This window comes from Sciurus vulgaris (genome assembly GCF_902686455.1).
Source record: "Sciurus vulgaris genome assembly, chromosome: 6".
Lineage (NCBI taxonomy): Eukaryota > Metazoa > Chordata > Mammalia > Rodentia > Sciuridae > Sciurus > Sciurus vulgaris.
In genome coordinates this window covers 94,124,650-94,196,738 of record NC_136466.1, presented here as the reverse complement: position 1 = coordinate 94,196,738, position 72,089 = coordinate 94,124,650, and positions in this window count along the sequence as shown.

The following is a 72,089-nucleotide window of genomic DNA, read 5'->3' as shown; positions in this document are numbered from 1 at the left end:
TTAAATCCTACTGATTTGTGCTGTGACCTAATGTGTTATCTATTATGTATAATGTTCTATGTGTACTATGAAGAGTGTATTCAAACCATGTTAGGTGGTATACTCCAGATGTTAGATCCCTAATGTTTGTAGTGTTTTTCAAGTTCTTCATCTCCATGTTGGTCTTCTTTCTGGATGTTCTATCAATTAGTAAAATTATTCTTTTTCTTAATTTTTTTATTTGTTCTAATTTGTTGTACATGGTAGTAAAATGTACTTATACATTTTGATAGATTACACATCAATGTAGTATAATCTCTCATTTTTCTGATTATACATATTGCTGGATCACATCAGTCATGCAGTCATATATGTACCTGAGGTAATAATGTCTGTTTTATTCTACTATCCTTCCTACCCCCTACTCTTCCTTTCCCTTCACTCCCTTCTACCTAATATAAAGTAACTCTATTCTTAGTGTTATGGTGTGCCTTTCTATTTCTCTATTCTAGTTCTCTATTTACTTCATAAACTCAGGTGCTTTGAGGTAGTGTGCATATATACTTATAATTGTCATATCATCCTAGTGAATTATTCCTTTCATCATTATATGATGTTCTTCTTTTACTTACATGAAAGATTTGTCATAAAATCTGTATTACATGATATAAGCATGACTATCTTTAGTCTCTTTTGGTTACATATTTGCATGGAACATCCTTTTTTTATTCTTTTACTTTCAGCTTATGTATATGTTTAAAGGTAAAATAAGTCTCCTGGAAATAGCAGGGCCTTTGAATTTTAAATCCATTCAGCCACTCTGTTTTGTGACGGGTAAGTTCAATCCATTTATATTTAAAATGATTATAGGGAAGCATTTTTTATTTCCACTTTGTTAGTTATTTTCTTTTTGTTTTGTAAGTTTTTTTTTTTTTGAAAGTCTTTATTTTACTCTCTTGCTATCTGTTTTGCTTCACTAATTTTATAGTGACCTACTTTGATTACTTTCTTACCTTTTTGATATCACCAATAGGTATTTTCTTTTTGCCCCTTAGGAGCCTTAAAGTATCTTACAAATGTTAAACTTTAAGATGACAAAAGCCTAACTTCAATTGAATATTAAAATTCTGTACTTTCATTCCTCTTCTTCTGCTATGTTACAGACCACTGAAATCACAAATCATAACTTTTTATGTTGTATAACTATTAATATACGTAGATAACTATTAATATACTTAGATAGTTATTCTACCTTTGTCTTTTAACTTCTATATCAGAACTTTAAGTGGTTTAGGCATCACCATTGCAGAAACATCATTCTGCATTCTTCTCTCTCCTTTTTTCCATATGCCTGTAATCCTGCTATTTGGGAAGCTGAGGCAGGAGGATCACTTGAGCCCAGGAGATTGATACCAGTCTGGAACTTCATTTCAAAAACAAACAAATACACACACATATGTAATTTTATTAGTATATTTTATACACTTATATGCTTTCTTATATTTAGTGTCTCTTCATTTCAACTTGAATGAACACTTCTTGTTTTTTAGGTCTAGCGTTGAATTTCCATAGCTTTCATTGTTCTTGGAAACACTTGTCTGTTCATAATTTTTAAAGGACAGTTTTGTTGTAAATAGTATTCTTAATTTGAGATATTTTTCATTTATCATTGCAAACAGATTATCTTAATCCTTTCTGGTATTCAAAATTTTTTGTGATGTTTATACATAGTCTCATAGGAGCTCCCTTGTATGGATAAGTCACATTTTTCTTGGTGCTTTAAAGAATTTGCTCTTGTCTTTGGCATTGATTATTACCTGTCTTGTCATGTACTTATTAAGATTCATTTTATTTGAAATCTTTGTACTTCTTGGTTTATAATGCACATTTCTTGCCTTAGATTTAGAAAATTTTGGCCATTATTACTTTTAATAGTTGTTATTTTTTTGTCTCTATTCTTTTTCTGTTACTCTTATAATACATACATTGGTCTACTTTGTAGTGTTCCATGAATCCTTTAGGTTTCCTTACTCTTTTTCATTCTGTTTTCTCCACTTATTGGATAATTTAAAGTGCACTTTTAGTTCACTGATTCTTTCTTCTGCTTGATTATGTTTATTGTTGAAATGTCCAGTGGATTTTTCAGGATGGTTATTATATTTTCATTTCCAAAATTTCAGTTTGATTCAGTTTGATTTTATAGATTGCAGTTTGATTCAGTTTGATTCAGTTTGATTCAGTTTGATTTTATAGATTGCATTTTGATTAATTGTACACAAATGGGGTACAACTTTTCATTTCTATGGTTGTATGATCTTTATGATGGCAATTTAGAATTATTTGTCAGACAATCCACAAACCCCATTTGATTTTGGTAATTTTCTGGAAATTTAATTTGTGCCTTTGATTGGACCACTTTTCCCTGTTTCTTCATGTTTCTTTCCAAACTTTGTGTTGGAATCCACAAATAAGGAGAAGTAGTCACCTCTCTGTGTTATAGCTACAAGCAAAAGGTATTTTCCAGTCTAAAGGACTAAGGATCTGGGGTCTTTTCTGTTGAGTGCCTCTTTTCTGGAACTCTGTATGTCTATTCCTAATTAGAACAGTTTCTGGTTTATTTTTTCTATGCACTCATGTTCTTTTGTTCCCTCTAGTGTTTGTCTGCTGAACTACAGATCCCCTAAAGCAGTAATGTGCTGACCAGCTCTTTTTGGTTTTCAGAAGTTTTTGGGATCTAGTGTATACTGGGTAAACTAAAACACAGGTCAGATAGTAAACAATCCCTAGGAATGTTTCCTGAAATTAGACAGTGGAAAAGATGATCCAGGCTTTCCTTTCATGTTTTAAGTAAAAACCTAAAGCTGGAAGCTTTTACTCAATTATGTGTAGCTGTTGTTAGGGAAGGGCCTATGGTGAGAGGGTTCTATGAATTCTCCCAAAATCTTCAATGAATAAGGCATTGCCTGGCCTGCAGGAACCTAATAACTGTTACGGGAATTTCTCACAGAGGAACTGGTCTGTATATTGTTGAATCATTGCCTCTGTGGGAGAAAAGAAGATCTTAGCCTTCCTGTTCTATGATCCCTGCTGACATCACTTCAGAATGAAAAGTTTGCACTGATATTATAAAATGCCATATTTTCAAAAATTATTATCTTTATATTGAAGTATCTAAATATTCATCATATCATCCTCATTTACAAAAATAAGAAAAGGCTTGTGTAACATTAACACAATAGAAAATTAGTGTTGCATCTGATTTACAATCACACTATGCAAACTACAAGTGAAATGATTTACTAATTAACAAATAGTGCTACAGAAAATTTCCAGATATTTTTGACACATACACTGAAAAAGATTTTCAACAGAGCTTTGTATCACATGATCAAGTGAATTGTCAATGATATTTCTAGAATAAGTGCAATATTGAGTCTCAGGTGTTTCTTTAAATATTTACCATTAGAGAAAGGAATTGTGAATTCAAAACACAATCTTTCAAAAAAAAGTATCTTTTCAGATACTTTGCTTATATCTCCAGAGGAACTGAAAAATAACATATATTAACTCACATATTTTTAAGTTGACATATAAAAAGTTCATGATGTTTAAATAGTTACAAGAGATATAATTTCAAGAAAATTTAAAATATCAACATTTTGAAAGAAATTTGCTATATTCTGACCTAAAAGTATCCTTCAGGATATAAATATTATAGCAATTTGATACTGAAAATCATCTACTTAAATATATGAAGACAACTCTTCATTACAGTTGGAAATGTTGCATAATTCCTAAGAATTCTAAGAGAATTCTCCTAGAACTTGTATTTTTCATTTCACTCTTCTCACAAAATATTACCTTAAAATAACATATATTTTATGGCTGGGAACATTTTTGATCAGTTTATCATACTTCTCTGAAATAAATGTACATACCATATTATTCTCTTTAAATTTTACCTGATATTAATCCTCCAAAAGTTAACCTTTTCATTTAGCTTAAGTTATCTTTACAATCATTGCTACTACATATTTGATGAAAACAACATTGATATTTATAGTATTTTTATTATTATAAATAAAATTTAAAAATTTGAGCATATGTATTTCTTAAAGAATGAAAAGGGTTATCTTCTCATTCATTTCATACTTGTAACCATGGTTGTTGAATACATTATGAGTGGGATTCAACAACAATTTTATACTTTTTCTAAATGTAAACAGTGAGAACCACGTTTACATTTTAAAAGTACGTATCATTGGTAGAGTTTTTAATAGCTCAGTGATTCAAGTTTTCTTCAGACTAGGGTGAAGGAGAGGATTCCTCTCTTTTATAAACAGATAAAATGTTTATTTTAAAAGAAGAAATAGGAAAGTGATGTCTACTATACTGGTAATTGCCAGATCACAATACGTATCTACATAGAAAGTTAATCCACTTCCATCTGGAAACAGATGAGGGACACAATGGTCAGATCCACTCAAACATACAATTTTACTTAGAACTCCCCAGACAAATGGACTACAAGGTGTTTGCTAAGGAAATGAATTATTTGGTATCTTTAATATAACCTTTTAAACTTTATGTCAGAAGACTTCTACCAAAATGTGTCAATTTATATTTTGTGATAATTGACCTTGAATGCAGGAGACATATTGGAGATCAATGTCAATTTTGTTTCCTATAGCAGTAGACCCAGTAAAGGGACAGAAAATAAAGGAAGAGGAACAAATGCAAGGTAGTGACTTTTTTAGGACTTTTTGACTTCAGGACTTGTTTAAGTATAGCTCTGAAGCTTAGAAGCCATGTGCTCTGGTAATTAGAAACTTTTTATTTTGGGCCTTGAGCTCTATGCCCTAGTCATACCTATTAATATTTGCACATTGGGAAATGCAGCTCTAGGCTGATCATCCATTCCTTTGAAATAGTATTCCCCTAAGAGGAGGCACAGTGCAATTATTTAGATTTTTCTTAATAAATTGCCTTCATATTGAATAGCTATATGTGCGAATACATTTAGATGTCCTTAATTGGAGGTTTATCTGTTTTCTAACTCATTTGTTACCTCATTTCAGTAGTGGCCAAACTATCATGATAGAGTGGGGTAACTCACCTTCATGCCAGTGTGCTTTATCTTTTGCAAATGGACACAAAGACATCTTACACAAATGATGTTTGGACTTCTATAATTTTCAAGTTATAAAGTATCAGCTTCATGTAATGAATAGTCAATATGTGTGCATAAAATATGAAATCATTAAAATACGTTTTCTAAAAGGAGGGTGAAAGACACAAATCCATTTTATTTGATTTGTCTAGAGAACTGTCCCACTGACACTTATTCTTGAGGTGTTATAAAAGTATAGATCCTGCCTGAAGATCAATAATCAAGGGCCAATACTGACCTCATAGAGGTTAATCCATCACAGAAAACTGTATGTAAAGTGAAAAAAAAAAAAAGAAAAGAAACCATCAAAACAAGATTCAAATAGTTTGTTTTGTCACCAATACATTTCAATCTAAGTTGATTGATAAATGATACAATAATGGCCAATAGTAGGCACTTTACTAAGTCACTCATTTGTTCAGGACTTATTGTTCACTCATTATAGGGAGTTTACTAAATGCCAATCACTGTTCTAGGTGCTGAAAATAGACTATGGAGAAGAGAGATTGAGATTTTGCATTTCAGTAGTATTAAGGAGAGAGAGGCAAACATTAAATGCTGGGAGGACAGTGATAATATCACAGGGAGAGGTAGTTTGAGTGGGAGATTCTGCTTTAGTCAGGTTATTCAAGAAAAGTGTCATGGAAATGGTCCTAAATCATACCAGGATGGAAGCACAGAGAACTTTCTAGGCAGAATGGAGAAAAACATACAGAGTATGAAATAGGGAAAAGCACACGTTTTAAAACAGAAAGAAAGCCTATGTGGATGGGTAATGGGTAAAGGAAGAGAAACATGAAATCTCAGAAGCAGGAACAAGTTTAAATCATGTACAGTATTATGACCCATCCTGAAGTTTAAAGTTTATTCTGGTAGAGATGGGAAGCCATTATGGTTTTTAACCAACTACATAATATGAACCAATCCATGATTTAAAATCACTGTAGCTTGCTACTAGAAATTGTTCATATTAGTCACATATAAATTTCTTGGAAATAAGAGAGAGTTGCTGATTAGTCCAGGCAAAAGATGGTAGTATCAAGGCCTAGGCTTAAGACACAGTAAAAACTGATTGGATTCCAAGCTAATTTATGCAAATTTGTTAATTTGTAGGCAGTACTTACCGTTGCACAAAATATCAGAGGTGAAGTAAATAAAAGAATGAGAGGGTAACTTTCAAGTTTGGGGTTTGAGCAGTGAATTAGATGGACAGTAGGAACAAACTGTACACATGGTAATACCATTTTTTGAGAAAGGAAGTCAAGTTGAATTGAGAAAGGATGGAATAAATTGCCCTGTTTCAATTATGTTAAGTCTGGAATAGTATTTCTACCATAATCTGTAACAATAGGACTGGAAGTGAAAATGGAGGAAAGGAAAGATACTTCTTACCGTTATCATCCTACTGACAATGAAAAATCGTATAACCGCTGCTAAGCCTGCTCCATCCTGCTTTTGCTCCCATCCTTGTGCTAAATCCTGGGATTAAATACATAAACATAGGGCAGATTTGAGGACTCTTTTCTCAATTGTTGTACACAGAAATATACAACAACAATAATACTTTACATTCATTTTACTCAAGAAAAAGTGTCTTTTAGTTTAGCTAGTTCAAATTTTTTTCCATCACTAGCCCTTAAAATTTAATATAGTCATTAATAGCAAATGTGAAAATGTTTGTAAAGAACTAAATGTTTAATATAATTGGTGCTAGTCTGCACCTTTACCTTGTCGTGATCCTGTGAAGTATTTGATTGTTTACCATTAACTATAAGATTAGCTGCAGACTTCAGGTTTCATCACTTAAGAATGCTATTTTCCACTCTGTGGTTTTCTCAGAGAAGAGATTTTTTTCAGAGGAATAGATTTTGGGGTTCAGCTTTGCTCACCTGTTTTAACTTCTAATAGAATATGTTACATGATTGACTTGGAATGTTGAATCAGTTTTGCATTATTGGAATAGTATTAGTCTTTTTAGTGCTAGTAAAAGTTCATCAAGAATTTTGCATCTATTTTCATGAAGCAGGTTTGTGATCACTCTCCTTTTTTCTAGTGTTTTTGCTTGGTGCTGACACTAGGGTAACTCTGGCATCATTTTTAATTTTCTGAAGAAGTTTTTGTGGAATTGATACATTTCCATCCAACACATCACAGCATAGAGTTGCTTATGTGTTCATAATATCTCCCTGTCTTTTAATATTATTCAGGTCTCAAGGTATGTCATATCTTTCCTTCATATTATTGGTAATTTGTCTTCTTTTACCTTTATAAGTCTCTTTTGCTGGGGGGGGAGGGGTGCAGGGAAGGTACCAGGGATTGAACTCAGAAGCACTCGACCACTGAGCCACAACCCCAGTCCTATTTTGTATTTTGTTTAGAGACAGTGTCTCACTGAGTTGCGTAGCACCTTGCTTTTCCCAAGTCTAGCTTTGAACTTGTGATCCTCCTGTCTCAGCCTCCTGAGCTACTGAAATTACAGACATGCATCACTGTGCTCAGCTTTATGATTTTTATTTTTGAGATTTATAAATTTTAGAGATCTTCCCAAAGAACAAAATTTAGCAGTTTCTTTGCTTTCCTCTATAGTTTAATCATATTTCCACTTTCATCTCTATTGCCTCCTTTCTTTTGAATACTTTGTATTTCATTCAATTTCTCTCCCTTCCCTCTCCCTAACTCTCTCTCCGACTCTCTCCTTTCCCCACCTGTACCCCCTGTTTAGTTTCCGCAAGTGGAAACTGAGGTAATAAACTTGAGGTCATTTTATTTTGCCATAAGAGCATTAACTACAAAACAAAATCATCTCCAAGTCGGGTGTAGTGGCCCACACCTGTATTCCCAGTAGCTCAGGAGACTGAGACAGGAGGATCACAAGTTCAAAGCTAGCCTCAGCAATGGCAATACACTAGGCAATTCAGTGAGACCCTATCTCTAAAAAACAATAAAATAAAAAATAGGGCTGTGAATGTGACTCAGTGGTCGAGTGCCCCTAAATTCAATCTGCAGTACCAAAAAAAAAAAAAAAAAAAAAAAAAAAATCTCCAAATTATATATTGTATGGTTCCTAAAGATTTAGATTTTCTCAGATATATTGAAGAGTTATCAGATTTTTCCTCGTGTATCTGGAATCTCCATTAAGTGGATAAACATTTATAATTTTGTGAGCTCTTAATAAATTGACCCTTTCCCGTTTGGTAATGTTCTTTGCATTGAATTCTGCCTTTTCTATCATTTATATTGTCACTCCAGCTTCTTCGTGTTAGCATAGAACATTATTTTATGTAATTTTACTTTTAATCTACTCAGCAATGTTGGTGGGTTTTCTTTAACAAAATCTGAAAATATCTGCCTTTCAGTTGGGTTCTTTGGGCAATTTATAGTTAATATAATTATTGATATTAGTTGAGATTAAATCTACCAGCTTAATATTTGTCTATTATTTTCTCATGCTTTTGTTATTTATTAACTTCTTTTTTTTTTTCATCATTCTTTTCATTATTTTGTATGATTCCACTTTATATTCTTTGTTAAATTATTAGTGTTATGGTTTGGATATGAGGTGTCCCCCAAAAGCTCATGTGTGATATAATGCAAGAAGGTTCAGAGGAGAAATGATTGGGTTGTGAAAGTCTTAACCAATCTGTGATTTAATCCCCTGAAAGGGATTAACTGAGTGCTAACCAAAATGGTAGGGTGTAGCTGGAGGAGGTGGGCATGGCTATACATTTGTATCTGTTGAGTGGAGACTCTCTGCTTCCTGATCGCAATGTGAGCTGTTTCCCTTTGCCACACTCTTCCACCATGATGTTCAGCCTTTCCTTCAACCCCAAGGAATGGAGCCAGCCTTCTATGGACTGAGACTTCTGAAACTATGAGTCCTCAAATAAACCTTTCCTCCTTTACGATTGTTCTGGTTGGGTCTTTTAGTCATAGCAGAGAATAAAAACTGGCTAAAAAAATTAGCTATAACCCTTTTCTTGCTCTTTTAAAGTAATGTACTTCCATTTACCAGCCCCTATCTTTAATGCTATCATGGACATTTCTTTATTCTATAGTCCTATAAATTTCAAAGGTACTTGAGTGTTTTTGCTTTAAGAGTCTGTTATCATTTTTTTCTTTTAAATATTTTTTAGTTGTCAATGGACCTTTATTTTATGTATTTATTTTTATGTGGTGCTGAAAATCAAACCCAGTGCCTCACATATGGTAGGCAAGTGCTCTACTACTGAGCCAAAACCCCAGACTAAGAGTCTATTATCTTTTAAAAAGTTAAAAATAAGATAAAAATGTTTACATATATTTACATACATTCAAATGCAAATGTTATTTATAGGTTTGTATAAGTAGATTTAGAGTAGTATAGTCTCACCTAGTTGTTGGGTTCATTAAACAAAATCATACATGTAAGGAATTTTATTTCAATCCCCATTTTCTCCTTTTCCCTCTCCTCCTCCCTCCCCTTATACTCATTCCTCTACTCTATTGATCTCCTTTCATGCAATTATTTATTACTTCATTGAAATATTTTATATTTGTTCTAATTAGTTAGACATGACAATAGAATGCATTTTGACACATCATACATAAATGGGGTATAATTTTTCATTCTTCTGATTGTATATGATATAGAATCACACCAGTTGTGTATAGTTCCCCCATCCTCCACCACCATTGTAAATTAGCATCCACATAGCAGAGAAAACATTCAGCCTATTTTTGCTTTTTTTTTTTTTTTTTTTTTTGGTTGGCTTATTTCACTCAGCATGATATTTTCCAGTTCCATCCATTTTTCATCTAATGCCATAATTTCATTCTTCTTTAAGGCTGAGTAATATTCCATTGTGTATATGTACTACATTTTCTTTATCCATTCATCTGTTGAAGGAACCAAGGTTGGTTCCATAGTTTAGCTATTGTGAATGGAGCTGCTATAAAGATTGATGTGGCTGCTTCACTGTAGTATACTGATTTTAAGTCCTTTGGGTATAAACTGAGGAGTGGGACAGTTGGTCAAATAGTGGTTCTATTCCAAGTTTTCTGAGGAATATTTTGGACTATTACTTTCTACATATATGTAATATATAACAATTGTGCTAAAACTATTCCATATTTCTTCCCTTTTCCTTTCCTTCCTCCCTCCCTCTCCTCCTTCTATTCCTCTAACCTTCCCTATGTTTATTTTATTAGATCTGCCCTGCCCCTACATTGCCATCTTTCCTTTATTTTGCTGTTTCCACACGAGATAAAATATTTGACCCTTGATTTTCTGAGTCTATAATATTACTAGATTTAATCTACCATTATTTTCTAAAATATTTACTAAAATATTTTCTTTAAAATTTTACGTAGTGACTTAAACTCAGCATACTACAGAGATACAGCCACATCAACGTTCATAGCGGCTCAATTCACAATAGCCAGACAATGGAACCAAACTAGATGCCCTTCAATTGATGAATGGATAAAGAAACTGTGGTATATATATATACAATGGAATATTACTCAGCTATAAAGAATAATAAAATTATGGCATTTGCAGGCAAATGGATGAAATTGGAGAATATCATGTTAAGTGAGATAAGCCAATCTCAAAAATCCAAAAGAGGAATGATTTCACTGATAAGTGGGTGATGACACTTAATGGGGGGTGGGAGGGGGACAAGAATGGAGGAAGGAGGGACTGTATAGAGGGAAAAGAGAGGTGGGAGGGGTGGGGGGGAAGGAAAAAATAACGGAATGAATCAAACATCATTACTCTATGTAAATATATGAATATGCAAATGGTATGCTGTTACTCCATGTACAAACAGAAACAACACGTATCCCATTTGTTTACAATAAAAATAAATTTAAAAAAAATTTACGTAGTGAAAGCTAAATAGTTTTAAAATATTTTGTATATCTGAGTATCTTCCTTTTGGTTCTGAAATGTGTTTAGCTGGGTATAAATTTGGGGTCCATCGTGTTTTGTTTTGTCGCACTACTTTAAGCATATTCTCCACTCTCTTCTAGCTTTCATTTTTTGTGACAAAAATCTCTGTCCCTCGGTATATCTTTCTTATTATCACTTTTAAGGATCACACTTTATCATTGACTTTAATAAATATGACAATCATTTTCCTTAGTATGGTTTCCTTCATATCTTTCTTGTGCTCATTGAACTGCTCATATCCATGGATTTATAATATTCCTTAATTTTCACAATGATTTAAATATATCTATGTTTTTAATTTCTCTCCCTTCTTTCCTCCGGGTCTCCAACTTCATACATTTAAATCATTCCACAGCTCACTGAAACTGAATTGTTTTTCCCGTTTTGAGTAGTTTTTTCACACAGATATACTGGTTGATCTTCAAGCGAAGGCTCACAGGGACCCTCCCTTGGTAGATTTTTGGGTCTGTCTCTGGCTTTTTTTTCTTTTTTTTTTGGTCCATCTCTTTCTTTCTGTGTCTCTCTCCAATTGTTTCATGAATAGTATTTTGCTCTCTGAAGTCTGACTACCTTGACTCTTTGAATTATAAGTTTTATGTCCTCAACTCAGAGGGCTGGCTGAGCCCCATTTGATTGTCCTTCCCATATACGGTGCAGAAATTTCCCCCGCACAGCAAGCTGAACAATCATGGACATTCTTGGTTTTTCTTTAAGAGATAATTATTCTGATTCCCTTATAGTCTGTGTCTTAAAGCTTCTATTTCACATATTTAGACTAGTATTTTAACTATTTCAGATAGTAAGGTGTGCTGGGTATGGCTGTACACACCTGCAGTCCCAGCTACTGGGGGCTAAATGGGATGATCCCTTGAGTCCAGGAGTTTGAGTCAAACTCTGGGCTACATTGTATCATATCAAAAAAGGAGAGAAAAAAAGAAAACTGAAAAAGAAAGAATGGAAAAAGTAGGATAAATCCTTTAAAATATTATTAGCTTGTAATAGCTTAACGAATTACTTTACATTTTCATGAGACATTTATTAATTAATTTTTATGATTTATTTTCAGTAGTAAGAAAAATAGCAATGCTAATTTATAAAAGCTGCTCCTAAACAATTTTTAATTTGTAGTGGAGTTTAGAGAGAGAACACAGTTTCTATTGTCGTTTTAAAATAACTATTCTAATTAATTATTTCCACAATAATGAATAAAAGAGCAAATTATACACACATATATCTTTAGGCTATCTAGCCTGTGAACAATTTATTAATGCACAAAATTTCAAATAGGGAATTTGTAGGTCAGCTATTTTTTGATGCCTAGCTGAATTACTGCCTTAAGTGTCCAGTGATCTTTTAGTGGGCCTATTAATTGGCCTGTGGATTTTAGTTTTTTGTCTGTTGTCATTAGTTCTCATGCAGTTAAGCAAAATTGTTTACAAGTTGCCACTGGAGAAAGTAATCGTAAATATGCTACTGAGTACATTTTTGCTGCCATTTTGAAGTTCTTAATTAAAACCTTATGGTTGCAAATCTAGAGAGAAATTCTCTATAGTCTTTCCCCAATATCTCTCATAAATAATCTAGTGCCAGTCACAAAAAATATTAAATTTTTATCATAAAATTTTTGGTATGAATGAAATATTTTTAGAAATGATTAAAATCTGTTTGTTCCCATGAAATGCCCAATGTATATAATTTAGCCTTAGCTTTTCACAAAAGTGAAAGATATAAAGTCCAAAACACTGTAGTTTTTGTAATATTAATGGCAATCTGTAAAAAATTTCAGTAGCATGAAACAGTTAAATATTAGTAAATATTGACATGCAACAAATATAGTAACCATTAACCTCTGTATTTTCCAAATGTGGTAGAACATGGTAGTTACATGAACCTCCATCAACTTTAACATTATTAGTGTACAAAGCAGACATTGCAGTGTGTCTTAAATCTGGGCTATTTGCCCCAATTTAAAGAAATACAATTAGTGTCATAATGCTTCTAAAAATTAGTGATCATGTACAGTATTCAAAAAATAAATATAAATTTTGGCATTGCTTTACTTTAATGGCACATGAATTAAAACTGCATTATAATGAAATTGCTGCTGAACGTTCCCATTAATATCAAATGAATTCATTATGGCCAGCACAGTTACAATGAATACTAAATGAATTAATAATAATGAACCATTTAAAGTGTTACCTAATTGTTTTATTTCATTTTTATGTATATTTTGGTCCTATTTTAACTGCTAGGTTAATAGACAGTGACATTAAATAATCCATTTTCTTGTCTCATATTGGATAATGTGTTCATACTGTTTCTATGATCTCTGTATTTCACCCTTTTGGCTTTACCTCAACCTTTCCAACTATTGCCTCTTTAGTAAGTATTACTATAGAAATTAGATTAGCAAATGTAAACTTTAATTTGATAACAGAAAAAAGCGTCAAGATGAAAAGCAATATTGTAAGAAGGACATCTTCATTGTATGCCTCGGTGCCATACAAGCACCTGTGAAGAGTAAAACTGACCTGTTAGTTCCTCTCTGTTGATGCTACAAAAAACAATTAGGCAACAAGAACAAACAGAAAACCTTTTCTTCTCTTTCTGCTAGTTCTAAATCATGTAGAAACCTTTAGGTGAGTGGATAGTGTGTATAAAAGTTCTTTGGTTTTTTAATAAAATATTGTAATCTATTTAATCATTATTTATTATAAAAGTTTCAATTCTTAATTAGCCATTTGTTTTTAAATTTTTTTGAGACCTGTTAAGTTCCTAAATATTGCCAACTGCTTTGTTACTGAATAGCACTGTGGTGACGCAAACCTAATCTATTTTCCTCTGGGGGACTTTGGAGGTCTTTCTTTATGCCCTTCATTTAATTGACCCACCTCACATTCAATGCTCATATCCTTAACCTTTTCCCAGAATGTCTTTCATGTTGACCTCTTTTCCTAAACAAAATTATGGTATTCAGTCTTCAGTTATATTTTGATCAATTTTCAACTGGTTAATTCTAAAATAAGTCAACATTAAAAATTGGGAGAATCACTAGGGAATACAGACTTCTAATTTTTTTTAATAAATAGCAATATCTTTTAATATTTTTTCTTAATTCTGTATGGTAATGATTGATTGAAATGAAATAGTTTTAGTTTTGTGGTTTACCACAATCTCCTTAATCCATCCTCACTAGTTTATGGCACCTATATTGCTCTCATATATATGAGGTATGACCCAGAGTGATATACAGTTAGATATCTGTATCTAAAGGCTCCACATCCTCAGATTCAACCAACCATGGATCAACAATATTAAAGGAAAGGAAACCAAGAAATAAAATGAAGGAAAAAAAAATCTCAAAGTTATACATTTTTTATTTTATTATCATTCCCTAAACAATAAAAAATATTCACATTTACATTAATCATTGTAAGTAATCTAAAGAGGAATCAAAATGTATAGGAGGGCTACATAAGCTATGTGGAATACTATGCCATTTTATTTAAGAAACTTGAGCTTTTGAGAATCTTGGTATTTGTAGGCATCCTGGAACAAATCTCCAACAGATACTAGGGAAACTGCAATTTAATATTGATAGAAGATCCTTACTGTACCCAAATCTCTCTTGTTATCCTCCAGAGTTTGATATTCCCTTGATAAGAAACATGATTGTAGGTAAATTATCTTCACTGTACCTCTGAGAACATGAAAATCAGCAATACTAAGTCAGCAGGATGGGATTTAGTCAGGGAAGTTTGTATCACAGCTATCACTGCAATTTAACAAACACCAGTAGAAACCGGACTGACTGAACAGGTGGTTTTAGATGGGAATTTTGGAGGGAAACATCTCCTTCTAAAGGCTAAAGTGGACATGCTGAGGGCTAGATGCTGAGGAAGGTATGTGAAGGAGGAGAACACTGTTTTGCAGTGCTAGACTCAGATGAAGTATGTATGGTAGAGAATGGAAAGGTATCTAGATGAAAGATGTTTTAAATAAATTGAATATGTTCATAAAGCCTATGATTCACTTACATTCAACATCATTTTTCCTAGCAGTCCTTTAATGTTTTCTAATCTGCCCTTAAAACTTTCCTCAAAAAGAAAGCTATCTCTTTGGAGAACTTGTAGAAAATTACAAATCCATTCTGCTTCTCAGAAATGACAGATCTCAAGAGGCTCCTAAAGTTGAAAAGGCGTACTTACTCTATAGAAATCAAATATTACTGACAATAATTTATTGTATTATTATGGCTGATACAGTTGCTAACTTACTAATAAGTAAGCCCCAATTTTACCATTTTATAATAATTTAGTAAAGAGATATACTCTGCTTTGGTGCTTGCTTGCTATTATTTTGAAATTGAATGCAAATATTTTAAGAGTCATGACAAAAATCTTTCATTCAATACTATTCAAGGGTGTTAAGTAGGCCAAGTATTCCTTTCACATAATTATCTGGGACTCATTGATATATATTTTGCTTCTATGATAAGACATCAATAATGATTACGATAGTCTACTCTGGTCTTTAGGTATTTTAAACTTTTTGAAGTGTTAATTATTCAAATTGCCTAATACAGCTGTTATTTTCATAGATACTTTGCTGGAAATCTACCTAAAAGAATAAAAAAATGGTCTTAGACCAGAAATATTTTTCCACCATTCACTTAGAGTAATTATCCACAGAATTTCAGATTACCTGATTTTTTTTCTTTTTTTTTTTTGTTGTTGTTTTTTGTTTTGTTTTGTTTTTTTCCCATGAAGTTCTTTTCCTTCTGAATGACTTAACCTTTTTTTTTTTTTTTTTTTCCGAATAGTCTTTCCCAACCTGTCTCCTTTCTCTAACCTAAAATGAAGAAGTGGTCTTAAAAGAAAACCTTTCATCAAAGGTTAATACTCAGTCCCTGAGTATTAAATCGAACCTTTCATCGTGGAGACTTTGAGAATGATTGGCACCATCTGGCATCTGTGCCTCGATTTCCTTTCTTTTGATTCTTCTGATTTTTCTTTTCCTTTCTTTCTTTCCATTTTTTTTTTTTTTTTTTTTTTTTTGAGCTGAGGTGCCAGCCGAGCCAGCCTGTGCTTCTGTTTTCTGCCAAAAAGACAAAAAGAAAAAAAAAGAAAAATGCCATGAATACTAAAATAAGAAGTTTTTTTTCAGTGTTTCTGGTATAAGCAGTGTACATTTCTACTGAGTTTTCTGTAAGAATCTGTTTTTATCATCCTTTACAATAGAAAACGCACAAGAAAACTTGTGGTCTATTAGCAGAAAACAGAGGCCCTGGCAAGCTTTAGAGAAGCACAATCCTACAGTTGGGAGGCTGGGCAAGAACCCAAGTTTGTCCACGCCTAAGAACAACACTGTCTGCTAAAATTACAGTTTTCCCTTTTCACAAACCTCAAAGTTGTGAAACTTTACTAACTTTAAGAAAAGAACAGTTGGCCATACAAAAGATACACTTCCAAATCCATCGAGCAACTTACTTATACTTGCAAATGAACCACTTGGAGTGAGTCTTAAAATGTATTTGTTCCAATTATTCTGCTAAGGTAGCAAGCAGAAAGTAATCATTTTCTATGTATACTGTGAATAAGAGACTCCAAATGTTGGTTCCAAAGAAAGAATTTGACCAATAGTTGGTGGGTAAGTAAGGATGGGTGCTGTAGAAACGATAGCCACGTTTTAAATAGCAATAGAGTTTTTGCATTCCATATATGCTCAGGATGATATAATGAAATCAAATTATAGAAGTTTTTTTTTAATTCTGATACTCCCTGTTTCTATGACTTTTGCACAGACAAGTATTGCTAATTAAACATTGTCATGTAATTCATCAGATCAGATATATCAATAAAGATCCAACAAAATATAGTTTGAACTCCATCAATAAATTGAGATACATCACAGAAAGTTTTAGCAAACCTGAGCCAGTTATTAAATGTTTAGATCAGTAAGCATCCAGTCAGGTGGTTGAAACTACAATGGTTTTCAGAACAGGGTCAATTTAATATAAAGAATTATTTACTGGTACAAGTTGGTTAACTACTGAGAGAGAGAGAATAAAGGATTTCAGGGGCCCCAGGTGCAGCAGATTGAAAAGACAGTTGCTATCCACATTTAGAAGAATACAAGAAAGGAGCTAAGGACTTGGGGAATCCCTTTATCCCAACACTACACTTTAGATTTTTTGAAAAAAGTATGGGTACCACAGGAAAAGTGCAGCTTACCAGTGGCTGCACAACTTTTTACAGGGAGTGGACGGGCTGTGGTCTGCTCAAGCAGTGCAGTGATGCTCAGGGATATGGATAGACCAGTGCAGGAGGTAGCTGCAGTGGGGAGAGTATAGACTCAAGGCCTAGTTGGAGCTTCTAGGTGCAGGCAGCAAGTACCCCATGCTGAACCATGATAATTGAAAGACAGACCTGGAAAAGAAGTGTCATCTTGCTGTAATTTCCTTGTCAAGTCAGTAACGATAGACTGGTACTTTAGCCTCACTGCTTTAGATAAAAGGGGCAAATTTTCATTAAATATAACATGAAAGAACACTGCTACTGTAATAACAAAGCATCAAAGTCTTTATTATGAATTATCCACACATTAATTTCAGGATTTGTTTTGCTAGCAATGTGTGATGTAATCAGAAATATAAATCTCATATACAGAATATTCTGTTAAGAATAGTCCTATTATTCTTTTTTCTCAGCCATAAAATTTTAAAAATGACTTGCCACTTTCTTCATTTATTTTAACTTACTGTTAAGTAGGATTTCAGTCTTCACTCAAATTATTCCAGGTTCCTTTTACCCTTCACCAATTCCTGATTACAAATAATTAATACAAATAATTCAATCTTCTTGCATAGAAACCATTCATAGATAATTACTCCAATTGTAGCCTAAATAAATTAGGACTTTATAAGAATGCTTTTTATGAAATGTATTGTTACAAAATGCCAATGAAAGTGTTTTGTTGCAAAAATGTGTCTATTGACATGAAAAACATACACGAAAAAACCCTAATGCAATAAAAGAGTATTAAACTAAAAAAAATGCCATAGGCTATATTATAATAGATTATCCTGTAAAACTAATGATTTTCAGTCTATGAGATGACCCATTTATTTCTAACAAGATTAAAGTAACCAAATTTGAATACAAACTAAAAATTTATTTAGTAAATATATGTTAAATGACTATGGTCAGCAAAATGGTTTATGAGACTCTGTAAGGACTAAACACATAAGACCCTGGTCTTGAGAACTTGTTATCAGTGGATATAATGGATATTTGTCAATATCAAATCTTAATACAATTCTGTATTGAGGACTTTAATGTCTATTGAAATTTTTACATTTCACTTGTCGCACTCCCACACATACTTTTTTATTTGTTTGCTTATTTACACTTTGTGAATTTGTATTTGGTAAATGTATTATTGGGAACTCATGCTCCAGTGAGCTTTTTTCTTCCATATTTTTCAGTTGAAAATAAAATGTGTAAACTACCTTAGCATCTAAACTATTCATAAGAATCATCAAAATCTACTGTTTTCAGTATAATAGACTATCCTGTACAACAAAATATTTTCAGTTTGTGAGATGACCCATTTATTTTTAAGATTTTTAAAAATTTGTATACAACTTAATAATGTATTTAATAAACATACATTTTTAATTTTGATTATTATGTGAGGTAGAGTCCCAGAGATTGTTTACTTTCCAAATCGCATGTGTCTTCAGAATGGACAGTATTACCTAATCCTACATTATGAACAATTATTCAAAAATCAAATTTTATACACCTTGTTCATATTTTTCCTTTGTAAATATGCCATAAAATCAACAGTCTTCTGAACTAGAAATTAATTTGTTCCCCCTACTTAAAAGCTAAAATCATTCATAAAAAAAAATCAGTTTTACCAAATGTATTCCTCTCTAATCCAAAGTATACTCTAATCCAAAGTATTTTAAAATTAAAAAATATTTATTGATGGGCTGGGGATATGGCTCAGTTGGTGGAGTGCTTGCCTAACAAGCACAAGGTCCTGGGTTCAATTACCAGCAACACACAAAATAAATAAATAAATAAATAAATAAAAATTATTGATACTTTTCTGTATTTCTGTCAGTATTGAAATTAGATTTTTTGCCTATTTGCCTTTTGTCACTTAATTTTTGGCATAGCGGCTTTTATTCTTGAAAGGATGAGAGTTAACTCATTCTTCCAATTGCAAATAAGAAATAATCAATAAAGGAAAACTGAAGTAGTTAAATAAAATATCTGATATTTTCTAGAATATTTCAATGACTTGATATGTTTCTCTGTAGTTTTAGAATATCATAGAATGTGAAGGGCACCATCCTTAATATGAGCAGGAAAATTCACATTTGTTCACCTATTACAGCTACTCCAGAATTGTGAAATACAGAAATGATCAATGCCATAGAATTTCATCATTTTTACAATCACGCTTCCTTTGCTAGTCTCTTGTGCCATACCCATTAGCTCTGTTTGTACACATCTAAATCCAATTATGTGCATGGATCATGATCCATTCACATTTGTATCAGATAATGTCTTGCCTTCTCTTTACATGCCCCTTATTGTTTCAAAACACTTTACAATATTTATTGAGTTTCCCCCAAAGAGTTATTTACTCAAAAAGGAAGGATTTGGAGACTATCATGCTAAATGTAATAAGGCAATCCTAACAAAACAAAGATTGAATGTTTTCTGATATGATATGCAGATGCTAACACACAACAAGGTGGGGGATCAGAAGAAGAGAATTTCAGTGGATTAGACACAGGGGAATGAAGACAAGGGAGGGAAGATTGGAATAGGAGAGGCAGTAGAATGAGTCAGACATAACTTTCCTATGCTCATATATGAATACAGGACCAGTGAAACTCTGCATCATGTACAACCACAAGAAGGAGATCCTAATTAGAATAAGTTATAGTCCATGAATATATAATATGTCACATACACTCTATTGTCATCTATATCTAAAAGGAACAAATAATTTTTTTGAAGATTTTTTTTATTAAAGTTATTTATTCAAAGTCCAGAGAGGACAGCTAAGTTTCTATCACAATCTGGGTCTACTCAGTCAAGCTAGTCTTTTACTGTTTTCTTTTGATCCATCTTTGCCATGAATAGGAAATGCACTTGGTGTTTAAAACTCCAAGGGAAAACTAACCCTAAGAAGTAAGTTCAGTTGATTAAACCAAATTTCAGTATCAACACAGTGCAGAGCACAAGAGAAGATGGCTGATTAGAAGCACTCAGCGCTTGCCTTCTTCTCCAAAAGATACAACCTGAACAATAACTACATAACTGTACAACGAGTCAGAGGGTCACAGAAAAGCAGTAGAGTTCAGTAGTAGTCAGTGAACAGGAGAAACTCAGAAATATTAGATATTAGAATAGTAAGAATGCCCAACATCAAGCACTCAGCAGCATAGCAGGGGAGGGGAAGTACTACACCAAAATATAGGTGAAAGAGAATAAGTCTCTTTGATCTCCATGAGCATAGAATCAATCACTTTGCAAACATAGTCTAAACAAACAAGAGACATAAAATCTATATAGCAAGCTGGCACTGGACAAGAAGTCTTCTATTTTTCAGAGTATGCACATAGTGCTATAACTGGAAATCATCTTGAGAAAGGTCTTATCAGAAGAACCTACATTTTTTATCTCCAAGAGCCAGTGGCCTCTTTTCTGCAGTTGCTCAATGGGTTGTCATCCCAAGAAATGGTTTCAACTGAGAGGAAAGACTACCACAAATGTACTGAGAATCCTATGCAGTGGGGAGGTTGGACTGCAAATGGATAGTATTAGGGCAGAAGGTGCTTTCTATAAAATTGGTGGTTCAGGAATCTGCTATTAGAACCTAAGGGAAAGAACAGACCTATGATTTTATGAGTGATCTAACTTTGGGTACTCCAGGTTAGTAGGAGACAAATATCAGAGAAATTTTCATCCCTCTTCCCTGCACAGATCTTCACAGTCTTGTAGCCTCTCTCCACCTACAGTGGAACACAAGGATGCACCCCAGTGTTTGTCTTCCTCTGGAAAGAAACTGCTTAGTGAGTTCAGCATTTGGGGCTAACCTATTAAAGTGAGGCAGTGCAAACTTAAACTCTATACTCAGGTGCTTATCCTAAGAGACTATGGAGAAAACTGTGGCCTGGTAAACTCCACGTTCCATATAATCTCTTTCCCACATGCAAAGCAGCTGGGAGGAACTGTAAAATGCTGCAAAAAAAAAAAAAAAAATTACTCCTGTCACTCATCTGGTAAGCACCACAATGAAAAGAATTAGAGAATTAGGGAGTGAATAACTTCTAACCATCACTCTATTTTTTTTCCTTTTCATTTCTCTTTATCTTTCTCTCTTTTTGTTGTTTTTATTACCAGGGATTGAACCCAGGGCGCTTAACCACTGAGCCACATCCCCAGCCCATTTTTATTTTTTACTTTGAGACAGAGCCTTGATAAATTGCTGAGACTGGTTTTGAACTTGTGACCCTCCTGCCTCAGCCTCCTGAGTCACTGGATTACAGGTGTGCTCTGGTGACTGGCTCATTTAACCCTTCTAGTTATTTTTTTCTCCTTTTTTGTTTTCTCCTGTTATCTTTGTAAGGAACATTCCTCAAGTTTATCTGACAGCAGTCACTAACACCATGGTCTAAGTAAGCCAAACAGTCTGAACAGAGAAACTGAGGTAATGGTAAAGACTCGCCATGGAATGAAGGTCGTTGCAGCTGTTGAGGCTGAGTTTGAGCTGAGGGGAGGCCTCGTTCTGTCATGCATCACAGAAAGCTGTGATGTGAGCTTGGCCGAGCTGCCTTGCCTCATGCTGTGTGCAGGAGCTTGCCATTTCCCCAGTCCTTTGTCTCAGACCTGTTGCTGGGCAGAATTGCTTAGGCATGCTTGGTTTGTTTACACTACCTGGACCCTCGACGTATAGTTCACCTATAGGCTGACTCTGTTATACTTTAACAAGCATGTTAACCTGATTGGATAATGTGTCTATATATGTCCTGTGTAACTAAATGAAATTAGATCCGTGCCTTCAGAGCTCGATCTCCCATGCCTGGGTAAGTGCACTGGGTAAGGATAGGCATCCTTGTCCTCACCCTCAGCAAACCCGTCTTTAAACACCTACATATCTTTACTTTTTTAAAAATCTTTTTATTATCTCCTACATCTTTTACTTTCTCTGTTGTACATTTTGTTACTGCTTGTTGTTTATTTATTTATACCTTTGGAAAAAAATCTTGATTCTCTTTTAATTTGTTTATCTTTTTATTTTGTTCCATATCTTCTTTCCTCTCCTTTCTTATCATTATTATTGTCGCTTATGTTGTTATTTTACTTTTTGCAATTGATCCTGAGACTCGGAGCACATAAAGTATGAGCTGTGCCACTGAGTACACACACTCCCAGGTCTGCTGAGAAAAATCCTCCAGTCACAATTTAGTTCCCATTCAACTAAAGATTTGGAGAACTTGGCTGTGGTGGAGCACTCACTTAGATATGTGAGGCCCTGGATTTGATCCTCAGCACCACATAAAAATAAAATAAAGGTATTACATCTACCTACAACTAAAAAATATATTATAAAACAAAAGATTGTAGAGAACAAAAAACTCCATCCAATGATACACTCACAAGGATGCCAAACTGGGGGACTCCTAGACAATCAGCCCCACAGTAACAGCAAAGAGAAATAACACGCCTGTGTGGACACCACACAAACTCCTCACCATAGATTGGACCCATATCCTATCAGATCAGCTATCACTGACAAGAGTGGATGGAAGTGTCACTAAGGGAGACCTCTAAACCCTCATCTCTCCATGTGAATTACCAGGATCTACATTAGTGACTAAATAGAGAATAAAATCTTTAGGCCTTTCACCATGATTGAAATGGCAAATGGGAATCATTTTCAAGTAATAGAGCCAAAATCAATAGTGCTCATGGAAACTCCCACCACTTAGTTGAGCTTCCACACCTCTTATAAAACTAACCAGAGAGGGTACTCCCTATATACGCTGTCTATACCACATCATAAATTACCAGATGGCCCCAATTGTTCCATGACCTACAGAGAAAAGGGGTTGCTCAGGTTCCAAATACAGTATGTATTATTTCAAACCCACTAATTACAGCCAAAGAAGCCTTTGGGGGTATACCCTATGAAGTCCAATTGAGTCATCTTTTAAGAAGGCACCCACATTAAAGTGGAAGAGACGAACAAATCTTAGCCTATAATCACAATAAATATAGATAAAAAACCAGGGCAATATGACATCTTGTAATCTTTATAATTCCATACATATTCCCAGGTTATCAAAATGAAGAAAATGCTGGACAAAAGACTTCAAAATAATTATTTTATAAAACTTTGATGAATTTGAGGAGAATACAGATACACAATTGAATGAATTAAGGAAGAAAATGAAGGGTATGAATGAGAAATTCAATGAAGGAATAGATATTTGGAGAAATTATAAAAGAAATCTTGAAAATGTCAAGTTAAATAAGTCATACTAAAAATAACCGAGAGCCTTGCAAATACAATAAATAAAGTGAAACAAAAATATCAGTTTAAAGACAAGTCTAATGAAATCACATTCAGAAAGTTAAAAAAAAGAAAAAAAGAATGAACAGAACATACAAGATCTCTGGAACACCATTAAAAGAACCAAGTTACGCATAATCAGAATAGATGAGGGCAAAGAGCTACAGGTCAAAGGTATAGGAACCTATAATTTACATTTACATTTGTATACATTTATATAATTTAAAGGAAATTATATAAATAATGTAAAGGAATATTAAAATTATTCAACTAACTAAAATTTCTTTCTCTACAGAAATTCTAAAGATCAAAAGAACACAAATGATATATACCAAGGCATGAAAAAATTAACTGCCAATCAAACAACATTATCCTTCCCAATAGAATAAATAAAGACCTTCCAAGATAAACATAGACAGGGAATTCATGAAACCAAACCAGCATTATAGAATATATTTAAAAGAACCTTTATACCTAGAAGAGGAAAGAGAGCAATGATAAGACTACATGAAAGAAAGAAATTCTCCTGGAAGAGTAAACACACAAATGAGAAATATGAAAGAATCAAACATTATTTTGGTCAGCATTTTCACTGCTGTGACTAAAAGACTTGACAAGAACAATTTTAGAGGAGGAAAAGTTTATTTGGCAGCTCAGTTTTGAAGGTCTCAGTCCATAGACAGCTGGCTCCATTCCTGGGGCTCAAGATAAGGCAGAACATTTTGGCAGAAGAGTGTGATATATGGAAATGGTTCAAGACATCATATCAGGAAGCATATACCTCTGTTCAACAACCACAAAATAGAAACCCCAAAGTCATGACCCTATGGACCCACTTGTTTCAGACATACCCTACCTGCCAACATTTACCACCCAGTTAATCCCTATCAGGGGATTAATTTGATATTTGGGTTAAGGCTCTCATAATCCAATCATTGCACCTCTGAATGTTCTTGCATTGTCTCACATGTGAGCTCTTGAGGGACACTTAGTATCTAAATGATAAGAAACATTATCAGAAAAGTAAATCATCATATTCATAAGATGAATAAGAGCAAGACATGAACATAGAATATTCAAAACAAGCAGAATAACAAAAAAGACAGGAAGAAGTACATACCGTTTAATAATAACCATGAATGTAAATGATCTTAATTCTTCAATTAGAAGATGCAGACTGACAAAATGGATTAAAAAACAGTACCAGAAAGTATGCTTCTTAAAAGAAACTCACCTCACCTGCAAAAATAAAACATGACTAGCCAGGCATAGTGGCACTTGTCTATAATTGTAGAGGCTTGAGAGGCTGAAGCAGGAGGATCATGAATTCAATGTCAGCCACAGCAACTCAGCAAGACCCTCAGCAACTTAGCAAAATCCCCTCTCAAAAATAAAAAATAAAAAGGCCTAGGTATGTGGGACAGTGGTTACCTGTCCCTGTGTTCAATACGTGGTACAAAAACAACAACAACAACAAAAAACAGAGTACCAACAAAAATCCCTGACTTAAAGTAAATAATGGAAAATATTCCAAGCAAATGGAATCTGAAAGCAAGCAGCAGTGGCTATACTCACACCTGAAAAATAAATTTTAAGCCAAAATAAGTCAGAAGAGACAAAGAAAGTTGCTATATATTGGTCAAGGAAACAGTTCAAGAATACAAAATACACATCCTAGCTGATTTCAGTGACACATGCCTATAATTCTAGCAACTTGGGAATCTGAGGTAGGAGTATTGAAAATCTGAGGCCAGACTCGAAAATTTAATGAAGCCCAATCTCCAAATAAAATACAAAATACGAAAGCATATATCTTATACATATTTAAAATATATATGTAAAACATATACACATAAAAAAATTTTAAAAATTGAAAGTTATATTTATTTGGTGATATATACATATATGCAAATGAGAGCACACCCCATTTTATGAAGCAAATACTACTAGAAAGAGAAATAGGCCCCAATAAAATAATAGTGGATGACTTCAATATACCATTCTTACCAATAAATATATCATCTAGACCAAAAAACTCAATTAAAGAATAAATAAATTACTATATGGATCAAACTGGCTTAACTGAAAATTACAGATTATTCCTTCCAATAGCTGCGGGATACATGTTCTTTCATTGGCACATGAAACTTTTCTCTAAATAGAAAATATATTAGGCCACAAAGAAAATCTTAACAGATTATAAAAAATTGAAAACATCTCTTGAATCTTATTTTATCACAGTGTAATGACACTCATATCAATAAAAAAAAAAACTTGCAGAAATTTTTACAAACAAAAGAAGTTTGAACTATACACTAGTAAATGAACAGTGGGTTGTTGAATTCAGATGGGAAATTTAAAAATTCCTTGAATTAAATGAAAATGGAAATATAGCAAAAGCAGTACTAAGAGGAAAGTTTGTAGCAATAGGTAACCTCATAAAAGTGAGATAAAAATAACCTAATGATGCAACTCAAGGTCTTAGGAAACAAGCAAACAAACAAAACTGAAACTAGTAGAAGGAAATAAATAATAAGATACAAGCAGAAATGAATTAAAAAGGAGATAAACATCACAGCAGACATCACTGAAATGCAAAGAATTAAGAAATATTTTGAAGAAACATATACTAATAAATTGGAAAGTCTAGAAAAAAGGACCAATTTCTGGGCACATGTAACCTAACAAAATTGAACCAAGAGAATGTTAAAAACTTAAATCAATCGAAAACAAGTAATAAAATTAAAACTGTATTTAAAAGCCTCCCAACAAAGAACATCCTAGGATCTATGGATTCACTTCTGTATTTCATTAGGCTTTTAAGGAAGACTAACACCAATATTCCTCAAATTATTCAACAAATAGAAAGGAACAGAAATCTTCCAAACTCATTCTACAAATCCAATATTACCCTCCTACCACAATATGATAAAACAAACAAACAAACAAACAAAAAATGAAGAGAGAGAGAGAGAGAGAAAGAAAGAGGGAGAGAAAAGACCTATATCCCCAATGAACATAGATACAAAAATTCTCAATAAATATTTGCAAAGTTGGGCATGGTGGCACATGCCTGTAATCCCAGAGGCTCGGGAGGCTGAGGAGGAGGATCACAACTTCAAAGCCAGCCTCAACAACTGAGTAAGGGCTTAAAGCAACTTAGCAAGACCCTGTATCTAAGTAAAATATAAAAAAAGGGCTAGGGATGCTACTCAGTGGTTAAGCACTCCTGGGATCAACCACAAGTACCAAAAACAACAACAACAACAACAAAAAGACAAAAGAAACACTTGCTTGCAAATTAAATTCAATATCACATTAAAAAGAGCTTATACCATGATGAATTGGCTTCACTCCAGGGTATGCAAAGATCATTCATTACATGCAAATCAGTAAATGTGATACAGCAAATAGTAGAATCAAGACAAAAATAACATTATAGTCTCAATAGATACAGAAAAAGCCTTTGATAAAATTCAACATCCTTATATGATAAAAGCTCTAAATAAATCAGGCAGAATAGAACCACAAGCAAAATAGTAAAGTTTATGTATTACAATCACAATCAAGATCATTCCCAATGGGGAAAAACTGACTTTTTCTCTAAGGTCAGTGGCAAGATCTTACCACTCCTATTCAATACATAGTAGTATGACTTCCAGCTGAAGCACTTTGAAAAAAGAAATAAGTATGAGGTATACAAAGAAAAAAGGAGGAAGTCAAATTATCCCTATATGCCGATGATATATAAAAATCTCCAGAGTCCACCAAAAGACTTTTAGACCTGACAAATTCAGTAAAGTAGTAGGATTCAGAATTAACATATGCAAGTCAGTAGTATTGTGGCATTTGTACACATCCAAAACAATTTTTCAAAGAAAGTAATTCTGATATTCACAAAATAAATATATAGACCACCTAGGAATAGATCTAACTTAGAATGTGAAAGACCTGTATAATTAAAAGTATAAGACAATGAATAAAGAAATTGAAGTCACTAGAAAGTAGGGAAAAAAAACACGTTCATGAATTAGACAATCAATATTTTTAAAATGACAGTTATACTCAAAGTGATCTACAAATTCAATGACATATCCATCAAAATATTGAAGACATTCTTCACAGAACTAGGGAAAACAAACTCTAAAATTCTCAGGAGGGTAACACGGAATAGCCAAAGAAATTCTGAGCTAAAGAGCAATGCTGGAGGCTTCACAAAACCTGATTTCAAAACATACTACAGAGACTTAGTAACAAAAATAGCATGGTACTGGCATAAAGACAGACACATTGACCAATGGGACACAATGGAAATAAACCCACACATCAACAGCCAACTGATTCTTGAAAAGCACCAAAAACAAACCCATGAGGAAAGAAGGTTTATTCAAAAAATTATGCTAGGAAAACTAGATATTCATTTGCAAAAGATTCAAACTAGCCCTCTAGCTCTCACCCTGTATAAAAGTCAACTCAAAATGGATCAAAGACATTAAGTCTTACTTCTGTTGCTATAACATACCACAGAAAGACTAAATAATGGTGAGGTATTACCTTTGGATAACCACAGGATTTATACTTCATACTGAAAGGCAGAGAACAAGATCGTTACATCAATTTGTCAATCAGAATTTATATAAAAGCACATAGTGTGTGCTTTATATAAGGTGTGAAAATGTCAAGATTGTAAAAGTGCTGGTCTTTTTTCTCTAAAAAGGAAAAACATTCAAGAACTTATCTTTGCTTCTAAAGTTCTGAATTTTGGAGATTTCATAGTCATATTCTCACAAAAAAAAAGGAAAAACATAGCTTGATCATTGACATTTCTAAATTACTTTAGTTTGTAAACTATTATCTATAAATTATCTGTGTTCTAAATGATGTTCTCTGTAATTTATTTCCTGGTCTCATAGTCACAAACTCTAAAACCTTTTGTTGGAGGGCCAGTGATCATCTTTCAGAATTGCAAATCAAAATCTGAAATTTTGTTCTATTGCAAAAACATTTTGAATTTTCTTAGTACATACTTTACATCTTTGAAAAGAGCTGGTGTCATAACCGTTGTTATTAACTACTAACTTTGCAACTAAAGGAAGTTAATGTAGCAATAGGTTTTACTTGGCATAATAAGGCATTTCTGTCCTTCATTATTTATAATTTTATTGGGAAATATGTGCTAATGCAAACAATTTTCATATATGAATAAAACATAAGGTAGAGTGGTAATTAATATAAAAGGATTCAACAGCACATAGAGATGGTTAATATATCTACCTCTTCATATATCAATGCCAGTTATATTTCGTTGGAAGACACTAAAGATCGAAAATCAAGCATGCTAATTAATTAGTTTCATTCTCAGTTAACTTGAAGGTTGCATATAAAAAGGAAATCAGGTTGACTGTGAGCAAGGAAAATGAATGGTTTAGATAAAAAGATCAAGAGGAGAAAGTGTACAGGAAGGGAAAAGAAAGTGTCAGCTTGCTTTGCAGCAGAAAAGCCCTTCCTTAATGACTAAAGGTGGAACAGTTTTCCTATCCTGTCACTGAACACAGGGAAAGTTTGAAGGCATAATCCATTATGTGAAGGAGTTGTAAGAACTGCACATTATCTTTCATAGAAAAGAAAGTGACTATCTAAGACTGGGGATGTAGCTGAGGGGCAGATGTCTTGCATAGCATAATCCAAAGTCCTAGGTTTAATCCCTAGTACTGCAAAAAAACAAATAATAAATAAGCAAAAAACCTAATGAACATCTAGTGAGATGGAGATACAAAGGAGAATTAGAAGATCATTCAAAGTTAATGTATATGACAGCTGTGATATCTATTTTAACAGGTGTTTTAATGAGGTTCTTTTGGATATGTGGAGGTAGGACCTATTAGTTTGTTCAAAAGAGGAGTTTACAAAAGATATGAAGAAATATTGCCACAATATCTAGATATTGCTGGAGGTCCTATAGAAAAGACAAAAAAATTTAAGCAAACAGTGAATGAATAAATGAATGAATGAATGAATAAATAAATAAATAAATAAATAAATAAACAAAAATAAAACCTAAGATGACCAGGAATCACCATAACTGGGACTGGGTCCAGGGCTTCTTGACAGACCTCAGTACATAAGCATGAATCATCACACTAACAGTTCATCTCTACTTGTGTCCTGATAATCTCTTAGGGTTCACCTCTATGTCTTCCCTTTCCTGTACCAAGTAGTTTCATCTCCCCTTAGTCGGCATATTTTCTCCATCTCACGGTTCCAGTTGCCCCTTAGTTTTAGTTTATTCATAGATCATTATGACTTGTACTCAATGAATTTGTGGGAAGCCCTTTTTCAGTTCTCTCTCACAAAGTGTCATTTGACCTTATACTTCCCAGAATTTACCAGACCAACTCATATTACCATTTAGCCTAAGCATTTGTGTCTCATGACTAGCTTGGCTCACCCCACTCCAGCAAGGCCAATTGAGGGGGCTGATTTTCCTTAGAGTTTTTTGGTATGGCACATGTTATAAAGGATCAAGCAAAACTGTCATACCTGAAAACATTCTCTTGGCTTTCTTGCTTAGCAATGATGTTTAAAATTCTGTTAATGCCTCTTATGCAATGGTTTTCAGCTTTATGTTTCCAGTAATCTCCTTTTCCAGGAGTAGGAAGTAGTACACTTTTGTTTGATCAAGAAACAATACTCATAGAAGATGAGTTAATAAATGGATGAATGAATAAATAGTCTACATTTTTTGTCTAATACGTTGGATAAAAACAGTGCTAGAAGTGCTGACCACATATCATTTCACTTCAAATGTCTGACTGTGCAATTGTTACACTAAGGTGTGCCCCATTTTTTTGTTTTGTATTCTTTTTGTAATACTCTGTTTTTTTTCTCCAATATAACCCGCTGAAGGTAATTAGCAAAATTTTCATTCTGGTTTGTTTATGTATATTCCAATTACATTGTTTCAGTGATTACTTCGGTTCATTTGAATATTCTCAAAATTATTTGATAAAAATAACTATGAGACTGTATCATCCAATTTTTATAGGTGTGGGAATTGAGCACCTTTGCTATACAAAGAGGAATTTTTAAAAAATGACAAGATCATTAGCTTTCAGGATATTATCCCCTTACCGGATGCATAGTAAGCAAGTATTTTCTCCCACTTTTTAGTTTGTCTCTTCACTCTTACTTGCTTTCTTTACTAAGTAGAAGCTATTTGTATGTGATGTAACCCCATTTCTCTATTATTGCTTTTATTGTTTGTACTCTCAGTCTTCTTTTTTTTTAAATCCTTGTATAATCCACAGTCCTGAAGCATTTCCTCTATGTTTTCTTCTAGAAGTTTCATACTTAAGTCTTTAATTCATTTTGAGCTGGTTTTTGTAACTGGCGAGAGATTGGGATCTGTATCATTCCTTGACATGTGGACATGATTTTCTCAGAACTATTTATTGAAGAAACTGTCCTTTCCCCATTTTGTAGTCTTGTTATCTTTGTAAAAAAAAAAAAAAAAAAAAATCAGTTGGCTATACATGTGTGGACTGATTTCTAGACTTTCTATTTTTGTTGCACTGATTTCTCTGTTTGTTTCTGTATTGATGCCATGATGTTTGGATTACTAAAGCTTTGTAGGGTATTTTAAAGTCTGGTGGTGAGGGCATTCAAGTTTTTTTAAATATCCAAAAATGTAAAGAATTGAAACAATTCAATAAAAACCAATAAATAAGTACATAAATAATCTGATTAAAATAGACAACAGACCTAAATAGATATTTCCTAAAAGAACACATGCAAATGGCCAAAAAGGATAACTAATCATGAGGGAAATGCAAATCAAAAATACAGTGAGATTATCACCACACTCCAGTTAGAATTGCTATTATTGAAAATACAAAATGAAGAAAAGAAAACAACAGGTGCTTACATGAATATGGAGAATAGGGAACCCATGTACATTATTAATGGGATTATGAATTAGTATAAACATTATGTAAAACAGTATAGAGTTTCTTCAAAAGTAAAAAAAAACAAAATAGAACTGTCGTAAATTCCACAATCTCACTACTGAGTATATACTCAAGGGAAATGCAATCAATATGTTCAAGATATATGCTCTTCCACATTTATTGCAGCTCCACACACAAAAAATGCTCCACTAGAAATGGAACAACCTGGGCGATCCAAGATGGCAGACTAGAGGGTGACTGCATCTCCAGTCGCTCCAGAACCCAGGATTCAAGAAGGGGAGCCACTGAGAGACTCGGACTAAAATAGAACCACGGGGTGAGTCTCCCCCACCCGGTGAAGCTCGGCCCAGGCAGCAGGCCCGGATTCAGGCGGCTTATTAGAGTAGGGCAGGGCAGCTAGAGTCTTCCCCAGGCAACCCTGAGCACTCTGGCGGTGGGTTCCTCCCACAGGGCCAGATTCTCCAGCTTCTCAGAGCAGGCCCCCCCAGTGAGAGCCTTTCGGCACAGAACCAGCTCCAAGTCCCTGAGCCAGTGCACAGCGAGCTCCAGGGCCACAGGTTGTGTCAGAGACCAGGACAGGGTAGCCAGGGACTTCCCCAAGCAGCCCGGCTCCCTCTGGCGGGAGGTGCCTTTCCAGGCTAGCTTCTCGGAGCAGACCGCCCAGTGAGAGTCTTTCTACACAGAGCCAGCCACAAGTCCCCAAGCCAGTGGAGACCTCCAACTCGCAAGCAGCCTCTGGGACTAGGGAAGGGTAGCCAGAGACCTCTCTAGGTGACCCTGCCCCCTCCGGCCGCAGGCTTTTTCCATGGGGCAATCCAAGATGGCAGACTAGAGGGTGACTGCATCTCCAGTCGCTCCAGAACCCAGGATTCAAGAAGGGGAGGCATTGAGAGACTCGGACTAAAATATAGCCACAGGGTGAGTCTCTCCCACCCGGTGAAGCTCGGCCTGGGCAGAAGGCCCAGATACGGGCGGCTTATTAGAGTAGGGCAGGGCAGCTAGAGTCTTCCCCAGGCAGCCCTGCACACTCCGGTGGTGGGCTCCTCCCACAGGGCCAGATTCTCCAGCTTCTCGGAGCAGGCCCCCCAGTGAGAGCCTTTCTGCACAGAACCAGCTCCAAGTTCCTGAGCCAATGCGGTGAGCTCTGGCCCACAGGTTGCTTCAGGGACCAGGACAGGGTAGCCAGGGACTTCCCCAAGCAGCCCGGCTCCCTCCGGTGGGAGGTGCCTTTCAAGGCTAGCTTCTCAGAGGAGACCACCCAGTGAGAATCTTTCTACACAGAGCCAGCCAAAAGTCCCCAAGCCAGCGGAGACCTCCGACTCACAAGCAGTCTCTGGGACCAGGGCAGGGCAGCCAGAGACCTCTCCAGGCAGACCTGCGCCCTCTGGCCGCAGGCTTTTTCCACGGGTGATCCAAATGGCGGACTAGAGGGTGACTGCATCTCCAGTCACTCCAGAACCCAGGATTCAAAAAGGGGAGGCTTGAGAGACTCAGACTAAAATAGAGCCACAGAGTGAATCTCCCCCACCCGGTGAAGCTCAGCCCGGGTGGCAGGCCCAGATTCGGGCGGCTTCTCAGAGTAGGGCAGGGCAGCTAGAGTCTTCCCCAGGCAGCCCTGCTCCCTCCAGCAGTGGGCTCCTCCCACACGGCCAGCTTCTCGGAGCAGGCCCCCCAGGGAGAGCCTTTCCACACAGAGCCAGCTCCAAGCCGTGGAACCAGTAGCAGGCTAGGGGCAGCTTTCTTCGGAAGCACTGCATTATCAAGTTACTCCAAGACTTCAGGCTACTGAAGGCTGGGAGGTGATACACTGGTCTACAGGGACATTATAAGCCAAAAGAGGAAATCAGCAATATCACAGATTCCCACTGACATCTGACCAATATGAGAAAACAAGGGAAGAAAATGTCCCAAACAAACCTAGATACTATATCAATAAAACCCAATGACAGCACAGCAGAAGGAATGTCAGAAAGGGAGTTCAGAATGTACATAATTAAAACAATCAGAGAAGCAAATGAGGAGATGAAAGAGCAAATGCAGGCATTGAAGGAGGAGATGAAAGAGCAAATGCAGGCATTAAATAATCGCAACAATCAACAGTTATAAGAACAAATATAGGAAGCAAGAGATCATTTCAATAAAGAGTTAGAGATACTGAAAAAAAACCAAACAGAAATCCTTGAAATGCAAGAAACAATAAACCAAGTTAAAAACTCCATAGAAAGCATAACCAATAGGATAGAACACCTGGAAGACAGAACCTCAGATATTGAAGACAAAATATTTTATCTTGAAAACAAAGTTGAACAAACAGAAAAGATGGTAAAAAATCATGAACAGAATCTACAAGAATTATGGGATATCATGAAAAGGCCAAATTTAAGAATTATTGGGATTGAGAAAGGCTTAGAGAAACAACCAAAGGAATGAACAATCTATTCAATGAAATAATATCAGAAAATTTCTCAAATCTGAAGAGTGAAATGGAAAACCAAGTACAAGAGGCTTATAGGACTCCAAATATACAAAATTATAACAGATCCACACTAAGGCACATTATTATGAAAATACCTAACATACAAAATATAGACAGAATTTTAAAGGCCGCGAGAGAAAAGAATCAAATTACATTCAGGGGAAAACCAATAAGAATATCAGCAGATTTTTCAATCCAGACCCTAAAAGCTAGAAGGGCCTGGAACAACATTTACCAAGCCCTGAAAGAAAACGGATGCCAACCAAGAATCTTAGACCCAGCAAAACTTACTTTCAGATTTGACGATGAAATAAGATCCTTCCATGATAAACAAAAGCTAAAGGAATTTACAAAAAGAAAGCCGGCATTAAGAACATTCTCAGCAAAATATTCCATGAGGAAGAGATGAAAAACAACGGTGCATATCAGCACGAGAGGAACTAGCCTAAAGGAATAGCCAAATAAAGGAGAAACCAAATCATGTCAAAAATCAAAAATGAGTCAAATGACTGGAATACAAATCATATCACAATAATAACCCTTAATGTTAATGGCCTGAACTTATCAATCAAAAGACATAGACTGGCAGATTGGATTAAAAAGAAAAATCCAACAATATGCTGCCTGCAAGAGACTTATCTCATAGAAAGAGATACCCATAGACTAAACGTGGAAGCATGGGAAAAAACATACCATGCACAGGGACACAGCAAAAAAGCTGGAGTATCCATCCTAATTTCAGATAATGTGGACTTCAAGCCAAAACTAGTCAGAAGGGATAAAGAAGGACATTACATACTGCTTAAGGGAAGCATAAATCAGCAAGACATAACAATCATGAATATCTATGCCCCGAACATTGGCTCATCTGTGTATGTCAAACAAATCCCTCTCAATTCCAGAAATCACATAGATCACAACACAATAATACTAGGTGATTATAACACACCTTCTCACTGCTGGATAGATTGTCCAAACAAAAATTGAATAAAAAAACCATAGATTTCAATAACACAATCAATAATTTAGACTTAACCGACTTATATAGAATATACCATCCAACAAAGAACCAATACACTTTGTTCTCAGCAGCACATGGATCCTTCTCTAAAATAGACCATGTTTTATGCCACAAAGCTACTTTAGCAAATATAAGAAGATAGAGATACTACCTTGTACTCTATCAGATCATAATGGATTGAAATTAGAAATAAATGACACAATAAAAAACAGAAGCTTCTCCAATACCTGGAGATTAAATAATACACTATTATATGATGAATGGATAACAGAAGACATCAGGAGGGAAATAAAAAAATCCATAGAAGTAAACGAGAACAAAGACACATCATATCAAAATCTCTGGGACACTATGAAAGCAGTACTTAGAGGAAGATTTATTTCATGGGGCGCATTCAACAAAAGAAGTAGAAATCAACAAATAAACGACTTAACACTAAAGCTCAAAGCCCTAGAAAAAGAAGAGCAGACCAACACCAAAAGTAGTAGAAGACAGGAACTAGTTAAAATCAGAGCCGAAATCAACGAAATTGAAACAAAAGAAACAATCGGAAAAATTAAAAAAATAAATAGTTGGTTCTTTGAAAAAATAAACAAAATTGATAAACCCTTAGCCACACTAACAAAGAGAAAGAGGGAGAAAACTCAAATTACTAAAATTCGGAATGAACAAGGAAATATCACAGCAGACACGAGTGAAATACAAAACATAATTAGAAGCTATTTTGAAAATCTATACTCCAACAAAACAGAAAAGCTCGAAGACATCAACAAGTTTCTAGAGACATATGAATTACCTAAACTGAAGGAGGAGGACATACACAACTTACATAAATCAATTTCAAGCAATGAAATAGAAGAGGTCATCAAAGTCTACCAACAAAGAAAAGTCCTGGACCAGATAGGTTCTCAGCTGAGTTCTACAAAACCTTTAAAGAAGAGCTCATTCCAATACTCCTCAAAGTATTTCATGAAATAGAAGAGGAGGGAACCCTCCCAAACTCATTCTATGAAGCCAATATCACCCTGATACCTAAACCAGATAGAGATACATCGAGGAAAGAAAATTTCAAACCTATATCCTTAATGAACATCGATGCAAAAATTCTCAACAAACTTTTAGCAAATCGCATACAAAAATATATGAAAAATATAGTGCACCACAATCAAGTGGGTTTTATCCCAGGGATGCAAGGTTGGTTCAACATCCGGAAATCAATAAATGTCATTCACCATATCAAAAGACTTAAAGTTAAGAATCACATGATTATTTCAATAGATGCAGAGAAAGCATTTGATAAAATACAGCATCCATTCATGCTCAAAACACTAGAAATATTGGGGTACTGGGAACATTCCTTAACATTGTAAAGGCCATCTACACTAAGCCAATGGCCAATATCATTCTAAATGGTGAAAAAGTGAAAGCATTCCCCCTAAAAACTGGAACAAGGCAGGGATGCCCTCTTTCACCACTTCTATTCAACATCGTTCTTGAGACTCTAGCCAGAGCAATTAGACAAACCAAAGAAATTAAAGGGATATGAATTGGAAAAGAAGAACTCAAACTATCCTTGTTCGCTGATGACATGATTATATATTTAGAGGAACCTGGAAATTCCACCAGAAAATCTTAGAACTCATAAGTAAATTCAGTAAAGTAGCAGGTTACAAGATCAATGCTAATAAATCCAATGCATTTTTATACATAAGTGATGAATCTTCAGAAAGAGAAATTAGGAAAACTACCCCATTCACAATAGCATCGAAAAAAATAAAATACTTGGGAATCAATCTCACAAAAGAGGTGAAAGACCTCTACAATGAGAACTACAGAACACAAAAGAAAGAAATTAAAGAAAACCTTAGAAGATGGAAAGATCTCCCATGTTCTTGCATAGGCAGAATTAATATTGTCAAAATAGACATACTACCATAAGTGCTATACAGATTCAATGCAATTCCAATTAAAATCCCAATGATGTACCTTACAGAAATAGAACAAGCAATTATGAAATTCATCTGGAAGAATAAAAAACCCAGAATAGCTAAAGCAATCCTCAGTAGAAAGAGCGAAGCAGGGGGTATCGCAATACCAGATTTTCAACTCTGTTACAAAGCAATAGTAACAAAAACAGCATGGTATTGGTACCAAAATACACAGGGCGATCAATGGTACAGAATAGAGGACATGGACACCAACACAAATAAATACAATTTTTTCATACTAGTTAAAGGTGCCAAAAATATGCAATGGACAAAAGATAGCCTCTTCAACAAATGATGCTGGGAAAACTGGAAAACCATATGCAACAGAATGAAATTAAACCCTTATCTCTCACCCTGCACAAAACTGAACTCAAAATGGATCAAGGTTCTCGGAATCAGACCAGAGACTCTGCCTCTTTTAAAAGAAATAGTGGGTCCCAACCTTCAACTTGTTGGCTTAGTATCAGACTTCCTTAACAGGACTCCCATACCACAAGAAATAAAAGCAAGAATCAACAACTGGGATAGATTCAAACTAAAACGCTTTCTCTCAGCAAAGGAACTATCAGTAATGTGAAGAGAGAGCCTACAGAGTAGGAGAATATCTTTACCACTCATACTTCAGATAGAGCACTAATTTCCAGAATCTATAAAGAACTCAAAAAACTCTACACCAAGAATACAAATAATCCAATCAACAAATGGGCTAAGGAAATGAACAGGCACTTCACAGAAGAAGATATACAAGCAATCAACAGATATATGAAAAAATGTTCAACATCTCTAGTAATAAGAGAAATGCAAATAAAAACTACCCTAAGATTTCATCTCACCTCAATTAGAATGGCGATTATCAAGAACACAAGCAACAATAGGTGTTGGCGAGGATGTGGGGAAAAAGGTACACTCATACATTGCTGGTGGGGTTGCAAATTAGTGCAGCCACTCTGGAAAGCAGTATGGAGATTCCTCAGAAAGCTTGGAATGGAACCACCATTTGACCCAGCTACCCCACTCCTCGGCCTATTCCCAAAGGACTTGAAATCAGCATACTACAGAGATAGAGTCACATCAATGTTCATAGCTTCCCAATTCACCATAGCCAGATTGTGGAACCAACCTAGATGCCCTTCTGTTGATGAATGGATAAAGATACTGTGGCATTTATATATACAATGAAATATTACTCCACCATGAAGAATGATAAAATTATGGCATTTGCAGGCAAATGGATGAAATTGTAGAATATCGTGCTAAGTGAGATAAGCCAATCTCAAAAAACTAAAGGACGAATGATCTCGCTGATAAGCGGATGAGGACATATAATGGGGGGTAGGAGGGGTTAGCGTTGGGGTTACGGTTAGGTTTAGGGTTAGGGATAAGGAGGGTGGTAAGAATGGAGAAAGGAAGGACTGTATAGAGGGAAAAGAGGGGTGGGAGCGGTGGGAGGCGTGGGGGGGAAGGGAAAAAATAACAGAATGAATCAAACAACATTACCCTATGTAAATTTATGATTTTTAATTGAAAAAAGTGATTAAAAAAAAAAAAGAAATGGAACAACCTAAGTGGCCTCAACTGATGAGTGGATAAAGAAAATGTGGAATATATGCATTATGGAATACTATTCAACCCTACAAAAAATTAAGGCACATCATAAGGCAACATGGATGTAACTGGAGAGTGTTAATAGTAAGCAAAACAAACCAGGCACCAAAAGACAAGTGTTATATGATCTTATTCATATGTGTAACCTAAAAATGTTGATCTTGTAGAATTTCAGAGTAGAATGGTAGTTGTCAGAGGTTAGGGAAACTAGGAGTTGTGGGAGGATGATCAATGAGCAGGTACAGTTTACTTTGCAGCAAGAAGTTCGGATATGATATTGTACAGTAGAACAGCTATAGATAACAATAATGAACTATATATTTTAAAAACCTGTAAGTATTTTCACTGTTAAAAAATTTTGGAGGAGATAGATATTTCAAATTGATCTAAACATTATACAATATAATATACATGTATCAAAACATCACCTTCCTCTATTAATAAGTACAATTTTAATTTTTTCATTTAACTGTTAAAAAGTTAAAAATAAATTTAACTAAAAATAAGGTTAAAATTTTTCATTATTTAAGGTATAAGTTTTGTAGAAAATGCATTTCTGAGAAATTTCTAAAAATAATAATAGCAACCATCAATTTTGCCAATTTCATATTACATTCAAATTATTAAAATATCTATTTTTCTAGTTTATATAAATCCTCCTATCAGGTCCACATTTCTTTACATGAGTTAATTTAAGTTTTGCATAATATATAGATGCATAATAGCACTACATTTATGACATTTTCAACATTCATTACTTGTGTATCTAGTTGTCTGTTTATTTATTTATTTATTTATTTATTTATTATGGTGCCGGGGATTGAACCCAGGGCCTTGTGCTTACGAGGCAAGCAGGCTACAAACTGAGCTATATCCCCAGCCCAGCACCACATTTATTATCACTTTAGATATGAAAAGTTATACAGAAATTTAAAATTCCCAATAAGTTAGAAATAACTATTAGAAAGCAAATCAAAACAAAACTGAATAAATTTGATGGTCTTACTTTAATTTTTTAAATACAGAATTAAAACATGGCATTCTATACCCAATTTTATACTTCTTTAAGGTTACAGTTTAACTCTTACAAGATTTTTTAATGTCAGGCTTATAATTTCTGATGAGACAATTTCACTTTTTCCTAGAAAATTTAAAATAGATGACTATGTAATATCATTTAAAAGAAACAATCTGATCTCAGTTAATCTGCTTGATTTGACTTCTCATTTAAATTCTTCAGACTTATTTTTTTTTCTATCACCTGAGCTACAAGAATATTATGAGAATTGGCAAAAACTAGTAAGTAATTTGAGATTATGATTCAGAATTGTCTGTCAAGGACTGAGAGCGTAGACTTTCCAGGATATTTCTTGCTGTGGTGCTGGCATTGGCAGGCGTTGTTGCCCAATAAAAAAATCATCTCACTTACGCCACATATGGTTTTATAAATTGTGTTTTGCATTTTAGATCTGTGACTTTTTTGTGTGAAAAATTGCTCTCCTAGTAGCATATTTGTCATTGTTCATAACGAGGATTCAGCATTGTAACTTAGGTTGTTTGGATAAATCTTCAGTCTCACCTGGATTTTCAGATTTTAAAAAATCGGCCTGAAGATTTGGATGTGGATTCTGGATGTTAAAGGAATGGTCCAGGTTTCACCATTTCAAAGGGAAATGCTTTTTTCTTAAAGGTGAGTGAATGGTTCAATATACTGGGTGTTGTCTAAGAAGAGATAAGTATTTATGCAATATATAACAGTGGGTCATCTGATCATAACTATCACAGGCAGAGTGGAATGTCTCTTTCAGTTCTTTTCTGTAATTCCATCTCTCCCTTCTTAGAAAATTTTTAAAAAAAGAGAGCAGAATAAAATGTAAACTAGTATTCCTGGAGTGTTCAAATAATTATTTAATTTTTATGCCAATTGATACATTTGCTAAAATCAGCTTGCAGAAATATAGATTGAAACCACTTTTCAGGAAATGTTTTTTCTTAGGGTATTAAGGATTGCAAAAAAGATCAGGTACCCTGTACCAAGAGAGCAATGGAGAGATGGCTAAGAAAGTTCCCCTCCAAATCACCCTAGCCCCTACGCCATGTACAGTTAAAAAAAAAAAAAAAAGGAATAGCGATTGACTATTTTTTCCCTCTTCTTTGCAAGAAAATCGCTCTTCAGTTATTCATTTCTTTTCCTCTTGGTCAGGTTGGCTGCATCTCCAAACACTTGTAAGTACTGTATGTTCTGACATATCCTGAAGTCATGCATTAGCACCTTTTCATTCAGCAAAGGGTGAGAACAGATATCTTTTGGCAGCTGACAGCAGGGCGCATGCAGAAAGAGGGGGAAGGAAGCTGGAGGACTAGGACACTGTGGTGGCCTAGTGGCTAGCAGGACTAATGCACCAGCTGTGAATAACCCCCTTTTTTCCCCTCCCACCTACCCAACAGATGTCTCTCTGTCATTGTCATGTCCTCAAGCTATCCCAGTAAATGATTTGTGCATTGCAACTGAGTCACCAATGTGGCAATTGAACCTCTTCACAGCTCAAAATTGTTGATGTGTGCACGGAGGCCCTGTGGTTGTTCTGCATGCATGTAGGAACAGGAATGGTCTGGGGAGGGGCTGAGGGGGAGGCACTAGAGAGAGAGAATGAGAAATGGAAGCAGAAACCAGAGAGGATAGTGAAATGTCAAGGTTACCTTGCTTTGCCTGGAGAATTAAAAGGAAGGGCACATTAACGTCTGCCTCTATTTGGTCTTTTGGCTGTCTTAGGCGGATGCAGCCCCTTGCTGCTCTGGTAGATATACATATCACTTTGAAAGATTAAAAAATGAAGAATGCAGTGATCTGTATTGTATATATGTTTTATTCTGTGGAAAGAATGTTAATAAATATACTGTGAGCCTGCAAAGTTTGCCAATATAAATAATGTGGCATTTCAAAGTCTGTCAGTAAATGTAATTGAATTTTTCAATGTAAAAATATAGTTCAGTTATAAATTGGAGTCATGCTTGACATTAGTTGGGCATTAGAAGATATTAATTAGATACTGCTCACTTCTCTCTGATTTCTTTATATTAAATGAATTATCAGGAAAGAGGAATTCGCAAGCATATATTTAGAGATTTTTATTCTCAAAAACAAGCTGCCTAGTAATTTTTAGTGGAGGAATAAATGCTTTTTTTCAAAAACCTTGTCAGTGAGCTGTCTCAAACATGCCCTTCCCAATATGAACACAATATGGAAAAGCTAATCCATTTTTATACTTTGTAATGATAATAAGGTACAGTGAACAAGTAGCCTAGGGAAAAGATAGTAGTAGTCACCTTTAAACAGAAAGAGAATTGCAAGTAATTGTACATTTTTACACTAGGCTGATGACAACATTTCCTGTGACTTTGAACTTACTTTGGCTGTCACCATCCTGGCAAACATTTTGCATATCAATCAGACAGTTGTATTTCTTGCATGACATTTGCAGCATAATGTAGAAATTTACTTATGGTATCTTTGTGTGTAAGCAGACCATTTATATATAAATAATTATACTCCTTCATGCTACAGATGCTGTATTTAACTCCCATGTGGAACTGTTAAGACCTTTTAAATTTATTACCTCATGGGATTTTCATTTATTGTTGGAATTCTTGTTCAGATCGCTCTTCATCTTTATTTGGCATGGTTTACCCTGAATGTAATTTATGTATTGGTGCTGTGAGTGTGTGTGTGTGTGTGTGTGTGTGTGTGTGTGTGTGTATGTGTACGTGGTTTTCCCACAGCTAATTACTTGGACCCAGATTCCAGAAATAGATATAAATAGTGTTTGAATCTTATTTTTCTTGAAGATTTGGCATGTTGATATTTTTGTGTTTGACAAAATACTGTAATTAATTACTGGCAGAAAATATATTCAGATATTGACTTTAATTTGCCTAATTTTAATGTTTTCCTTAGCAGGTTTGAGTATTTTTCTAGCCTATTCTACCATAAGTTCTTGAGAAAATACTAAGAGAAACCTAACTTCAAAGCTTTCAATTTAAATTTTTGAAGTATCCAGTCCCAATAAACTTCAGCTTTCTCCTAAATCTATCCTTTAAATTATTTTACTTATTTATTTTAGAAAAATAAATCTAAGGTGCTTACAAACTGCATAATGTAGATTGCTCAGAAATGTATGATACTGTCTTCTAGCTAATTCCCTTTCTGTTTCTGCTCCAAAATGAATGTTATGGTTAGGGCTCATCATTTGGGCCAAGTGGTTATTTACTTGTTTTGAAATAAGAATCTTAACAAAATTCACTCTGCTCTCCAAAATAATTTCTCAACAAACACTAGTATTTATCTAATTAAAACTCATCTTTAAAAATAAATGCTGTTTATTCTAAAATAAACTTAGGTGGGTGCTGGGGCTATTTCAGTTTTAAAGTACTAATTTAGTGTGCTTGAGGCCCTGGATCAATCCTCAACTTCAAACAAAACAATAACTTTAGTTCTTATTGATCCTAAGAAAATATATATATTCAGTAATAATATGTAATATTTTTGACTGCCTTCTGATGTTTCTGTATAGGTTAATGGATATTTAGCTTCCAGGAATATCCTGAGAAGAAGTATAAACTCTGGCCTTAGGACTGATAAGGAAGAATGAAAATTAGAAAATGAGAGAAAATAACGAGAGGATTATTTAATAAAACACAGGATTTTAATTTTGAAACTGTTCAATACAACATTCTCATTTCACTGCTAAAAAAAACTAAAAATAAGAAAATGGGGAAAGGCGGCTGCTAAATTGGGGCAGCGATGGTGAACTGACTCCCTCCAACCCTGCTTTGGCGATCAAGCCAGAGGCATTTCACATACTCTGTCTGCACTGTGTTGTAACTAGTTTTGATCAAAGTGATGTGGAATAAACTGATGATATGTGTCACTTTAGGATGAGGTATACAATCACACTGTGGCCATAATCTGAAGTCTTTCTCCATTTTTGCCAGATAGACACAAGTGTGGCCATATTAGGGTGGTAGTAGTGATACCGCCATTTATTGGTGACAAGTTCTGTTTCCTCTAATGTTGAAGTTTGAACACTAGAGAAGCACGCCAAGGCAAGCATATTAAGCAGGTTTTATTTAAAAGTAGTAATAACACAGACTTCTCCTGGGAGGGAGAAGGGGGCCATGGCTGGTGTTCTAGAATCCTAAGAAGTGAGCACGCCCTACATCTTTTAAAGGTTAAGGTCTCTTTTGTTCTCCAGTTCTCTCCCCCCTTATCTCTCCTTCTTGCCTATGTGACTAGGTCCAGTTTTGCAGGTGAGAAGCAGGGGCAGGGAGAGGGCCAAAATGATTCAGGCAGGTAAGGGCCCAAGGGGCATTAATTAGCCACTCCTTGCCTGCAGTCCTTGATAAGGGCAGGTAAATTTGGTAATCAATGAGCTCCCAAGATCCTTGACATTCCATTCTCCCAGGGGCAGTCTCCAACTTCCAGAGGCAGATGGCTTTCATATGGCCTCCATTTCCTCCATTTGACCTGATCCCCTATTTCTACACTGCCTGTCCCAATTCTGGCTTCAGTAGCTTGGATTTCTGAGCCACTTCTTTGGAAGAAAGAGGAATATTTAGACTGAAATGAGAAATATAGATCGAATTGTTTACTGCATTTGGGAACTGATGATCTCAATTTTCAGTATTATTACAGATGTAAACTAATATTTATTACCTTTCGTGGACATTTATTTATTATAAAATAGATAATGTTATCTTTATTTCACAGTAGGGCTTTTAGAGGGTTACTATGTTAGATTGACTTGTCCATAAAACAGAATTGGAGCTTGACCTTCCTTCCACCCTAAATTTATGCTCTTTTCCACACACTTCTTGAGTAGTCTACATTTTTAAACATTATAATTCTATCCCAGTTTGACTTTGATAAACTTGCATTAGTGGAGAAAACAGTGTTGAATGTTCTTTTTAATGTAATGTAGGTCAGAAGGTTAGGAACTGCTCTACTATCTGAAAATACCTCCAAGTGAATAAGATCAAAATAAGGTCAAATTTTCTTCATTAGACATTGTATTATTTTAGTGTTATCTTTAGTGGCTATCTTTATAGAAGATAAATAGTGAAAATTAATCCTCAGGACATTTTTAAAACATTTTTTAAAAATTTTATATATGTCACATTTTGGGACTTTAAAAATTCCAATTGGGTAAACACTAATGTTGTTGACACTACTAATAATTTAATTTCCCATTTGTCTTTTTTTCTGCTGAGATTTTTATGTGCTGATATTATATTGAACTCCCTAAATCTATCCATTCATCTTCACCTGCTGCCATGACTAAATGTTTAGAAAATAAGGCTCTTGAATTCCTAGATATCAGTGTACCTATAAAGCACAAGAACTGGGGGAATCCCAATTCAAACCACTTATCTGGGGACGTATTTGACTAATGAAATTGTGTTAGTTATTTGTAGTTTTACCACTAAGTGGCAGCTCTTGGTCAACCTAGGCATGCCACATTCTTAAACACTGTATTTCTTAGAAGGACAATAAGGAATTAATTTATCAGAAGGTCAGATCTAAATTCTTATTAAAAAGATTCCCATATGTCTCAGTCTTAGAACTATTCATATGGTTCACTAGTTTTACAGAAGTAGTTGAAGCTACAATAGTTAACTCCAGCTTACTCTAGCGGTTCTCAAACTTTTATCAACATTAAAAATATCTGGTGGGCATGTTCAGACACGTGGCTGGCTCTACCTCTAGAGTTTTCGAATCAGTAAATGGGGCTCAAAGACTTTGTATTTATATGTTTTCAGGTAATACTAATGTGCCTGGTCTAAAGACTGCACTTGAAGAATCTTGTTCTAGAACAAAATACTTTTAAGGGAATTTGCTTAACAGTGGCTCCAGATGAAATTATGCTTTTCAAATTTCTTTGGGGACCACCTTGTAAAAGATTTTTTAAAAGTCCAAATGACCAACCTTTAATATTTCGTACAGTCATGGGATTGAAGAGTGCCCAGATAGGCACAACCTTGAGCACAGCATTTCTCTGCAGGAGATACAATCCCTAGAAAAGGACTGGTGGCTGAAAGCTATCTGTTGATCACATTTGCAGCAGCTGTGGAAAGTCCTGTTCATGATCCTTCCATAGTATAGGGTTTTTGTAAAGTCAAGTGTGACTAGCTGGCCACGAAATCCTCCCCTTACCCCTCCCTAACCAATGCACATAAATTTGGTTATATTAATGGGTCTTAATCTTGGGTGATTTTGATCCCCCAAAATATTTGCTAATTTCTGGAAAGATTTAAATTGTCACAAGAAGGGAGAAGGTGGTTGCAACTGGCACCTAGTGGGTCTACATTAGGGATACTGATAAAATTCACAGGATAGGTGCTTACAACAAAAACTTTCTAACCCAAAATAACAGTAGTACCAAGACTGAGAATATCTGTTCTTTAGTTTTCTATTGCTGTTGTAACAAATTACTTTAAACAGTATGATAAAGCACTATAAGATTATTACAATACAGTTTTTTTAGTGGTTCACTGAGATAGATGATACATAACAGGGGATGGGAGGGAGGCAAGAATGGAGGAAGGATGAACTGTATAGAGGAAAATGAGGGGAGGGCAGGGTTGAGGGGAAGGAAAAAATCATATAATGAGACAAACATCATTACCCTGTGTACATGTATAATTATGCAAATGGTATGACTCTACTTTGTGAACAACCAGAGAAACGATAGTTGTACCCCATTTGTGTACAATGAATCAAAATGGACAAAAAACACCTGTTCAACAAATGATGCTGGGAAAACTGGAAATCCATATGCAGTAAAATGAAATTAAACCTCTATCTCTCGTCCTGCACAAAACTCAACTCAAAATGGATCAGATACTTAGGAATTAGACCACAGACCCTGCACCTAATAGAAGACAAAGTAGGCCTGAATCTTCATCATGTTGACTTAGGATCAAACTTCCTTAACAAGACTCCCCAAACACAAGAAATCAAAGCAAGAATCAATGAATGGGATGAACTCAAATTATAAAGCTTTTTCTCAGCAAAGGATACAAACAATAATGTGAAAAGAGAGCAAACAGAGTGGGAGAAAATCTTTTCCACATGCACTTCAGATAGAGCACTTATCTCCAAAATTTATAAAGAACTGAAAAACTTTACACCAAAAATACAAAGAACCGAATCAATAAATGGGCCAAGGAACTGGACAGACACTTTACAGAAGACGACATACAAGCGATTAATAAATAAATGAAAAAGTGTTCAACAACTCTAGTAATTAAAGAAATGCAAATTAAAACAACTCTAAGATTTCATCTTACTCCAGTTAGAATGGCTTTTATCAAGACCACAAACAATAATAGATGTCGGCATAGATGTGGGGAAAAAGGCACACTTTTACATTGCTGGTAGAGTTACAAATTGGTGCAACCACTCTATGGCAGTGTGGAGGATCCTCAGAAAACTTGGGGTGAACCCACCTTTTGACCCAGTTACCCCACTCCTCAGTTTATACCCAAAGGACTTAAAATTAGCATAATACAGTAACACAGCCACATTAATGTTGATATCAGCTCAATTCACAATAGCTAGATTGTGGAACCAACCTAGATGCCCTTCAACAGATGAATGGATAAAGAAACTGTGGTATATATGCACAACAGAATATTACTCAGCCACAAAGAATAATAATATTATGGTATTTGAAGATAAATGGATGTAATTGAAGAAAATTATGCTAAGTGAAATAAGCCAACCCCAAAAACCACAGGCCAAATGTTTTCCCTGATAAGTGGATGATGATATATAATGGGGGTGTGGGGGTCGGGGGTGAGAGAACAATGGAGGAACTTTAGATTACATAGGAGAAATGAATGGGTATGAAAAATGATGGAATGAGACAGACATCACTACCCTATGTTCATGTATGATTATACAAATGATATGAATCTACATCGTGCACAACCATAGAAATGAAAAGTTGTACCCCATTTGTGTACAATGAATCAAAATGCAGTCTTTAAAAATAATTGGGATACATCTGTAAAAATAAAAAAATATATATATAATTTAAAAAAGTAAAAAAATAATTATATGGGAAAAAAAGTCTAACCGTGCTCTTTTTTTGTTTTTTTTTTTTTGGTGCTGGGGATCGAACCCAGAGTCTTGTGCTTGCAAGGCAAGCATTCTACCGACTGAGCTACCTCCCCAGCCCTTGCTCGCTTCTTTTTTTGAGACCCTAGGTGAGAATCTGTTTCTGTGTCTTTCCCAACTGCTACAGGCTTCCTATATTTCTCAGCTTGTGACCCTCTTCCTTCATCTTCAAAACAGGCAGAATTTCAGTTTCCCATCTCTTGTCTATAGTCACATCTCTCTCTGACCACAGCCAGAAATGTTCTCCTATTTTAAGGACCTATGTGATTAGATAGGGTTTACCTGAGTAATCCAAGATAATCTCACCACATGAAGGTCCTAAATTAATCATGCCTAGTCCCTTTTGCTATGTAATATAATATAGTCAATGAATGTGTTCATCTAGGCATGGGAGATAGAATTTTGCCTTCAAAACCTTGGTTATGTACTTATTTCATGCCAATGAAAATATGAGTGGAAGCAATATTTGTTAATTTTGACCCAATGGGTTATGAAATCAGTGTCCCTTCCTCCCTCTTCTTTTCTTTCTTATGCATTACTCTCTAAATGGTGTGTAATTAGATGGCAGAGATAACCTCACTGAAAATTTTACATAGGTTTGAGAAAATTTTTTAGATGTGTACATATTTTTATGTCTTATCCATGTAGTTTTTCTTGTGTACAACTAGTTTTAACCACCTTTTCATCAATGAAATGAGTGTAAATTCATGAATGTAATTCTTCACAGTGTTTCATACTTTTCATTAGACAATATAACCTTTAGTTCTTGAGGTAGGTGCTATAATTATATTCCTGAGATTTTAGAGAGGTAGTATATGATATACCGAATTCCTTGAGATTAATTTGGGGTCCATGTAAATGAAACAAGCATATTAAGAGATTTACAAACACATGAAAGTCTCCTTAAACAATAGTGTGTTTATTTAGACTGTGTGGGATGACATTGTATCATCTGTCTGATTTAGACATAGGCATAAATAATTTAGAAATTTGTGACTATATAAGTCATAGACTATGTTACCTATTAAAAGCTTAATAATGTGTTAAATACAATTATCTTTGTCAAATTATATCTCTCTATACGTCTCAAAAATGAGCGACCACTGTAAGGAAAATCCATTCAGTGACTGAACACCAGATACTGAAAGTCTGTTATCAATGTTTTATTAATACCTATGACCATTCAAATGTTCAACAACTTTGTCAATAGTGTTTTATGTATTTAAATTGACTCAGTATATAAAAAAGAATTGATGAACATTCAAGGGATATATACCCTGAATCTGTCAGATAAAGGCCTGAACAGGAAATAAATTCTAATCCTTTTATAGGTAAAAGACAAATCCTCCCACCTGATTGCTTTGAAATGGGATGCTGTTTTTTTCCAGTCTTCGGACTCAACCTGAAACATCAGCTTGTCTCCAGATTGACAACAGCTGATCTTGAGATTTCTCAGCATTTGTAGTTATATGAACTAATTCCTTTACTGTCTGTCTGTCTGTCTGTCTGTCTCTCTCTCTCTCTCTACACACACACACACACACACACACACACACACACACACACACACACACCTTATTGGTATTTCTCTGGAGAACTCTTACTAATACCAAATATAACGCATATAAACATAGAGTCAACTACATGTTTTATAAATTAATGTTTGGGTTGTGCTATAATAGCAATAGGTAAAAACAAAAGCAGTTACTATGGAAAAACTAGAATAGTCTAACTGCATTATTATCCTTCTTCAAAGCAAAAAAGGATCAGAAAGTGGTAAAGTATCACAAAAAGGTTCATATGCTTGCTGCACAAAATATCACCAGAGACCTAGGGAAGGATGACAGAAAAAAAAAAAAAAAACAGGCAATGTTTTCTCAAAAATCAAGATCATACAGTAATATCAATTTCTTAAAAAAGTAAAATATAGACAAATTAATAAAAATTAATAAAGATGCACCCTTCGTATTTATGTCACAACCCATCAAGAATATACAGAAATAAAAAAAAATCTAATACCCTAATAGTGTCTTCACAACATAAAACTTAAATGTGATGGGACTACAAATTAAAAATGAAAATCCTACAATGGTACATAGAAATTTACGATCTTAAAAGTAAATATATGAAGTATGTAAGTCAGAACAATTAATAATCTAAACCTAATAGGTAATAGAAAATAAATAGAATTGTACTCAATTAGTATATATATTTTCCTCCAATATATTGACATTTCACATGTTTGGATTTCTGTGTATTGCAAGGAAATCTCAATAGGTTCAAAAGTTGGGAATCAACTATTGAATTCAATAATCATACCTAACAAAATTAGTAATTAGCAAAAAATCTTGGATCTGTATCTCACAAATATTTCCATGTTAAGGGGGAAAATTAAATAATTTGAGAATCATACAGAAAATTAAAACTAAAATTATAAAATATTGGGAAATAACTGATAATTGAGAATATTATGATTGAAAACTTGTGATGTGTGGACAAGCAGGGCATAGAGAATATTTATAATTTTGAAAATATTTAAAAGCTAAAGTTTATTTTAATTGTTTTATAATAACACATCTAGAAAAATAGTAAAATAAATTCAAATAAATTTGTTATATAAAATAGACACAGAATACAGTTAGAATTTATCAATAAAATTCAAAGGTAATTCTCTGAAAAGATCATTAAACAAGATGAAGTTCTGGGAAATCTAAATAAGTGATCTAGGGAATAAAGGAATGTTTATAGGTTCAGAGATTTCAAAAACTAAAAGACTAATGAGCACAACTTTATATGTATAACTTTATGTAAATACATTTGAACATATAGAAGAATGAATTGCTTTCTAGGAAACTTGAAATTATCAGACTCAAGGAATACAAATTCTAATAGGTCAATAATAATAGACAATAATAAATAGCAGTCAAAGATATATACCTATCAATGATGCCAAGCCCAGTGGTTTAGTTTTACCCAAAATGTCAATGAACAAATAATTCTCTACTCAGTAAATTTTCTAGAGCAAAGAATGAGAGAGACAAAGAGCTAGAGAAAGACAGAGACAGAAAGTCTTAAATAATTCAGAAAATTTTGCAAAAATATAATAATGTTAATTTAAAAACTAAGCAAGAAAAATACTCAAGAAAAGGTAATTTCATGTGAAGACAGATATAAAAATCCTTGATGTAATATTATCAATTGAAATACACTGTTATTAAACTGATATTATTGTTTATTAAAAGGATAACAATTATGGTATTATGATGTCATTATCTCAGTAAATATAAGAAAATTTATTAATACGCTCAAACAGATTTAAGAACAATTATAATCACCTTAATAAAAATCTTACAAAAGAAGTTGACAAAACACAATACTTATTTTTTAAGTGAAAAATAATTCTTAGCAAACTAGAAGTACAAAGAAAATTTTGTTGACTTGTAAGTTATTCACCAAATCTTCAGCATGCATTATTTTTAGTTAAGATACAATATAAGGATTACCATTAAATGCAGAAAAAAAGAGGGCTACCCACTTCAAAGTTTTTAGGTTATACTTAAAGGCTTACCCCATTCAGTAAGAGAATTTAAACAAATGACAGGTAAAAATATGTGAAAAAAATATTTACCTGGAAAAATTCAAGAAGTCATCTCAATATATTCAAATTAATAGGAAGTTGAGGGTAATATATAAGAAAATCTAATATGAGTGGTATCCAAAATGTAGCTTAAGAATATTCCATTCATAATAGCCTGTTTTTCTCTTTTCCTAGTTAGTCACTTAACTATTATTTCAATTATTTGCAAGTAATAACAAAATGAGTATTTTCCAGATTTTATGAGTGTTGTGGGTGGTAACAAAAATTGATGTTAGTATTGATTAGGAGGTAAGTCCCAATATGAACCTGTTTTGTGAACACTACTGAATGAAAAGAAAATGTAAGGTTATTGTTATTTTAGAATTGTAAATAAGAGTAATACTTGAAAAGTGCTTTAGAAGTCTCAGATGGTCAGTTGCAATTTATCTTCTCTCAAATAAACTTTAAATAAATAAAAAAATCACTGTCATAACTCTTTCAACACAGTACAGTTTCTCTTTATTCTAAATACTATATTTCTTGGTTACCACTGAAAAAACAATTATTATTTGAGAGAGATTTCTAATTTATATTTGTGCTTATATTTGTACTAAGCAATGGACTTAAATGCATTTTTAACACCAGGCATTCTAATAATTTTCAGGAACATCTTATTCTGTATCATTCACAAACATAACTCCAAACTTTTTAATGTAAAACAAAGCATTGTTATAGAAAGGGAGAACTGATTAAAGTCACAGTGAGCTCTTCTGTGATGATATTTTTAATAAAATATTATCAGTGGTAAAATGTAAATAAAAAAGCAAATTGCTTCATTCATCATGTGCTTTAAGCAGTTAAAATGAATGAACTCTCCTTTGAGAAAACATCTGACTAAGCAAAATAATGGTTATGAGTTTGGGAAAATGTTTAATGAACTTAGTGGTTAAAATGCAGTTGTTATTTTAGAGCCCATTATTGTGCATTTTAAATTAATTGAGGCATCTTTGCTGAGACTTAGGGATTTTTATATTTAACATACAAAAATAAATGACCTTACTAACTCAGGTGGAAGCCAAGAAGTTAGTATATTGGTGAAGCTGGCTGACATACAGTATCGTCCCTGAGAGTGCATATCCATGAATCTTGATATTCACATATCAGATATCAGAGTCAAAGAAAATACTAGTGATCCAGCACAGTTGCTCTTTAAACAGCTCATATTGTAAGCTTTCTGACTGATTTGCATCTTCTCTTTCTTCTTGTTCAGAATCATACCCATTCACTATACATTGAGGGTTGAAGTACTATTTCTATCTATACACTGATGTGTTTCAAATAACATGTAACTATTGACTTATTGACTAAGGCAGTATTATAGATTTGTCCAAACCCTTAGAATATACACCAAACAGAGTGAAGTCAGGGTACACTATAGGCTAAGTGATAAGGATATGTCAGCGTAGGTTCATGAGTCATAACAAATATCCCACCCTGGTGGAGCGTGTGGATGGAGGAGGTCATACTTGTGGTGGGGGGAAGGAGGTGGGAGGAAAGAGGAACTCTGCATTTTCCACTCAATTTTGTTATGAACCTAAAAGTTCTAATAGAAATGAAGTGTATTAAAAGAAATGTAAACCTCCATATTAATATCTGTAATCAAGGCCTAAAGCTGGGAAACCAAGGCAAACCAGTGAAATGATTCCTTAACAAATGAATTAGCGGTCCATCTATGTATTCACAGAGAATAGTTGCTTCTACATGTGGTAGGCATTTATTGCATGTAATGCAGTGTGTGATTAAACTAAAAAATAAGTGAAATAAGAACCTAGACTGAGGAAACATGAAGTCTTCCTGGAAGGGCTAATCTTAAAATGAAACACTTTTAACAAAAGAAATAGATTATAGCCAGAGGCATATTGAGCAAATGCCTTCATATTAGAATGATTTTGGGGACAGATCATGCATTGCCTGACCATGGAGAGCAGCAAAAATTGACAGTTTACAGTTAGAAGAAAGATTTGAATCTAGAACTGACACTTATAAATCATACTATAATTTATAATCTAGAACTGACACATAATGTACGCCTAAAGCAATCATTCTGACTTTTCATCTATAAGATTTAAGATATTTTGTATCTTCATGGTAGGGTATAAATAAGATGGCACACGAATATTACATAAGTGAGTAGGACTGGATTCCTACTTAGATGAACATTAACTTGTACTATCAAGATTTCTGAAGCATGAACCTGACATCCCGTCTTATTCCAGTTCCTTAGGAGAAGTGCATTATCTGATGCATGTTGTAAGAGCTGGTTAATATGTTAATACACATTGAATATGTAGCAAGGAAATTATGAGGAAAAAATATAAATTGGTAAGAGTAGTTTTCTTTTTTTAAAATTTATGTATATATGTTTGTAGTTGCTGATAGACCTTTATTTTATTTATTTATATGCAGTGCTGAGAACCAAAATGCCTTACACATGCTAGGCAAGCACCACTGGACTACAACCCCAGTCCCAGGAGTGGTTTCCTAAACCACATTGTGAAGTCAGTCGTGGGCAGCATTTTTAAGATCAATCAATAAATAAATGGACACACATATCTGTATCTACTGTATATCTTTATAGCTTGCAATATATGCTAAACTGTATACATTCTTCAAAATTGTGTTTAATATTTTAAATGATGAAATCAAGCATTTAATATTTGTGAGTATAATTATGAACCTAATAATGTTCAATAATTCATTCATTCATTCTTTGAACATTTCTTGGGTACCTATAAGGTAGTAGATATCAGGATAAAACATAAGAAAATTCACCTGTCTTTATGAATCTTATATTCTAAAGCAAAAAATAGACTTTGATAATTCTGATTTCATATTTCTTTGGCCTCTCAGATATAAGATATAGACAGTAAAAAAGTATACAGTAGTATATTCAGTATCATTAAAACTTACACTTTTTAGGTAAACTAAAATTCACTCCTTGTAGTGTATAGTTCTCTGAGTTTAGACAATAATTAAGACAAAGAAAAGTTTCATCACCCCTAAAATAATCCCTCGTAAAAAAATCAAGTTTTTGATAAAACTTTGAAAATGTTTAAAAGGAGAAATTTAAAACCAGATGACTCACAAGTTATAAAAATAAAATAAAATTCTGAATGTGTGCAGAAACAGAAGTCGTTGTGAAGTAGCTTACATGAAACAAATTAATAAAATGCAATGCAACATTTGTTAGTGAAGATAGCAGTCTATCATAAATGAAACGAAACATCAGTACCCACAGGAACTGCAGAATCATTAGTTCACTATTCATTCCATCTCCTTTTTGTATTCTGCATTAATCTCTTAACTTTGTGCTCTCTAACTCATCCCTTTGGGGTGATGTGTATTCCAAAAGGGCATTCTCAAGCCCTAAGTATATGCAATCTTACAGACCGTGCACTCACATGAAACTCACCTGAATATAACAAGTTTCAAGGAAATATGCTGAAGTTTCAAGGAAAATTAGATATGGCCAGGGAGGCAAAGGTATACATCTTTGGTCTTATAGATGGGTTTGACAGTCCCCCACTTCATTGCAATGACAGCAAGAATGGGAACAGATACACAGTAGTGGAAGTAGCAATAATAATAATACAAAAATGCCTAGGTGGGGAACATGCTTTAATTTAAAGGGATTGTTTAGAGCATAGCTACTAATGTCAAATAAGATAATATTCCAAAGAAAGGAAGAAATATCAAAGCTAAGAAAAGTGAAAGAGTATAGTATAGTGTGGTAAGATAATATTAACAGAACTGAAAGGGAAAAAAAATTCCAGTGACTAGTGCTACAATAAACCAGCCAATATTTAGACTGTTGGAGAGGGGGAAAGAACAACAGATTCCCTGGAAAGTTTGGAGAAAAAACAATAACTTAGGATAAGAATTTAACAGGAATACATTTAAAAATAAATATCGTTTCTTACATGGCATCAATAACACAAATAAAACATTAATATTTAAAAGTGGGTTTCTGGACTTCAAAATAAAGCTCATAACATTAGGTTTCTGAAATTTTTTGCAGCAGTTGATGAAATTATTTTCTTGTATTCCTACAATAACAAACATCTGCGATATTGGACGAGAATATTAGATCATCTACAAGTTAATTTGGATGTTCTATTTCTTTTACTCCTAAAGATCCTAATAAAGAATAATGTAAAATCAATTTTTGGTTATATTTTCAAGTAGGAAAAAAAAACCTTGAAATCTTAAAAACAAAATGAAAAGAGTACATGTCCTTCTTTTATTTTTCATAGGGTGCAAGATGATGAAGACATGCAGAAAATCAGTGGTTCTGTTTGAAAGCAAAATAAAATAAATAAATAAAGCAACTGAAAACCAGAATCAGAATGGGGAACAATCGAAATAGAATGTTGCAAAGTAGTTTATCAGCATCAAAATTTTATCCCCAAATTGTAAGTTTTAGTTTCATGTGAATAATTCCTGAATCAATAAAATAGAAAGAAATAACTCCCTTCCAAAGGCTCCTTTTAAAATATCCATATTTACATTTATTATATAGAGTAAAAATTTTAAACAATTTACCAGGTTCCTTTCTTTTGACTTCAGTGGTTCTAGGTATCATAATAAAATCTACTCACACACACACACCTGTACTCACGCACGTGTGCATACTGACACACATGTATAGCAACAAATTTAAATTTTATTTTCTAAACGCAAACTGATAAACTTTGAAATCAATCATGGATCAATAACTCACCACTAAAATTTCTATATGTATCAATAAGATCACAGAAAATAATAAAAATTAATACTTTAAAAAGTTTTGTGTGTTTAAGAAAAGAGTTGGGCTAAAGTATCTGTAACCTCAGTTCAGAATAGATATACATCCATGTAGAGATATTTTCTGTAATTTGTAATATGATTACTTGCAAAATACACTTCTACTTCTTACAATAACTAATGATCTTGCTTCATGGAAAAAATGGCCATATTTTCCACTCTAGAGCCCCACATTGAGGAAGATGTTTTCAGCTATGGTCAATGAAATGAACCTAGCCTTCAGAGCCTAAGAAAATAGATTTGAGCTACATTTCTAACAAATTTCTATAGAAAATACATGTACTAGATAGATGCTTAAGATAGTTAAATTTCCTGTTATTTAGTGACCAGGGTCTATGACTTCTCTTCTTTTCCTCTGGTGGTCTGCCTTTGGTCATTTCACAGTTCATTAGCACCTTCAACGTCTGATGGGCAGAATATAGGTATGGTTCAAATCAGTCAATTTTACAAGTTTGCATTACTGACACTAAAGATTTGGTGAGATCTGTGTTTCAAACTAATGTCTACAATGGAATTATGAAAGTACTTTGAATTTCAAATAATCCTTTTTCACCAGAAACACTTGAAAGTTGTTTATATCAAAATAGTATAACTAAGCACTTTTTAGTTTCTTTTTTTCTGCTTTCTCCTCTGATCTCTTATAAATAGTTATTCAGGGTTAGCTAGTTCCATGTATAATCTAGACAGAAGACAAACCAGAATGTGGCTGGATTAAAGCAATGGGAACAATTTGCTGAATTAAATTTAAAACCAGCCTTAAATCACCAGTCAGCAATAATCCCTTACCTTCTTAATGACTTTATCTCAAAGTGAATTAATGTTCTAATGAGCAAATATCATGCTTTCATATGTATGTGTGTATACATACTTATATACATACACATTACTGGGTTATAAATATGTCATAATAATCATGTGTTGATGTTTTAAGATACACATTTTTTTACACAATTTTTTAGTTAAGTTGGATAATATTAAGTTAATTTGGAGTTGTTTTGCTCTTCAGAAAATCTATTAAGATAAAATTACATCTTAAAATGATAAAGCATAAACTCTGAGTGATCTCATACTTTATTTTGCCGCAAAGTTATTGGAAGATTTACATGAGAAATATATATGACATACACTATTCTTCAGGCATAGAAAATAAGCAACAAATAATATATCATTAAAATTTATAAGTATGAAAGTGTTTTCCTGCCTTTGTTCATGATTTCAGGGTGGGAGATCCTCCTGTCCATGCTAATTTTGCCTATTGCATGCACATCTCTCTAACATTCTCTCGAGAGATGAATGTTCCATTCCCACTATGTACTGGGCTCATCCAAGCACTCAAGCAGTGTAGGGAACCTTCTGCATTGAAAAATTCAGAGTTAATACCTTAGTTCTTGTTTTCACTGTGCTTGAATAAACTGTGTGACTGAACAAGACACTTTATTTCTCAGACCTCAAAAAAATGGTCATCCCTATCACACTCATTATAACAAGATTAAATGATATACCACAAAAAAGTGTTTTGTGGTGCTCCATCAAGGATCTTTAAAATGGGAATACTGGAATTACATAGATATGAACTCCCCATATTAAACAGTGTAGATACCTGTCTCTAAACTTCTATTTAGTGAGCATTCGAAAGACAAAAGTAGTAACATATTCTAAAGATAAAGATGGCATCAGAATGTTACTGCAGGAATCCAGGCAGTTTAATAAGACTTGAACATGCATGGAGAGATAAGAAAACTTAGCAGAGTCAAGCTTTAGAAAGGCACCTAACATGATTCAATTAATACTTCTTCATAGATGAGCTCCAAATCTGTCTCTCATGTTTTTGTCATGATATAATTTGCAATGATTTCTATAAAATGGCCTTCTGCATATCCATTCTTGTATCAGATGTTACACATGCCACTTATTTGATTATCAGGATCCAAGGAAAGCGTCATGATTGAATACAGTTTAAAATTTGAACTCATTAGGTGCAATATTAACTGGCCTTCCAGAAACTCGTCAGTTCTTTTTTGCCTGATTTTCTTGCTCCAGGCTTTTCTTCAAACTCACTTATTTGTTTTGCAACTCTTCCTTGCTCTTTCACAGTACTTGTGCTTGAATCCATATAACACATTCTTCTTAGACTTTGGGCTACTTCACCTCTTCTTTTCCATTGACTTAAAAATTTAAGAGCTTGATCTGTATAATGGTCAAGGTTAAATTCACATCATTTGGAATACTGACTGTTCAAACATTTTGTTACCAATATAACTCAAATCTTACAGAAACGTTTTGTAGCCATTGGAATGTCTTACACTCCATAATGGGTTAACTTATGTTAGATGTTCTCCTCCCACTTCAGTAACCTTCTCTTCTTTCTCTATGTTTTTTTGGTTTTTCAGTGCCCTTAACCCTTGATGAGGTTTTAGTTGACAAAATTTAGTAAAACAGAACATCTCCAAAGATATATCTTAAGACAGGTAAAGATAGTCACCTTCTTAAGATTTACTAATCTGATTTTACCCTTCTTCCATGAAATAGTCTTCTTTTGATCAAGTTCATATATATCACTTATTTATCTTTAGAAACTCATGTTTCATGTCTTTATATTTTTACTTTTTATTTTTAAAAATTTTTTAAAATTATTATTTTATTTTTACAGATTGCATTTTGATTCATTGTACACAAATGGGGTACATCTTTTCATTTCTATGGTTGTGCACAATGTAGATTCATACCATTCGTGTATTCATACACGTACATATAGTAATGTATTTTTAAAAATTTTTTAATTTATTCTAATTTGTTGTACATGGCAGTAGAATGCATTAATACATTTTGATTGATCATACACAAGTGGAGTGTAATTTCTCATTTTTCTTATTATATATATTGCATCTGTATTTTCTCCCATTTTGGTAATACTACATTTATAGAAATACTACATTTATAGAAAGACATTTTGGACTTTTGGGAATACTCTACATTTGTTCTGTAGTCTGAAATTCCTCCCAAAGTGTCAAGGACATATTAAGAACTCAGTAAATATTAGTAAGATGATGAGTAAGAAAGATTAAGTGATCTGAATTTGACCAGCTGAAAAAGTATTTAAACAAGAAAGCATGTTGAAGGGTCATTGGATGATTGGAAAGGAATGTGTAAGTGAAAGACAGTGGGGGACATTGAGAAAGAATAAGCATTATCAGGAGAAAAAAAAGACAATGATGAACATGGAGAAACAAATTTTTTGAAAGAAGGCTGTTCTTTCTCAGAGGTTGACATAGCATTAGATAATCTATACACATACTTTTTTTTTTATTGTAAACAAATGGGATACATGTTGTTTCTCTATTTGTACATGGCGTAAAGGCATACCATTTGTGTAATCATAAATACACATACTTTTTGTTTCTGTTTTTAAAATATAGCATCTAGGTTGGGGATAGAGCTCAGTAGTACTGGCCCAGCATATGTGAGGAGCTGGGCTTGATTATCAGCCTTGCCAAAAAAAAAGTCTGTTATTTTAACTTCTTTCATTAGTACATATTTTGCAAAATAAATGATAATAAGAAATGTTTAGTAAAAGTTCATTAGAAAAGATAAGAAAGATCCAGTTGGACTGATGATTTACATGTGACTTTATTGCCATCACTTTTCAAGAATGGAAAATTAAATGAGAATAATATTTTTGTAAAAAATTGCAATTTAACTGGACATGGTAGCCCATGCCTGTAATCCCAGTAATTCAGGAGGCTGAGGCAGGAGGATAGAAAGTTCAAGGCCAGTCTGGGCAACCTAAGAAGATTCTGTCTCAAAATAAAATAAAAAAGGACTGGGGATGGATCTTGGTGGTAAAGTGCATACAGTACCATTAAAGAATTGCAATTTTTTTTGTAAAGATGGAAGTAAATTATTGAGCACAGGTAAATATCATCTTAGAATAAACATACTCATATAAAAAAGTTTTCCTAATTAAAAAAAAGGGAGAATATATGCACACAAACACACACATACACATACATGTGTGGAATATGTACATATGTGTTGTTTAATATATATATATGCTTTAAAATACATATTAAAACACGCAGAAATAAACAGAAGCAAGAACAAAAGAGAACAATCTAAAGAAAATGATTAGTTGATCTGAAATTCTACTCTCAGGTACATGTCATAATTGTCTCAGAAAATTATACAAATGTGTAAAGAGATGAGGCTAAAATCATTCTTTCAATGAAATGGGTAAATGTGAAGCACTTAATATTAAATAGGCATGTTAAAAAAGAATCGTAGAACATAGAGGGATTTTGTGGCTTCAGATATTAATATAGATGCTCCTTGACTTACAATGGTTTGTACCCCAAAAGGAATATAATAAGTTAAAAATATCTGAAAAGTGACTGAAAGTGCCCTTTACTGTACCTAACTTGCTGAACATTGCACTTGGCAGCACAGCACACTGAAGAGCCTAGGTTGTGTACCCCCATATCACATGACTGGCAGCCCAGGCTCACTACTGCTGCTCACTATCTGCAGAAAACAAGAGAATATTTTAATGTTTATCACTAGCCCAAGAAACATCAAGTTTTAAATTCTGGAGCATGTTTTCTACTGAATGTGACTGCTTTTGCACCATCAAAAAGTTTTAAAAAATCATTAGACAAGTAATTGTAAGTTAGAGACTGTCTTTATGTAATGATTACAGGGTTTCACTCTATCCTCATTTCTAATTCATCTAGATGTTTGCAGCCTACATTTGTATATTTTCTTGAAATTTAGTACAGAATTAACATGTTTGATATCTGAGTAACATGTCACACTAAATTCTTTGTTACTAAAATTTCACAGAAATAAAAGCAAAAACACAAACAGAAACATCACTCTACTAACAACAAATACACTTGACTTATGTATTTGCTTATTCTTGTTGTAGACGATGAGCTCCTAAAAATAACTTTTATGAACAAAATTCTATATTCTTTTGCCTTCTGCCTCATTCTCAACATCATAAAGACATTGTTTGTATTATTTTAGTTAAAATAATATTTTGGAATCACCATATGGCCTTAGCAATTTCACTCCTATGTATATACCCAAGAGAGTCAAAACATATGTTTATACACACAATACACATTAATGTTCATTGCAGCATTATTTCTAATTGCCAATGAATAGAACTAAGAGAAAATTTCCATTAACTGATAAATGAATAACTAAAATGTGTTATATTTATTCAATGTAATATTAAGGAACATAAAAAGGAATGAAGTACTGATATGTGCTGCAACATGGATGACCCTCAAACATATCAAATATAGAGGTCACATGTTATAGGGTACTATTTATACAAAGTGTCTAGAATAGGTGGATCTATAAAGTCAGAGTATGTATGCCATTGCCAGAGAATGGAGGGAAAGGATGGATAGTAGCTGGTAATGGTATGGGGTGTGAGTCTTCCTCTTTGGATGAGAAAAATGTTCCTCTTAGATAGTGGTTCAGGTTGTACTATATTGTGAATATTCTAAAATATCAAGAGTACATTTTAAATGATGACTTTGTTATCTGAATTACATCTTAACTACATTAAAACTAAAACAATAATGTTGAGATTCGATTTCATCTTATAATTTGGCCAAATTTTGGAGAATATTTTGCCATATTTTTCCTACTTAAAAAACATGGCAGATCAATTTTATCATTTGTAATGCATCAATTAGTTATAAACTATCAGTTGCATAGCCTTATTATGGTCTTCAAGCAAGTACCAATAATTTCTCTTCTTGTGAATTTTTTTTCTCTTAGAATAGCAATAAGTACTAAAAATGAGAATCCTTTTTGCCTAACTCCCTAAAAGGGAAAATATTAAACAATATCTGAATTCATACATGAAAAATATATTTTTAGGATGCTGTACCAAGTAAAGAAAAAAATCAAGAATTTTATAAATACATATTTTGGGATAGAGAAATTAGGAGAATTTACAATAAAAATGTTCTTTCATAAATTTACCTTGATATTTCCTATAGTTTTATTTTGGGGAAAAGAAAGGATTATCTATTACAAAATCTGACATGGAAACAATTTCCAGAAGTATACGGTTTCCATTTATATATAACCCATTGAAAATAGACTACCAGTAAAAAAAGTACTAAGTCCACATTACAAAGGTGACAAATTACTGCATAATTTGCACAATACATCATTAATTAATATCTATCCACACATGTCTTGAAGTTCAAAGTCACTGGTATACTATTAAATGATAACAGTCAAGGAGGGGATTTCTAAAACATTTTTAACTTGAAGATGTTAATCAAATAACATAATAATATAAAATAATATAACCCAAGATTTTTAAGAATCAGTTTGAAACAACAATAATTTAATCAATTTCTAGGGATGTCTAAATGACTAATGTATTTCCATAAGTTTCTGCTTTCAATTTAAAAAATATGTATATATCTATCTTAGCTCTCACTTCTTCCCTGTGCAAATCTTGCATTCCAGCCAGGTTCATCTTCTAGCAGGAGTCTCATAAACTAAAATGAATCTAGGAACAATGAAGTGAAACTATATGGAATGATAAGGATGGTAAAGAACTCTTAAGTACATAACCATGCAAAGCAAACAGTAACTACTCAGAAGAGGAAGACAGTGTTATGTGGGTATCTAGCTTAAAATCACAAAATTATACCTTTAAGAGAAAGCATCAATGTATTAGAATAATTAAGAAAAAAGACTGCAAAACTTTGTGGGTAAAACAAAACATATCTTTTGCACATGAAGAAGTATATTTTTTGCAAAAAGTAAATTTTCACATGAGAGAAGAAGAAGGAGGAGGAGGAAGGGGAAGAAGAAGGAGGAGGAAGGGGGAGAAGAAGAAGAAGAAGGAGAAGAGGAGGAGGAGGAGAGGAGGAAGAGGAAAAGGAGGAGGAGGGAGGAAAATTTGTAGTAGCAATATTATTATAATTATTATTATTAGTAGTAGTAGTAGTAGTTAGAAGTTAAAAGAAAGAAAGCAATAAAAAGGAAGAAGTCAACATAATTAAAGTAAAAAACAGAGAATGGGAAAAAAAGAAAGGATGTAAATTTAAGAAAATATTCCTAAAATACATGTTCCAACTGTTTTTAAAATAAACCTTGAATTTGTATTATTTCTAACAATTAAAAGGCACTTAATTTGTTATATTCTTTCCAAGGTATTTTAAATGGTTTTCTATTAAACTCAATTATTTTTAAATTAAGAATAAAAAAGTACTTGTTTAATATTCTTTTCTGTGTTAAAAGTCTGAAGGTGATTTTAATACCCCACATTTTTAGGTTTGAGCCGGCAGCCAGCAGTTGAAATTGACATGTGAGAGTTCTTCTAAGTCCCAGATGCTAGCTGCCAACTGCCTTTTTGTTCTTGTTTCCTTGGAAACGGAGGTTGGTTTCATGAAAACAAGGTAAGTACAACTTTTACAGCAGAGAAGTGGAGGGCTCCTTTGTCATTTTCAGCTTACTGACTGAGACCTGTAAGTACAGTTTTCCAAAATAGACTGAAGTTGGGAGACAGTTGAGGCATAAAGGAATTTATGGCAGAATATCGGTACATGTGTTCTTCCTACTTAAATTTAATGTGGGATAGTGACACACACACAAAAAAAAAGCCTTAAAATTATCAAAAATAAAACAATCCAAACTTTATCAAGTCAAAAACAGCTGGGGCCTAGAGTGAAAAATATGAGATTCAGTACATCCAAAAATGAGATGCTTTTTAATCTTCAATAGAGTCCAACAGGCTATTCTTGAGAGTTATCAGCCAGTGTTCTCCAGTAGGACATACTTCCAACTGGCAACACTGGATTGCCAACAGGGAGGTGGAGAAGCTGGAGGTTGAAGGAGACATTCTCCCCAACGTTGTTTTGCAAAAGTTCTTCAGATGATTCTGATTTTCCTCTTATTCCTACTGCCTTTTAAGATCAATGATCTGATCTAACTAACTAATTTTTGAGAGAAGTACATCAAGGCACAGAAAGATAAAATTAGTCTCTGAGAACCCAAAGACACAATGTCAAGACAGCCAGAGAACCTAGCTCTGTACCTGTCTTCGTAGGTGCTAGGGATTGCTGCCATTGTGATTACTGGCATAAGATCTGCTTTTGCTGCTCCCATTATTCTCTCTCCCCTACACCACTTTACAACCCAGATTGCTAGCCCACAAACCTCCTCGCCAGCCATTGGTCCGTTGTTATTAGCCCATTAGCCCGCAAAATTCCACTACTTAAGAATAGCTCCCTTGCCATTTTTCTCTCTCCTCCTGGCTTTCACTCTCTCTCTCTCCCTTGCTCTCTCTTGTGCATGCTCTCTTGCTCTCTCTCTCTCTTTCTCTCTCTCTCTCTCTCATTTTCTCTGTCTCTCACCCTGCAGGGAGACACTCTGCCTGTCTGCTTAATAGGATCTCTTGCATAAGTTCCCCTGTCGGTTGTGGTTTCTGTGTGCTTTCAGTGATCATTTCAAAATTCTCTTGGTCGTTTTGTTTTTCTTTAAGTTATCAACTAAATACAAAGAAATTTAGTCTTGATATGTAAGAATCCTTCATAAGATAGGAAAACTTCAAGTTATCTCCTGATTACCTTTAAAAATATCCACTAGCTTGTCCACGCTGTGCACAATAAGATGGGAAAGAGTGGAATTAGCAGAGAGTACCATCATCTAGTTTAAGATTTTAACTTAATCAGTGGTGGGATTTTGTGTGTGTTTGTGTGTGTGTGTGTGTGTGTGTGTGTTGTCGTTGTTTGTTTGTGTGTTTGGCTTCAGTTTCAACAACAGAATTTATTTAGAAAAGAAATTCACCTTCTCAGAGTGGAACCATATTGTGTGGAGAGTCTTTGTGTCATAGAAGTGACTACAGGCCAAAACAAAGGCTATGAAAGCCCACGGCTACATCTGTTACCTGTTTAGGTGTCTTAAAAACACATTTACATTTAAAAAAAAATCAGAATGCCTTTGCCTCTCTCTCAGTTATGACTTAGTAAATTGTTAATGCTGTCTGATATTTTAAGGAAAATGGTCTCTTTAAAACATGATAAAACCCAGAACTTAAAAGCTAATTTCTGTTTCAGTGAATCAAAGAACAGTGATTAAACACAAGGTTCCTCAATGATGTTCCATCACAGCCTTCATGTTTCCCATCACACTACATATGGTCCAATTGTTTACAGATTACAAAAAAAAATCCCTGCTCAGATGTTAAAACAAGATGTTTTCTTCACTTTCAAATGGCAGGCAGACTGCCAATTTTTACAATTAGTTATTCTGTGCAAAGAAAAAAAGAAGTTTAATTATCACAATTCCCCATGTTTGGACATTACTCTGTGATGGGCTATCAACCTGAGAACTGACAGAAATGAACTCTGGTCCCTGACACTAGGGGAAGGCTCTTGGGAAGACAGCTTTTTGTAAGGGAGAGGGAGTAGCAAAATCAGAAGGGGAAAGCATCTTTGCCAGAAATAGGTATCGAAACATCAAGGAAAACCAGCCACCTGCCAGTGATGCCATTTCCCTATGGTACCGTCTGGCAGGCAGGATTTCACGGTGTTAAACAATAGTGCTGCATGCAGCTTGAGTGCACCTACGGATGGGTCACTGACTCTCTAAAAAGGCTTGTTGATGGAGGTGGACTGATTAAGGCAGGGCAGTAAACCAGCAGCAGAGAGGCTCCTGTACAGATGCCAAATCCCTGGTATTTCATAAGTTTAAAATCGACATGCTCATTTGTTAAAGGAATTGTCTGAATTCACATTAAATTATAATAAAACCATTGACAGGGAAGTTGAAGAAAAAAAATTAAAGAACTTATAAACAGAATTTCATGTAATGTATATCAATATATAGAAACTTAGAATTCCATGCAATATATATCAATAATATATGTATATATTATTCCATGTAATATAGATTTCTATGCCCCCTCCAAACCCCAGTTTGCCTAGCTGTGCATATAGTAGTTGATTTACAAATTATCACAAAATGTTCAATACATCTAGAATAATTACCAGTGGTTCCAGGATGAAAGATCATAGCAGGGGAAATTAAAAGAGATTGGATCTGAATTCAGTAAAATTTTTCCACTGCATTTTTTCTGGCTTTTATTAGAATTCTAAATAAAAATTATTTAAGAAGAGGAAAAGTTGTGTTAATGTAGTGTCTGAAGGAGTTTCTTTCTTTCTTTCACTTTTTGTTTATAGGCAAAAGTAGCTGGATAACAACTTTCTGAGACTTGTCTAAACCTGGATGATTTTGCACATTATTTATAGCTTTCAGTGATAGGTAAAAGGCTTTTATTGGTTATTTAAGACCAGTAGTTCAATTTGATACTTCTAGCTATATGCATTTCCTTAAATATGTAAATGCTGTTAGTAGTTGAAACATAATATGTTGGAACATAATATGAGCCTATGTTGAAAAGGAGGGGACATTCAAATGGTAACGAACAGAATAACTGAGATAGAAATTTTCTCACATAACTTGTAGTTCCTGAGGTTTATTTAAGTTCTTTACCCAGTCCTATTTAAAGTGTGCTTCATGAGTAACATTGCTTGTCTCACCACGATTCTAATAAGAGGACTATTAGTCTGTATTTTGATTTATCATTGTTAGACCAAACCATTTGGTTCTCCTTTGGGGAAACCCTAAGAGATTTACCTCCAAAATATCACCTTTCCTTTTTTACACCCATGTTTTGTTGTTTTATTTTATTTTTCTGGTAGTGATTCTCACTTTAAACTACTTTGGATTTTATTTGTCTAAGGAATATGGCAACACATTCAAACACAAATCTAAAGTATACATATAAAACTATTACCCATATTTACTCTTATTTTAATCTGAACAAATAATTCAAATATTTGTAAGATTGTGATGCAACAACCACAGGAACATTATTTTAGGTCAAAATTCTAGTATAACATGCATGCTCACATAGTATAATGTTATGTTATGCTTATACTCTGCATTTGAAGTTGACACAATAAACATCATTTACTTTTAATGTTGCTTAAATGTACTCATTTGGTTGAGCATATACAAACTAAATTAAACTGATCCTATGGAAATGAAAACTTTATGCTATTGAATATTATTGTCCATTCAATCTTTCATCCCATATTTATTTGTTTAGAGCCTGGTATTGTGGATGCGCAGATGAGTAAGAACTGTACATTATTCTCAAGGATTCACTGTGTTGCAAAAAGATCATTGGTGGGTACCCAAACATCAAATCTGGAGCCTGTGTTAGGACATTCTTCCCTTTGAATCCCTATCCACTCTGCGACAGATCCTCCTAATTTCTTTGAGGGATTGTTTTAGTCAGCTTTTTTGCTGCTGACTAAATGATCTGACCAGTACAACTATAGAGGAGGAAAAGTTTATTTGAGGGCTCACAGTTTCAGGGGTCTTAGTCCATAGAAAGCCTGTCCCATTCCTTGGGGTTTGAGGTGAGGCAGAACATCATGGCAGAAGAGCGTGGCAGAGGGAAGCGCTCACATTATCAAGAAGTAGAGAGAGACTCCACTTTTCAGATACAAATATATACACCAAAACCACACCCTACCCTACTGCCCATATCCTCCAGTCCCACCCTACCACTTCAATTATCACCCAATTAAACCCTTTCAGGGGATTAATCCCTTTCAGGGGATTAATTCAGTGATTTGGATTGAGACTCTCACAACACAATCATTTTTTAAATCTGAACCTTCTTGCATTGTCTCACATGTGAACTTTTGGGGGACACCTCACATCCAAACCATAAAAGGGATAAAGTTTTCCACTGTTTCCTTGACATTTTTAAGGTCTCTGACAATTTTCAATGTTTAGTTTATTGATTGTTACCACATAAATTAATCATCACTTTAAGAGTCACATTTTCTCAAAAAGATCTAGAGAGAAACTTTATTAACAGAGATATATTCTCTTTAAAAAGTTGCTAGGATCTATTTCTTTTACTCTTTAAAATTATTATTTTAAGGAAAAATTGATATTACAATAAATGTCATAATTAAAGTAAATTTAATAAAGTTTCATCTGACTCAGATTTATGTAATATAAGCTTCATTAAGAATTTTTTAAAATTCTGAAATATTAAAACTAATTATCCCAAATAAATTTTTTCATTGTGCTGAATAGGATACTGAATATATCTTCCTACAATGCTTACTTTAACTTAGGAGGGTTAATACAGACTGTGGATTGATAATAAAGAGGAAATGAAATTACTCCCTCCATAGACTTCAATAATTTCAATTTTGAAAATGGTAGGCAGAAGGTAAGAATTCATAACTCTTTTTTGAATAAGTAAATGGGAGCTGAACCAGGGCTCAGGAAATATTCTGGACTCAAAATATTTTTAACTGACTTTGGAATCCCTCAGCCCTGATTACTTCATTACAGAGTGAAATGGGTGGATATAATTCAATTTAACTAGTTTGTTTGTACTACTTTTATCCTGGTGAAGTGAGGAACACAATGATTGAAAAGTACACAGGAATAATCCTTGTCCTCCGTCTAGTTTTATTGTAAAAGAATGGTCAAAATTTCTGTCTGTAACCATGAGGAAATAGACAGTACAAACCCTAATGAATACCATATGAATATTCTATGTGTTCGTTCACTCATTGATTCCCCAAATACATATGATTCTCTGTGTGACAGGCATTCCACTAAATGCTGGGGTATAATGTCAAAATAATATATGGTGAGTGTCAGACTAACTCACAGGAGAGTAAATACCTCCTGCATGCAATGATCAGAGAAGTCAGCAAAGTGGACACTGGTGCACCGTGAAGCACCAGGAGGGAGCCGTTGGACAGAAATGAATTTGGAACTGAAGCAGGTGAGAGTAAGTTTGAAACTGAGGAAATAACACAGTGGAATGTTACAGAATTTGAACAGAAATAAACAGAGGAACTGGATAGATCTATTTTCCTAGGTACTGATATTAAATTGTGTGTGTTTGAATAAAAGAAGCCTATAGAAGCCTTAATTTAAACAATACCTCACATAGTAAATCAACATGTAAAATTTTCAATAAAATTATGCTACTAGTTTTAAGGAACATTACTAATGCTTGTCAAACATCATTAAATAGAAACAAAGTGAGTTTAATGGATTCAGTAATATGAAATCTAAATTTGTTGTCGTGTATCACTCTTCATAGTCGAAGTATTTCCTTTAAGTGCTTAACTTTTAAAGATAGCAAAAATGAGAAAAAAATTCTTCTACATGAAGACACTGACATACTTTTTGGTGTTCCCCACCCCATTCATAGACCCTAGAAGCAGTCTACCTAGGGATTTTTATTATTTCTAAAGTGCTAATCTGTTGTTTTTATCTTCTAGTTTCAATCACTGAAACCTAACAATTACGCACATTTCTTGTTCTAACCACAACTATCATATAATAATCAACACAACCTAAAATACAGTGTTTACATCCTAGTATTCTCAGATTTTAGCATATTATTTTCCCTAGCCATTGTATAAATTTTTGTGACTCTATGATGTGAGAACATTCCAAGCCAATCTACTTGGAATTTAATTTCTCTTACCTTGTATATGCACCATTAGAACACTGATTTTTAAATTTTGAGGAAGTAAATATACATACATCGGAATTAAAAATGAAAGAGGAAGAAAAATCAAAGGAGAGAAAGGATTGTTGGACAAGAAGGAATAAATATTGACAAAAACGTTTTAAAGGTTCAGAGCATGTTTACAACTTCAAATACTTCCATACTGGTAGTGAAGGAGGCTTTAGACACAGCTCAAATTATATTTGTGATGAAATTAACTTGTTGAGAATTATCAATATTTTTTCTATTTACATCTTTTATTAAAGATGTTTTTATAATTAAAATGTTGGGGTAAAAACTACATAAAAGAAATTCAACCCAAACAAAAAGCATTTGAAACTATCTGGCACAGTGGAGAGACCATGGAAATCAGTAGGGAAAATTAGTAGGAAAGAAGGGGAAAAGCCATAATTCTGGTACTAGAAAATAGGGAAGCAATGTTTGAACTTCATTCTCTAAGACAATGATCCCCCAAAATGAATTGTGAAAATGATAAACTGTTGAACAGGAAAATGAAAGAGGTTGGAAAAAAATTTTTCTCCAAACACAAAAGTCATATGATTAACGAATATAACTTAAAATACAGTTTATACATTTTGTAACTAAATGTCTAAAATTTAGAGATAAATATACACATGGGTATCCATTTGATAGTTTTTTCCTAACCAGAATTTCATGTTCAAAGGTTCTGGAGATCCTTGTACAAGCACATGGAGAACTGGTAATTGAAGCCTCTTAAGAGAAGGCGTAACAGAATCAGGCAGTAATTTTAAGCACTATTCAAGTATGTGTATGTAAATTGTCCCAGATATCACTACCTCCGAGAATTATAATGACTTGGTATTTAGAAGTCTTATCTTTCTCACCACATCCAGACTGTCACATACTCTTGCTTCTATTGCTGCAAAAGAATGAGCCTACTTTTGAAATCATTTTAAAGGGTGAATAATTTGGATATTACTTCATCCTAACAAAATATCAAGAACAGACCTTTTCACCCTTATGCATACATTGGGGTTCAGGTTCTGATAACTCCAGAGGATAACCAGGCATTATTTTGTGGAGTGCAGCATCAAAATACTTTGTGCCTCTTTCTAGGTAGCAGAAGGAGTTGACAGTATCCTTTAGCTTTGTAGGAATTTATTCAGTTTTCTTTTTGGAGGAATTTTCAGTCTGTTCCAGGTCACCATTAGTTTACTCCAGCAAAAAAGAGTGAGAAGTTAAGAGCCTAGTATTTAATCTTGACAATTAGCAAGCTTGAGAAAGTCTTTCAATATTAAGAAATGAGCATACTAATCATAAACAGTAATTGGTCTTTTAATGCTGCTAAAAAGGGATTAACACAAATATAAAGATTATATGTCAAAGTTTTATCTTTTAGGTGCTGATCCCAGTTAAGAACAATAATGCTGTAGGCTGTTTTATAGAATTAATATCTAAAAAATGAATACTGTCACTACTTAAGTTTGAAAACATAATATTACTTGGAAAAATTTAGAAGTTTTATGTTTAAAATAAGCTTAAAAGTGTTATGTAAAATAAATGCAATGAAGATAACTTTCATACATTTTGGAAATATGGTTGTAAATCTATGAATTTGTGCTGTCCAATGGCGTAATCACTACCCACAGGTAACTAATAAAATCATATGTTTAAAATTAAGTAAAATTACAAATGTAGTGACTCAGCAGCTCCAACCACATTTCAGTGTGGCCAGGTGCCACTGTTTTAGACAGCTGTAGCATGTCACAGCACTGGTATTAACCAACTTTCATATTTAAAATAAGTCTGAAAATGATTTGAGAAATTATGATAATAAAACTCTTAAGATACTATTGTCTATATTTACATTTTTGTATAGTTTATATAAACAACGATGACTTTCAATATTTAAAATAGACTACTGCGTTTTCTTTTTATTTTAGGGATGCTAGAAATAAAATCACTTTGTTAGGAGTTTTACATATCAAAATGGAGCTGTAGATAGTAACAAGTTATTATCATCCATGTGATTAATTCACGATGCATACCACTTGCAATAATGGGATTGCTACAATGGTCTGTTATCATTCCTTCAATTAAACATGGAAATAATACATTTCACAAGTATCAAAATTAATATTCATT